This window comes from Heptranchias perlo, chromosome 4, assembly GCF_035084215.1.
Source record: "Heptranchias perlo isolate sHepPer1 chromosome 4, sHepPer1.hap1, whole genome shotgun sequence".
NCBI lineage: Eukaryota > Metazoa > Chordata > Chondrichthyes > Hexanchiformes > Hexanchidae > Heptranchias > Heptranchias perlo.
In genome coordinates this window covers 103,448,020-103,508,574 of record NC_090328.1, presented here as the reverse complement: position 1 = coordinate 103,508,574, position 60,555 = coordinate 103,448,020, and the positions used below count along the sequence as shown (strand labels likewise).

The 60,555-nt window shown below is 51.1% G+C and overlaps 1 protein-coding gene across 1 annotated transcript; it reads left to right on the top strand.

Annotated features, from left to right (window-relative positions):
• The first annotated feature begins 2,685 nt into the window (after nt 1-2,685).
• LOC137321163 (UDP-glucuronosyltransferase 2A2-like) lies at nt 2,686-58,955 on the top strand. The gene is made up of 6 exons (XM_067983416.1): nt 2,686-3,391; nt 35,544-35,692; nt 38,288-38,419; nt 47,721-47,808; nt 50,652-50,871; nt 58,555-58,955. Exons 1-6 carry the CDS (start codon nt 2,686-2,688, stop codon nt 58,835-58,837), a joined length of 1,578 nt encoding a protein of 525 aa, XP_067839517.1. The 3' UTR covers nt 58,838-58,955.
• Nucleotides 58,956-60,555: the final 1,600 nt, after the last annotated feature.

The window sequence follows — 60,555 nt, the reverse complement described above, 5'->3', positions numbered from 1 at the left end:
CTGTATACAGCGGAGAAGTGCCTCACCCATCCTTACCCTTGTGTTTCCTTTATGTTTGATTGGAATTGTGATCCCATTCATTGTCCATCCTTTCACCCCATTTCAGCAAATCCGAAACATTTCAACTGAAATTTTCAAGACTGAGATCGACAGATTTTTGTTAGGCAAGGGTATAAAGGGATATGGAGCAAAGGCGGGTAATGGGGTTGAGGTGCAGATCAGCCTTAGTCTAATTAAATGGCGGTGCAGGCTCGAGCAGCTGAGTGGCCTACTCCTGTTCCTATGTTCCTCAGTAGGTTTTGGAAGACCGAGGTGCTATGCCAAAGTGCCCTGCTCATCTTGGGCATTGCTCATCGATTTTGTTCAGGAGGTCGATTTTAGTGCCGAGACTCACGGCTTTCCTCTTTCCAGTCGTGTTTGCTACTGCAATTGGTGCTGAGTAGTGCAAGCTGTCACTCCACATCAGTTAGAGGTGCTAAAGTATACGAGGGAATTGCACTGTAACGAGGTTACTGAACACCTGTTTCGGCCCGAAATACACGGTGCACTTAACATGCTGTAAGCGGCAACTTTGTAATTGACGATAATGGTAATGGAAATTGATCAGTGCTATTTGCCCGATTTAAGAGATTGTCTGATTTAAACATGGGCGGGTTGGAAACTGTACACTGTGCATTGTCCTCTTTACGTATTATGCAGACAATAATGTGGTTAATTAATGTACTGCATGCCTTGAGAGCTTCAATACTCAAACCCAACTTTCATTCAACTATTATTTTGGAGAGTGGTGGTAATTGAGGGCTAACTGGCACTAACTAGAAAGACAGAAAAAACTTAACATTTACATAGCACCTCATGATGTCCTCATGATGTGCCCCACAGCTAATAAATTACTTTTGAAGTGTGGTCACTGTTGTTAAGTAGGCAAATGTGGCAGTCAGTTTTGCACACAGCAAAGACTCACAAACACCAGATGACATAAATGACTGGATAACCTGTTTTGATGGTATTGTTAGGGTAAAATTTGGGCTGTTGGGTTAAAGGCAAAGATGAAGTGACTATTGTGTGCATGGCTGCGGTCATTGCCCCAAGACCACACTGAAATGCGCTTTGTGCAGACCAGACTAACCCTAATTAAAAGCTTAAACATAACACTTGACTACTAACAAAATGGACACTACTAAACAAAATGGATTCTGTGACTGTGGGAAAAGACATTTTAAAATGCTGAGTTTGTGTATTCAGAAAACTGACTTACAGTCTGGAAGTACAAAAGACATTTCACAACGAGCTGATAAAAACTACAAAACCAGACTGAATAGACAAAGACCATACTGTCTTAAGGTGATAACAGTTGTTTTAATGTGATTGGAGGTCCTTTGTTGCTGTGGAGGCTTAATTGGCTAATGTGTAAACTAATCAAGACTAATAATGTAATAGCTGCTGGAAATCTGTATTTGAAAGGTATAAAAAAGCATGACAACCATTTTGAAGTTGAGAAGGTGGCTGCGTGCACTGCGGAGTGTCCAGTTCTTCTCCCAAAGTACTTTGTCCAATAAACTGCATGTTGAATCTTTAAGTCTGACTCCGAGTGGTGATTTTCCCACAACAGTATGAACGTTGGCCAGATACATTCGGTGCCGTGGGATCTTCTGCGTCCACCTGAACAGGTTTAATGTCTCATCCAAAAGATGACACCTCCAACAATCCTTTGGTATTACACTGAAGTGTGAGCTGAGATTATGTGCTAGAGTGGGCTTTGAGCCCACAATGTTATAACTCAGAGGCAAGAATGCTACCACTAAACCTAAATTACTGTTTAATAATTGTAGATTTTGGCTTAATGATGATGGCAATATCTAGCCTATAGCTACATGATGAGAAGTTCTGAGTTTTAATCAAATCTTGAAAATCCAAGTTACATGACTAGTACAAGATACCATTAAGGTTGAAAAGAGTACAACAGATGACAAAATTAGAAGTCTGGGTTCTAAAAGCCTGAAAAGTGTTGGAGAAAGAAAGGAATAACTGACTGGGAACTGATCTCCCCCAGTGCTTTCCCCCAATGTTTTCCTATAGACTGACTCACTGGACAAGCAGGATGGCCAAATGCCCAGATGGGATGACTGTTCTTCATGGTCAGCCAGCGGTGAGCCTCAGCTCTTGTGCGCCAGTACAGCAGTTAACTTTTCTGCTTTCCTCCCTCTCTGACTCAAAGATCTTCAGTTACAAAATACTTCAGGCCCAGTCCTAACATAGCCTGCACCTAATCCATGACTTTGTGTTTGCATTGTGTGCAATGTGAACTTCAGTCTCACAAAGTTTAATCTTGGTCAAATCCTCTGAAAAGGAAAGGTGCCTGATCTGTTCTGACCCATACTGATAGGGGCAGTATTCTGGTGTGTATGTAAAGGTGTGATTCCAGAAGTCAATGTAAATCTACGGCTCTGGAAGATTGATATCAGGTTGCTTGCTTCAAAGAAGTGAATAAGGAAATTCTGAATCCAATCCCAATGTTTCTAAATCCAATCCAGGATTTTCTATTTCCTTTCACTATACTATGTGGCAATGTAAAGGCTCAATGTTCAATAGGTAAATGTATCTGATTCGTTCTGACCCATACTCCTTAGAGCAGATTTCTGGTCAGTGGCGATCTTCAACTCTGAGGAATTCCCGATGAACATCATGCAGCTCAGTCATCTGTTTGCAGTGTTTCTCTTTCTTCAGAGGGTTACTAGTGAGAATGTGCTGATCTGGCCTGCAGAAGGCAGTCACTGGATTAATTTAAAATCCATCATTGAGGAGCTGATCGAGAGGGGTCATAACGTTACTGTAGTTATACATACAGCTACACTTTTTGTAAACTATTCTGAGCCCTCATCCATGAAATTTGAAGTATTTCATGTACCATTTACCAGTGAGACATACAATGTTTTTATGATGAACCTCCTGGCATTCTGGATCTACGAGAAACCTCTTTTATCCTACTGGGCCTCCTACAGAAAAATGTTACTGATCCTAGCAACTGGAGCAAAACTGAACAGACAGATCTGTGATGGAATAATAAAGAACCACAAGCTGATGCAAAAACTGCAAGAAGCAAAGTTTAAAGTTCTTCTGGCTGACCCTGTACATTTTTGTGGTGATCTTCTGGCTGTGAAGCTGGGAATTCCCTTCGTCTTCACTCTGAGATTCTCCCCAGGTTTTGCAATGGAGAGGCTCTGTGGACAAATGCCAGCTCCCCCTTCCTATGTACCTGCTGTTATGTCAGAATTTTCTGATAAAATGACTTTTACTGAGAGATTTCAAAATATCTTTTACTTGCTCATGTTGGACTGGACGAGCATGCAGTTCTGGAGTCAATGGGACTCGTATTACAGTGAAGCTTTAGGTGAGTTAGGAAGTTTCTCTTCTTCATGTCAAATGGGTTGAACTATTCGTAGCAAATTAGCATGTTTGTATAAAATGCCTTTGCCTGCTGGTTTAACAATGCCATTATTGTTACTTTAAACCTGTTGGCCTGGAATTTTCTCCATTGGCACAACACGCAAACGCATCCATTCCCGTGCCCAACCTGCCAAGTTAAGCTCAAATTTCCTGCTTTTCAATTTTTAACGTGACTTATACTAGTGCCATAAAAATACATTCACATAAACAGAAGAAACAGAGCAGGTTTCAGTGAGGACAAATTAAAAAATTAACGCTCAAAAAATTGTTGCGTGATCGATAAACGATCATAAATAATTGAAGGAGTCACCTGACGAAGGAGCAAAGCTCCCAAAGCTTGTGATTTCAAATAAAACTGTTGGACTATAACCTGGTGTTGTGCTACTCCTTACATTTGTCCACCCCAGTCCATCACCGGCATCTCCACATCATAAATAATTGAGGAGTTTTGGGCGTATTGTACTTACGGGTGTAACTCACATACGCCCAAAATTAAGGTCGCGTATTTGTTTTGCGCCCAGATTGTGCGTGGCCCTGGGCGATGAACATGCCGGAAATTCCAGGTCGTTAACTCCTTCACTAATCTCTCACAACTCTCAATTACAACCCCAAGTTACATTTAAGAAAAAGGACTGGTACACACCACCATTAGGAGTTAAAATCGAGGCTCGTCAAAACTAATGTTTAGAGAGTGATAGTCACGGATGACTGTGGAAGGAACATTCACAATCTAGTTGAATTCTTTTGATCGCAGTTCCTCATTAAATAAAGCATTCAGCATTCTTTGTTTTGAAGTAATTTTAAAGTAAGGAATGTTCATGTATCATCTTTAATACAGTATAGCTGTTAGGATAATAGTTTTCTCTTTGATGAACAGTTCTGGCAAAATCAAGAAAATAAATCCACTCAAGGACATATGGCAACCAAGTGGTTACAGCGGTATTATCAAGCTTGTAACAAACGATTCATTAACAGCAACTTCTGACTAATCTTCCCACAACTTTCTGCCTTGTGTTCTTTTAATTGTGATGTGGAGATGCCGGTGATTGACTGGGGTTGACAAATGTAAACAATCTTACAACACCAAGTTATAGTCCAACAATTTTATTTGAAAATCACAAGCTTTCGGAGGCTTCCTCCTTCGTCAGGTGAATGTCAGGAAATCCTTGAACCTTTCGCATTTATATTCAGAGAACAATACCTGGTGATTACAGATAATCATTCCAACTGCCCATTGTCAAGGCAATCAAGGTGTTCAGACAGAGAGGTGTTACCTACAGGACCACCAAATATACAAACGGCCAGAACACAAAACAGAGAGAGAGAGGGAAAAACATCTGAAAGGAAGAGAAAGACTGAAAATGACCCGTTGAATTAAAAACAGATAACATTTGTTCGCTGGTGGGGTTACGTGTAGTGCGACATGAACCCAAGATCCCGGTTGAGGCCGTCCTCATGGATGCGGAACTTGGCTATCAATTTCTGCTCGACGATTTTGCGTTGTCGTGTGTCTCGAAGGCCGCCTTGGAGTATGCTTACCCGAAGATCGGTGGCTGAATGTCCTTGACTGCTGAAGTGTTCCCCGACTGGGAGGGAACCCTCCTGTCTGGCGATTGTTGCGCGGTGTCCGTTCATCCGTTGTTGCAGTGTCTGCATGGTCTCGCCAATGTACCATGCTCCGGGGCATCCTTTCCTGCAATGTATGAGGTAGACAACGTTGGCCGAGTCACAGGAGTATGAACCATGTACCTGGTGGGTGGTGTCCTCTCGTGTGATGGTGGTATCTGTGTCGATGATCTGGCATCGTAAGAACGGGATATGACGCTCGACACATTTGGATGGATAACAATTCAAGGCTGCAAGTTCCCAACTGTCCACTTTTTTGTGTATCAGTTTTTCAGCTACCTTTTGCACTGTTTACACAAGGGAGGCCTAGAAATCAGCTTTTTCCAGGGCCCTCACTTCAGCAGTGTGACCTGGGGGGGTGGGGGGAGCTGAAAAAGTGGGTTGTCCATGTGAACAGCAGATAGTTGACAACTGTGCTAATCATCAATAAAAAGGAAGCGACAAACAAAGGGTCACACCTAAATAACAGGTCTTCTCTGAGGCTCTCGGTTGTTACTTTTTCATTAATCCAGTGTTAGTTTGCTTTTCCCACTCTCCCTCAGTGTAACCTAGTTTTCCAACCTCAAGCATCTACAGTGAATACTCACCCTCTTCCTCTAATTCATTGACTAAAACAGTCACTCCATTTCATAGAATCATAGAATGACACAGCATGGAAGGAGGCCATTTGGCCCATCGTGACTGTGCTGCTCTTTGAAAGACCTATCTGATTAGTCCCACTCCCCTGCTCTTTTCCCATAGCCTGGCAAATTTTTTCCCTTCAAATATTGATCCAACTCCTTTTGAAAATTACTATTGAATCTGCTTCCACCACCCTTTCAGGCAGCGCATCCCAAATCATCATAAGTCGCTGCATAAAACATTTTTTCTTAATGTTGCCTCTGGTTCTTTTGCCAATCGCCTTACGTCTGTGTTCTCTGGTTAATGATCCTTCTGCCACTGGAAACAGTTTCTCCTTATTTACTCAAAACCCTTCATGATTTTGAACATCTCCATCAAATCTCCCCTTAACCTTCTCTGCTCTAAGGAGAACAAGCCCAGTTTCTCCAGTCTCTCCACATAACTGAAGTCCCACATCCCTGGTACCATTCTAGTAAATCTCCTCTGCACCCTCTCCAAGGCCTTGCCATCCTTCCTAAAGTGTGGTGCCCAGAATTGGCCACAATACTCCAGCTGGGGCCTAACCAGTGTTTTATAAAGGTTTAGCATAACTTCCTTGCTTTTGTACTCTATACCTCTATTAATAAAGCTCAGAACCCCTATATGCTTTTTTTTTAAACAGCCTTCTCAACTTGTCCTGCCACCTTCAAAGATTTGTGTGCATACACTCCCAGGTCTCTCTGTTCCTGCACCCCATTTAAAATTGTACCATTTAGTTTATATTGTCTCTCCTCTTTCTTCCTACCAAAATGTATCACTTCACACATCTCTGCGTTAAACTTTGGCTGCCATGTGTCTGCCCATTTCACTGGTCGGTCTATGTCCTCCTGAAGTAAGTTACTATCCTCCTCACTGTTTGACGAAGGGAGTTGCTGCGTTAACTGAAGGAGAGCTTGACTGATGGTCCTGCCAGGCCCCAAATTCCTAATTTCAAAGCAAGAATGGGCAGGCAGAGCCCATCACTGTTTCCATCCCAAGTATTGAGGAGATGTTGAATGGGCTCTGCTCCGCGCATCCTGCAGTCCGGACTCACTCGTGCCTGTCTCTTCCATCTTCTCTTTGTACTTCTGGGCCCAGCTCAGTTCTTGTAGAATCTGCATCCCTGGCAATCACCATGGCAACAGCAGCACCATGTGGACCCGCTCTGCCAGGTGCAACTGGTAGAACCCAAATTTCAGCTACAATAGAGTAAATAAGGAGAACTGTTTCTACTGACAGGAGGGTCAGTAACCAGAGGTCACAGAGTTAAGATAATTGGCAAAAGAACTCAGGGTGGGGAGGGGGAAGCAGATTCAATAGTAACTTTCGAAAAGGAATCGGATATGTACTTGAAAAGGAAAAATTTACAGGAGTATGGAGAAAGAGCAGGGGAGTGGGACTAATTGGATAGCTCTTTCAAAGAACTGGTACAGGCACGATGGGCCGAATGGCCGCCTCCTGTGCTGTAAGATTCTAACGAATCAGAAGTTAACAGATAGATTTCCCTGAATGCACATGTACGCCTAAGAAGCAGTAACAATCTCTGCTTGGTAAATCAGCTGACCTACTAGCCTAATGCCATATGGCCACTTGTAACACCCACTGTTCCTTTCCAACCGCACATTGCTTTGTCCCTCGATTCGTAAAGCAGATTTCCTTTCTCTCCAGCATTTGTTTCAAGCCAGCAAGGTCAATGCATAATCTTTTCTCACTCACATTTTTCGTAGAGTGTACATTATCCCACAATGAACGATTGTCTAAATAACATTCAATGGGTGTACTACCTTCAGTACTCCCATTGTACAGGATGTCACTCAAAATATTTGCCAAATAGAATCCCATATCCACTGTGTCAACAAGAGCCAGTGTTTCAGCAGCCAGAGTACTTTTAACAACCCTTTTTATTTTCTTAGCTTCCCAAGCTAGAAAGGACAATATTTCCCAGTCTCACCCATAAAAAACACTATGAAACCAGCTGCACGAGAATATCCATCAGGAAGATTAGCATGTGAAGCATTACAAAAGATAACAAGCTTCATTGTCTTTGGGTCACCTAAGGATGGGAACTTAAGTACACATTTATTTATATTTAATTTTCATAATGTTTTATTTGCCTTTAAAAAACATTCTCTACTATGGGGTGTTTCATTGAAGTAAATAACTCCAACACATCAAAACTAGCATCTGGTCTAGTCTGAGTGTGCAACCAGTTCAACTGACCAATCAAGCTTCGTTATTGCTCGGTCTCTTCTTTAGATATAACATCACCTTTCTGTGATAACCTAGTACAATTAACCAGGATGGAAATAACACTCTCTAAATTGGACTGCTGATTTAAAGTTACACTCTGCTTAATATCTAAACCAATATATTTAAAAGCCCCACAGGCCTGACTCCCAATTTAAAATTCTACTCTAATCTTGTTAATGACGAATTTCTCAAATTCCGCAGTAGCTTTTTTTTAAATTTCAAAAATATACTTTATTCATAAAATTTGCAAAGGTAAATACAGTACAATCCAAATGTCACAATTCAAATAATACGATACAGATCCTACAGGATGAATATAGTCCATGATACTTTAAGGAGCCTCATTGCATTTACAATCAGAACAGTTTTTCGTACCGATTACATTTACATTACATTAAACATTTTTCTTAGACATTCAGACCAAGGGGGTTTTACTCGGATTCTAGCTCCTTGGCATACAATGGCGGGAGGGCCCTTTGTTCTGTGCTCGATTGCCTCAGCCAAAGCGGCCCCTTTAAACTTGAAACACTCACTGTAGGAACTCTGGAAGGCAGAAATGAGCCCGTGACCTCCGCATACCATGTTTCTAAGGTGCAAGTGCCAGGGAGTGCTTCGTAAGGTGTTATCCCATGATGTGCACCTGCCCATATTTGGTTGGACATATTATATGTTCAATGTCACTTCCAATGGAAATCCCAGAAGTGGCTACCGACCCAGTTTTCCTCCTCTGCCCATCCAGGTTATGCCAGTTTACCGGTTTACTGATATAACTAACCAGCACAATTGGCCCCATTGTAGTTTTAGTGTTTACCAAATTTTTGTGCTTCAATTTACTGGTTAATTATAAATAACATGTTAATTGCTTAAATAAGAACAGAAAACGCTGGAAACACTCAGTAGGTCAGGCAGTATCTGTGGAGGAAGGAGCTAACTTTTCAGGTCGATGACCTTTCATCAGAACTGGAAGATGTTAAGAGGCGATCAGCTTTTAAGTAAGTACTGAGCCAAGGAAAAGGGGGCAGGAAGAGAACAAAAGGAAGAGATCTGAGATTGGGTGGAGGGCAGGAGTGATTAAATGACAAAATGGTGCAGGGCAAAAGGAGATGATAATGGGACAAGTGTAGAAACAAAAGATGGGTCCAGAGGAGGTGTCTCTCTTCACCGATGCCACCTGTCCTGCTGAGTGGTTTCAGTGTTTTCTGTTTTTTATTACAGATTTCCAGCATCTGCAGTATTTTGCTTTTATATGTTTTATGTTATATGTTAGTTGATTACATGTGGAAACTTTTGGCTTGTAACTCTAGTGCAAGATGACATTAAAACCAGTAAACAGATTATGGGAAGTGGGATGGTTGTCAATCCCTTGTGAGGACAGAATATAGAAAAGTATCATAGGAAACAAGGTCTGCTTAGAGAAACTGCTCTTAAAACCCCTTGAGAGAGAAGATTGTTCCATAAAAACCCAAAATTGCAGAAGAAAAGTCAGTATAGAGGCTGCAGCAACAATAAATACCCCACAACTGTTATGATACTCAGTGAGGTTGTCCTTAATCTATCGGTGATATAGTTACAATTTCCTGCCTATCCCCCCCCCCAAGCAATATGCTGCAGCTTCTAATCATCCCTTGCCACAAAATGGATTTGTTCCTCCATAATGTCCAGTTGGATTCCTCCTTGTCATAGCCATGTTACACACCTTTTGCATAATAAATTAGCCTGCATTCTTTGCTTACATTTCAGAGGAACATTAGTTTAAGTAAACCAATGGTTTGCTCCCCTAATCCTCAGCTGGCTTGTGGACCCTCTAAAGTTGGCCTTGCCTTTGCTGGTCCTGCACATAGACTAAGGAAGAGAGGACAGATTCAGGATGAATGGATCACCTGATGACCCATGGAGTTTACCTTTCACAAGGAACTAACCACTGTTTAGAACACACCCAGCCACTTTCACCATCAATCGCAGGGAATACCTCATCTCTCTTTATCAGAAAACAGCATCAATGTAGAGCTCACCTCTGACACATATTGAGAATTGCTGAAAGTTCCATGGGAGAAGAGATGTTGAGGATGCAGCTTAAGATGCTCACTTGCTATCCTTCCTCTTGAAACAGACTAGGTACGACAATTACTTTTCACTCAGGATAGATCACGACTGTTGTTCTCCAGCTGCCCTCTCAGCTGATGTGGGTAATTGCAATTGATGCATGTCACATCATATGAACCTCTGTTGAAAGCCACACCTTATACTCAGGTGAATAAAAAATAAGTTGTCAGTTCCACTGAAAATAATCTGTAACAAATTAAAAGTCTTATTTCTGCGCGCACTTCGTGTCTACAAAACCTTACTTCCTATTATGTTTTGTCATACTTTTGTGAGAGAGAGTGACCCTGAAATTCCATGGGTTTTCCAGTGTACTCCTGTGAGTCAGGCAGGAGTGTAGTGGAAAGACAGGGAAATAGGCTGAGACCTGGATATGGCCAGGACTCATCTTTCACTGCCAGATTCTGCAGGGCCTTGTTTGGGGTAGAACCTCTGTCCACCCCAAACTATACCACCTGAGCCAGAGGGGTTGTGGTCAGGGGTAGGGGAGTGCCAAGCTTGGAACTTCCTAGGCATTGCTGAAGATCCACTGGCAGGCTAGTACGCCAGGTGAGAAGAGGCATACTGGCCTGCTAGTCAGCAGGAATAGTCCCTTCTGTATGTCCAGGTCTGGGATGTGGCCTGGTACTTGGACTCCTAAAGATTTTGGACATCATTTTTTGGCTCCCTTATAAAATGGTGACTAACCGTTTGCCTTTTCAGAGCCTTTGGTTCTGATGAGATGGTGAGCAGTTAGCCACTGCAGCATTTCCCGGCCCCTTCTTCTGGCAGGTGCCTGAGATCCACCCGTAATGTCATAGGCACCCGCCATTTTTGTTTAAATCAAGTAATATGAGACATGACATGTGGTAAGTGTAACATGCTTGGGAGGAACAGGTGACTTTGAACTTATGGTTCCGAAAGCTCTCCACCACTGGGTTTTTCCTCACGTCATGTCTGGGTCTTTTGTAGACTAATTGGTAGAGATTCATTGCTATGTTTAGTCAACTACTCCATTATCGTTGTATCATGCGACTACTAGGATGTGGAAGTCGAACTAGATGGACATTGGTCTTTTTCCGCCTAGCAATTCCTATGTTCCTGACCCAAGCTAGCCTGGTGGGATCAGAAGTGGAGGTTCCTGGTGGACAGATCCTGTCACTTATGCCTGGATCAGAGGCTCGCAGAAATTTGGTGTCAATGTCTTCTCTTAATTCGAATTTATATTTAAAAAACACACAAATTGTCTTTGATTATCACTTATGTTTTGTTAATAGTTAAGGACAACCTCTGATTATTACCTGGGTATTCTTGATAGTACTTGGAATATTTACATTTTCTAACTAATAATAACTGGCAGGTACTGAGCGACACAGCAATGGGGAGCAACACACAGAGTATCTTTATCTTAATTTGAGTCCTTTTATTCAATTGAAAAAATTGAATAGAATTTTGAAAGCTCCAATTATCACTTGTGTTTTGTTGATAGTTAGGAATTAGAATGTTTACGTTTTCTTACGGCTGTGAGACAGAGACAGAAAAACACAGAGATACATGTCCAGGAACCAATCACAAAACCAAATTCAGTTATTGCGCAGATCCCTTAGAAAGCCAGACAGGAGATCCCCTTACCCAGTACTATTAACCCCATGCCCTATCCCACTCCTCACTGATGACAGGCACCAGGAACCTACCAGTGAGCCAAACCTCATATGCCACCACCAATAATGCCAAAACTCAGGTCACCCCATCACATTTCTGCCAAGCCCAGTGGTACAAAAACCCAGGACCATTCCCAGAGCTACAAAAGCCCAGGACCATTCCCAGTGCTACAAAAGCCCAGGACCATTCCCAGTGCTACAAAAGCCCAGGACCATTCCCAGAGCTACAAAAGCCCAGGACCATTCCCAGTGCGACAAAAGCCCAGGACCATTCCCAGTGCTACAAAAGCCCAGGACCATTCCCAGAGCTACAAAAGCCCAGGATCATTCCCAGAGCTACAAAAGCCCATACCATTCCCAGTGCTACAAAAGCCCAGGACCATTCGCAGTGGTACAAAAACCCAGGACCATTCCCAGTGCTACAAAAACCCAGGACCATTCCCAGAGCTACAAAAGCCCAGGACCATTCCCAGTGCTACAGAAGACCAGGACCATTCCCAGAGCTACAAAAGCCCAGGACCATTCCCAGTGCTACAAAAGCCCAGGACCATTCCCAATGCTACAAAAGACCAGGACCATTCCCAGTGCTACAGAAGACCAGGACCATTCCCAATGCTACAAAAGACCAGGACCATTCCCAGTGCTACAAAAGACCAGGACCATTCCCAATGCTACAAAAGACCAGGACCATTCCCAGTGCTACAGAAGACCAGGACCATTCCCAGTGCTACAGAAGACCAGGACCATTCCCAGTGCTACAGAAGACCAGGACCATTCCCAGTGCTACAAAAGACCAGGACCATTCCCAGTGCTACAGAAGACCAGGACCATTCCCAGTGCTACAGAAGACCAGGACCATTCCCAGTGCTACAGAAGACAAGGACCATTCCCAGTGCTACAAAAGACCAGGACCATTCCCAGTGCTACAAAAGCCCAGGACCATTCCCAGTGCTACAGAAGACCAGGACCATTCCCAGTGCTACAGAAGACAAGGACCATTCCCAGTGCTACAAAAGCCCAGGACCATTCCCAGAGCTACAAAAGCCCAGTACCATTCCCAGAGCTACAAAAGCCCAGGACCATTCCCAGTGCTACAAACGCCCAGGACCATTCCCAGAGCTACAAAAGCCCAGGACCATTCCCAGTGCTACAAAAGCCCAGGACCATTCCCAGAGCTACAAAAGCCCAGGACCATTCCCAGTGCTACAAACGCCCAGGACCATTCCCAGAGCTACAAAAGCCCAGGACCATTCCCAGTGCTACAAAAGCCCAGGACCATTCCCAGTGCTACAAAAGCCCAGGACCATTCCCAGAGCTACAAAAGCCCAGGACCATTCCCAGTGCTACAGAAGACCAGGACCATTCCCAGTGCTACAGAAGACCAGGACCATTCCCAGTGCTACAGAAGACCAGGACCATTCCCAGTGCTACAGAAGACCAGGACCATTCCCAGTGCTACAAAAGTCCAAGGCCAACCCTATTGCTACCAAGGCTCAAGACTGCTCTTGAGTTGCCTCACGTGCATGAAGACTTCAATGTGCATGAGCATTTTAGAATTTGGAGTCAATTTTAAGGATGAAAACCAGAATTCCCTTTATTCAGAATCCATCAGAGTCACAGGACTACAACTCCCAGTGTATACTGCAGGAAAAATGCCTCTACATTGTCAACTTAACACCCTAGGACCCTTGCTTGTCTATAATCTTCAGAGGGTAATGTTTACATAACAACACCAGGTCACGAAAAATTACCCATGACGGATATAAAATTGAAGTGAACATTGCACGGATGACACGGAAACTAGTGTTTAAAAATTAGCCAGAAAGACCATCAAGCAAAAATTCCAGGTAAAGCATCTAAGCCTGGGAATGGAGCAAAGTATAAATTCAACTCTTTCTTTCTTTATATATTTCTATGCCCTATTTTTTTCTTTTCCCACACCCTACAAATGCACACTAGACATCAGGCTTTTAATGATATAGATTTTGCTTGGTATCAGGTTGCTGGCTTCAAAGTGGTGAATAATAAAATCCTGGATCCAATCCCAATTCTTCTTAATCAGTTCAGGATTTTTCATATCCTTTCAATCTATCCCCCTAAAGGCTCAATGTCCGAAAGGTCAGTGTATCTGATTCGTTCTGACCCATTGGACTCGATTTTACACGTGAATTGCAGGGGCGGGGGTTGGGCTGTGAAAATTGCAGAAATGCAGAGCGGGTCGAGAAGCCGGCTCCAACACGTCGAGTTCCCAGTTCCCCACGGATGCACCTGTTGGCGTCCTGCCAGCAATTAAAGCTGGCGCGATGATAGTTGAAAAGCCAAATGTACCTCATTGAGGTACTTAAGGCACTTTACTTGTGACATATTAGGTAGTTAGAACAATTTTTAACTTATCTGGGCAGCTTTCCCACGGCTTCTGATTCACGCCTGGTGAAACCAGGTGAAGTTAAAACACAAAATGAACCACATTTCCACTCTGCTCCGATGTCCGATGTCTCCCTCTCCGATCATTCCCTCTTCACCCCGATGTCCCCCCGAACTCCCCCTCTTCACCCCCCCCTGATCTCCCCCTCTTCACCCCCCCTGATCTCCCCCTCTTCACCCCCCCCTGATCTCCCCCTCTTCACCCCCCCTGATCTCCCCCTCTTCACAACTCCAATGTCTCCCCGTTTTTTTCTTCTTCACCCCTGATGTCCCCCCGATCTCTCACTCTTCACCCCCCCGATCTCCCACTCTTCACCCCCCCAATCTCCCCCTCTTCACCCCCCCGATCTCCCCGTCTTCTCCCCCCCTGATCTCACCCTCTTCACCCCTGATCTCCCCCTCTCCACCCCCAAATGTCTACCCGATTTTTTCTTCTTTACCTCCCCCCGATGTCCCCCTGATCTCCCCTTCTTCACCTCCCAATCTCCCCCTCTTCGCCCCCTGATCTTCCACCCTCCCCCCCGACCTTCCCCTCTGCCCCCGACCTTTCCCTCTCCCCCCGACCTTCCCCCCTCCCAACCTCGACCATCAGCTCCCCCCTGAACTTCCGCTCTCCCCCCCCGACCTTCCCCTCTCCCCCGGAACTTCCCCTCTCCCCCTGACCTTCCCCTCTCCCCACCTCGATCTTCCGCTCTCCCCCCCGACCCTCCCCTTCCCCTCTCCCCACCTCGACCTTGCGTTCCCCCCTGACCTTCTGCTCTCGCCCCCGACCTTCCGCTGTCCCCCCCGACCTTGCCCTCTCCCCCCGACCTTCCCCTCTCCCCCCGACCTTCCCCTCTCCCCCCGACCTTCCCCTCTCCCCCCGACCTTCCCCTCTCCCCCCAACCTTCCCCTCTCCCCCCCGACCATCTCCTCTCCCCCCCGTCCTTCAACTCCCTCCCGACCTTCCCCTCTCCCGCGCAACCTTCCCCTCTCCCCCCCGACCTTCCCCTCTCCCCCCCGACCGTCCCCTCTCCCCCCCGACCGTCCCCTCTCCCCCCCGACCTTCCCCTCTCCCCCCCGACCTTCTCCTCTCCCCCCGACCTTCCCCTCTCCCCCGACCTTCCCCTCTCCCCCCGACCTTCCCCTCTCCCACCGACCTTCCCCTCTCCCACCGACCTTCCCCTCTCCCCCCGACCTTCCCCTCTCCCCCCGACCTTCCCCTCTCCCCCCGACCTTCCCCTCTCCCCCCGACCTTCCCCTCTCCCCCCGACCTTCCCCTCACCCCCCGACCTTCCCCTCTCCCCCCGACCTTCTCCTCTCCCCCGACCTTCCCCTCTCCCCCCGACCTTCCCCTCTCCCCCCCGACCTTCCCCTCTCCCCCCCGACCTTCCCCTCTCCCCCCCGACCTTCTCCTCTCCCCCGACCTTCTCCTCTCCCCCGACCTTCCCCTCTCCCCCCGACCTTCCCCTCTCCACCCCGACCTTCCCCTCTCCCTCCCGACCATCCCCTCTCCCCCCCGACCTTCCCCTCTCCCCCCCCGACCTTCCCCTCTCCCCCCCGACCTTCCCCTCTCCCCCCCCGACCTTCCCCTCTCCCCCCCGACCTTCCCCTCTCCCCCCCGACCTTCCCCTCTCCCCCCCGACCTTCCCCTCTCCTCCCCGACCTTCCCCTCTCCCCCCCGACCTTCTCCTCTCCCTCCCGACCTTCCCCTCTCCCCCCCGAACTTCCCCTCTCCCCCCCGACCTTCCCCTCTCCCCCCCCGACCTTCCCCTCTCCCCCCCGACCTTCCCCTCTCCCCCCCCGACCTTCTCCTCTCCCCCCCGACCTTCCCCTCTCCCCCCCGACCTTCCCCTCTCCCCCCCGACCTTCCCCTCTCCCCCCCGACCTTCCCCTCTCCCCCCCGAACTTCCCCTCTCCCCCCCGACCTTCTCCTCTCCCCCCCGACCTTCTTCTCTCCCCCCCGACCTTCCCCTCTCCCCCCCGACCTTCTCCTCTCCCCCCCGACCTTCCCCTCTCCCCCCCGACATTCTCCTCTCCCCCCCGACCTTCTTCTCTCCCCCCCGACCTTCCCCTCTCCCCTCGACCTTCCCCTCTCCCCCCGACCTTCCCCTCTCCCCCCGACCTTCCCCCTCCCCCCCGACCTTCCCCTCTCCCCCCCGACCTTCCCCTCTGCCCTCGACCTTCCCCTCCCCCCCCGACCTTCCCCTTTCCCCCCGACCTTCCCCTCTCCCCCCCGACCTACCCCTCTCCCCTCGACCTTCCCCTCTCCCCCCGACCTTCCCCTCTCCCCCCCGACCTTCCCCTCTCCCCCCCGACCTTCCCCTCTCCCCTCGACCTTCCCCTCTCCCCCCGACCTTCCCCTCTCCCCCCGACCTTCCCCTCTGCCCCCCGACCTTCTCCTCTCCCCCCCGACCTTCCCCTCTCCCCCCCGACCTTCCCCTCTCCCCCCCGACCTTCCCCTCTCCCCCCGACCTTCCCCTCTCCCTCCGATCTTCCCCTCTCCCCCCCGACCTTCCCCTCTCTCCCCCGACCTTCCCCTCTCCCCCCCGACCTTCCCCTCTCCCCCCGACCTTCTCCTCTCCCCCCCGACCTTCTCCTCTCCCCCCCGACCTTCCCCTCTCCCCCCCGACCTTCTCCTCTCCCCCCCGACCTTCCCCTCTCCCCCCCGACCTTCCCCTCTCCCCCCCGACCTTCTCCTCTCCCCCCCGACCTTCCCCTCTCCCCCCCGACCTTCCCCTCTCCCCCCCGACCTTCCCCTCTCCCCCCCGACCTTCCCCTCTCCCCCCCGACCTTCCCCTCTCCCCACCGACCTTCCCCTCTCCCCCCGACCTTCCCCTCTCCCCCCCGACCATCCCCTCTCCCCCCCGACCTTCCCCTCTCCCCCCCGACCTTCCCCTCTCCCCCCCGACCATCCCCTCTCCCCCCGACCTTCTCCTCTCCCCCCCGACCTTCTCCTCTCCCTCCCGACCTTCCTCTCCCCCCCGACCTTCCCCTCTCCCCCCCGACCTTCCCCTCTCCCCCCCGACCTTCCCCTCCCCCCCGACCTTCTCCTCTCCCTCCCGACCTTCCCCTCTCCCCCGACCTTCCCCTCTCCCCCCCGACCTTCCCCTCTCCCTCCCGACCTTCCCCTCTCCCCCCCGACCTTCCCCTCTCCCCCCGACCTTCTCCTCTCCCCCCCGACCTTCTCCTCTCCCCCCCGACCTTCTCCTCTCCCCCCCGACCTTCCCCTCCCCCCCGACCTTCCCCTCTCCCCCCCGACCTTCTCCTCTCCCCCCCGACCTTCTCCTCTCCCCCCCGACCTTCCCCTCTCCCCCCCGACCTTCCCCTCCCCCCCGACCTTCCCCTCTCCCCCCCGACCTTCTCCTCTCCCTCCTGACTTTCCCCTCTCCCCCCGACCTTCCCCTCTCCCCCCGACCTTCCCCTCTCCCCCCGACCTTCCCCCCTCCCAACCTCGACCATCAGCTCCCCCCTGAACTTCCGCTCTCCCCCCCCCGACCTTCCCCTCTCCCCCGGAACTTCCCCTCTCCCCCTGACCTTCCCCTCTCCCCACCTCGATCTTCCGCTCTCCCCCCCCGACCCTCCCCTTCCCCTCTCCCCACCTCGACCTTGCGTTCCCCCCTGACCTTCTGCTCTCCCCCCCGACCTTCCGCTGTCCCCCCCGACCTTGCCCTCTCCCCCCGACCTTCCCCTCTCCCCCCGACCTTCCCCTCTCCCCCCGACCTTCCCCTCTCCCCCCGACCTTCCCCTCTCCCCCCAACCTTCCCCTCTCCCCCCCGACCATCTCCTCTCCCCCCCGTCCTTCAACTCCCTCCCGACCTTCCCCTCTCCCGCGCAACCTTCCCCTCTCCCCCCCGACCTTCCCCTCTCCCCCCCGACCGTCCCCTCTCCCCCCCGACCGTCCCCTCTCCCCCCCGACCTTCCCCTCTCCCCCCCGACCTTCTCCTCTCCCCCCGACCTTCCCCTCTCCCCCGACCTTCCCCTCTCCCCCCGACCTTCCCCTCTCCCACCGACCTTCCCCTCTCCCACCGACCTTCCCCTCTCCCCCCGACCTTCCCCTCTCCCCCCGACCTTCCCCTCTCCCCCCGACCTTCCCCTCTCCCCCCGACCTTCCCCTCTCCCCCCGACCTTCCCCTCACCCCCCGACCTTCCCCTCTCCCCCCGACCTTCTCCTCTCCCCCGACCTTCCCCTCTCCCCCCGACCTTCCCCTCTCCCCCCCGACCTTCCCCTCTCCCCCCCGACCTTCCCCTCTCCCCCCCGACCTTCTCCTCTCCCCCGACCTTCTCCTCTCCCCCGACCTTCCCCTCTCCCCCCGACCTTCCCCTCTCCACCCCGACCTTCCCCTCTCCCTCCCGACCATCCCCTCTCCCCCCCGACCTTCCCCTCTCCCCCCCGACCTTCCCCTCTCCCCCCCGACCTTCCCCTCTCCCCCCCGACCTTCCCCTCTCCCCCCCGACCTTCCCCTCTCCCCCCCGACCTTCCCCTCTCCCCCCCGACCTTCCCCTCTCCTCCCCGACCTTCCCCTCTCCCCCCCGACCTTCTCCTCTCCCTCCCGACCTTCCCCTCTCCCCCCCGAACTTCCCCTCTCCCCCCCGACCTTCCCCTCTCCCCCCCGACCTTCCCCTCTCCCCCCCGACCTTCCCCTCTCCCCCCCCGACCTTCTCCTCTCCCCCCCGACCTTCCCCTCTCCCCCCCGACCTTCCCCTCTCCCCCCCGACCTTCCCCTCTCCCCCCCGACCTTCTTCTCTCCCCCCCGACCTTCCCCTCTCCCTCCCGACCTTCCCCTCTCCCCCCCGACCTTCTCCTCTCCCCCCCGACCTTCCCCTCTCCCCCCCGACATTCTCCTCTCCCCCCCGACCTTCTTCTCTCCCCCCCGACCTTCCCCTCTCCCCTCGACCTTCCCCTCTCCCCCCGACCTTCCCCTCTCCCCCCGACCTTCCCCCTCCCCCCCGACCTTCCCCTCTCCCCCCCGACCTTCCCCTCTGCCCTCGACCTTCCCCTCCCCCCCCGACCTTCCCCTTTCCCCCCGACCTTCCCCTCTCCCCCCCGACCTTCCCCTCTCCCCTCGACCTTCCCCTCTCCCCCCGACCTTCCCCTCTCCCCCCCGACCTTCCCCTCTCCCCCCCGACCTTCCCCTCTCCCCTCGACCTTCCCCTCTCCCCCCGACCTTCCCCTCTCCCCCCGACCTTCCCCTCTGCCCCCCGACCTTCTCCTCTCCCCCCCGACCTTCCCCTCTCCCCCCCGACCTTCCCCTCTCCCCCCCGACCTTCCCCTCTCCCCCCGACCTTCCCCTCTCCCTCCGATCTTCCCCTCTCCCCCCCGACCTTCCCCTCTCTCCCCCGACCTTCCCCTCTCCCCCCCGACCTTCCCCTCTCCCCCCCGACCTTCTCCTCTCCCCCCCGACCTTCTCCTCTCCCCCCCGACCTTCCCCTCTCCCCCCCGACCTTCTCCTCTCCCCCCCGACCTTCCCCTCTCCCCCCCGACCTTCCCCTCTCCCCCCCGACCTTCTCCTCTCCCCCCCGACCTTCCCCTCTCCCCCCCGACCTTCCCCTCTCCCCCCCGACCTTCCCCTCTCCCCCCCGACCTTCCCCTCTCCCCCCCGACCTTCCCCTCTCCCCACCGACCTTCCCCTCTCCCCCCGACCTTCCCCTCTCCCCCCCGACCATCCCCTCTCCCCCCCGACCTTCCCCTCTCCCCCCCGACCTTCCCCTCTCCCCCCCGACCATCCCCTCTCCCCCCGACCTTCTCCTCTCCCCCCCGACCTTCTCCTCTCCCTCCCGACCTTCCTCTCCCCCCCGACCTTCCCCTCTCCCCCCCGACCTTCCCCTCTCCCCCCCGACCTTCCCCTCCCCCCCGACCTTCTCCTCTCCCTCCCGACCTTCCCCTCTCCCCCGACCTTCCCCTCTCCCCCCCGACCTTCCCCTCTCCCTCCCGACCTTCCCCTCTCCCCCCCGACCTTCCCCTCTCCCCCCGACCTTCTCCTCTCCCCCCCGACCTTCTCCTCTCCCCCCCGACCTTCCCCTCTCCCCCCCGACCTTCCCCTCCCCCCCGACCTTCCCCTCTCCCCCCCGACCTTCTCCTCTCCCTCCTGACTTTCCCCTCTCCCCCCGACCTTCCCCTCTCCCCCCGACCTTCCCCTCTCCCCCCCGACCTTCCCCTCTCCCCCCCGACCTTCTCTCCCACCCCACCTTCCGCTCTCCCCCCGACCTTCCCCTCTCCCCCCGACCTTCCCCTCTCCCCCCCGACCTTCTCTCCCACCCCACCTTCCGCTCTCCCCCCGACCTTCCCCTCTCCCTCCCGACCTTCCCCTCTCCCCCCGACCTTCTCTCCCACCCCACCTTCCGCTCTCCCCCCGACCTTCCCCTCTCCCCCCCGACCTTCCCCTCTCCCCCCCGACCTTCCCCTCTCCCCCCGACCTTCACCTCTCCCCCCGACCTTCCCCTCTCCCCCCCACCTTCTCCTCTCCCCCCCGACCTTCCCCTCTCCCCCCCGACCTTCCCCTCTCCCCCCCGACCTTCCCCTCTCCCCCCCGACCTTCTCCTCTCCCTCCCGACCATCTCCTCTCATCCCGACCTTCCCCTCTCCCCCCCCGACCTTCCCCTCTCCCCCCGACCTTCCCCTCTCCCCCCGACCTTCCCCTCTCCCCCCCGACCTTCCCCTCTCCCCTCGACCTTCCCCTCTCCCCCCGACCTTCCCCTCTCCCCCCCGACCTTCCCCTCTCCCCCCCGACCTTCCCCTCTCCCCCCCGACCTTCTCCTCTCCCCCCCGACCTTCTCCTCTCCCCCCCGACCTTCCCCTCTCCCCCCGACCTTCCCCTCTCCCCCCGACCTTCTCCTCTCCCCCCCGACCTTCTCCTCTCCCCCCGACCTTCCCCTCTCCCCCCCGACCTTCTCCTCTCCCCCCCGACCTTCCCCTCTCCCCCCGACCTTCCCCTCTCCCCCCGACCTTCTCCTCTCCCCCCCGACCTTCTCCTCTCCCCCCCGACCTTCCCCTCTCCCCCCCGACCTTCCCCTCTCCCCCCGACCTTCCCCTCTCCCCCCCGACCTTCTCCTCTCCCTCCCGACCATCTCCTCTCATCCCGACCTTCCCCTCTCCCCCCCGACCTTCCCCTCTCCCCCCCGACCTTCTCCTCTCCCCCCCGACCTTACCCTCTCCCCCCCGACCTTCTCCTCTCCCCTCGACCTTCTCCTCTCCCTTCCGACCTTCCCCTCTCCCCTCAACCTTCCCCTCTCCCCCCGACCTTCCCCTCTCCCCCCCGACCTTCCCCTCTCCCCCCCGACCTTCCCCTCTCCCCCCGACCTTCCCCTCTCCCCCCCGACCTTCCCCTCTCCCCTCGACCTTCCCCTCTCCCCCCGACCTTCCCCTCTCCCCCCCGACCTTCCCCTCTCTCCCCCGACCTTCCCGTCTCCCCCCCGACCTTCCCCTCTCACCCCCGACCTTCCCCTCTCCCCCCCGACCTTCTCTCCCCCCCGACCTTCCCCTCTCCCCCCCGACCTTCTCCTCTCCCCCCCGACCTTCCCCTCTCCCCCCCGACCTTCCCCTCTCCCCCCCGACCTTCCCCTCTCCCCCCCGACCTTCTCCTCTCCCCCCCGACCTTCCCCTCTCCCCCCCGACCTTCCCCTCTCCCCCCCGACCTTCCCCTCTCCCCCCCGACCTTCCCCTCTCCCCCCCGACCTTCCCCTCTCCCCCCCGACATCCCCTCTCCCCCCCGACCTTCCCCTCTCCCCCCGACCTTCTCCTCTCCCCCCCGACCTTCTCCTCTCCCCCCCGACCTTCCCCTCTCCCCCGACCTTCCCCTCTCCCCCCGACCTTCTCCTCTCCCTCCCGACCTTCCTCTCCCCCCCGACCTTCCCCTCTCCCCCCCGACCTTCCCCTCTCCCCCCCGACCTTCCCCTCCCCCCCGACCTTCTCCTCTCCCTCCCGACCTTCCCCTCTCCCCCGACCTTCCCCTCTCCCCCCCGACCTTCCCCTCTCCCTCCCGACCTTCCCCTCTCCCCCCCGACCTTCCCCTCTCCCCCCGACCTTCTCCTCTCCCCCCCGACCTTCCCCTCTCCCCCCCGACCTTCCCCTCTCCCCCCCGACCTTCCCCTCTCCCCCCCGACCTTCCCCTCTCCCCCCCGACCTTCCCCTCTCCCCCCCGACCTTCCCCTCTCCCCCCCGACCTTCCCCTCCCCCCCGACCTTCTCCTCTCCCTCCCGACCTTCCCCTCTCCCCCGACCTTCCCCTCTCCCCCCCGACCTTCCCCTCTCCCTCCCGACCTTCCCCTCTCCCCCCCGTCCTTCCCCTCTCCCCCCGACCTTCTCCTCTCCCCCCCGACCTTCCCCTCTCCCCCCCGACCTTCCCCTCTCCCCCCCGACCTTCCCCTCCCCCCCGACCTTCCCCTCTCCCCCCCGACCTTCTCCTCTCCCTCCTGACTTTCCCCTCTCCCCCCGACCTTCCCCTCTCCCCCCGACCTTCCCCTCTCCCCCCCGACCTTCTCTCCCACCCTACCTTCCGCTCTCCCCCCGACCTTCCCCTCTCCCCCCCGACCTTCCCCTCTCCCCCCCGACCTTCCCCTCTCCCCCCGACCTTCCCCTCTCCCCCCCACCTTCCCCTCTCCCCCGCGACCTTCCCCTCTCCCCCCGACCTTCTCTCCCACCCCACCTTCCGCTCTCCCCCCGACCTTCCCCTCTCCCCCCCGACCTTCCCCTCTCCCCCCGACCTTCACCTCTCCCCCCGACCTTCCCCTCTCCCCCCCACCTTCTCCTCTCCCCCCCGACCTTCCCCTCTCCCCCCCGACCTTCTCCTCTCCCTCCCGACCATCTCCTCTCATCCCGACCTTCCCCTCTCCCCCCCGACCTTCCCCTCTCCCCACCGACCTTCCCCTCTCCCCCCCGACCTTCCCCTCTCCCCCCCGACCTTCCCCTCTCCCCCCCGACCTTCCCCTCTCCCCCCGACCTTCCCCTCTCCCCCCCGACCTTCCCCTCTCCCCCCGACCTTCCCCTCTCCCCCCCGACCTTCTCCTCTCCCCCCGACCTTCCCCTCTCCCCCCCGACCTTCCCCTCTCCCCCCCGACCTTCCCCTCTCCCCCCGACCTTCCCCTCTCCCCCCCGACCTTCCCCTCTCCCCCCCGACCTTCCCCTCTCCCCTCGACCTTCCCCTCTCCCCCCGACCTTCCCCTCTCCCCCCGACCTTCCCCTCTCCCCCCCGACCTTCCCCTCTCCCCCCGACCTTCCCCTCTCCCCCCCGACCTTCCCCTCTCCCCCCCGACCTTCCCCTCTCCCCCCCGACCTTCTCCTCTCCCCCCCGACCTTCCCCTCTCCCCCCGACCTTCCCCTCTCCCCCCGACCTTCCCCTCTCCCCGCGACCTTCTCCTCTCCCCCCCGACCTTCCCCTCTCCCCTCGACCTTCCCCTCTCCCCCCGACCTTCCCCTCTCCCCCCGACCTTCCCCTCTCCCCCCCGACCTTCCCCTCTCCCCTCGACCTTCCCCTCTCCCCCCGAACTTCCCCTCTCCCCCCCGACCTTCTCCTCTCCCCCCCGACCTTCCCCTCTCCCCCCTGACCTTCCCCTCTCCCCCCCGACCTTCCCCTCTCCCCCCCGACCTTCCCCTCTCCCCCCCCGACCTTCCCCTCTCCCCCCCGACCTTCTCCTCTCCCCCCCGACCTTCTTCTCTCCCCCCCGACCTTCCCCTCTCCCCCCCCGACCTTCTCCTCTCCCCCCCGACCTTCCCCTCTCCCCCCGACCTTCTTCTCTTCCCCCCGACCTTCCCCTCTCCCCCCCGACCTTCCCCTCTCCCCCCCGACCTTCCCCTCTCCCCCCGACCTTCCCCTCTCCCCCCCGACCTTCCCCTCTCCCCCCGACCTTCCCCTCTCCCCCCGACCTTCCCCTCTCCCCCCCGACCTTCCCCTCTCCCCCCCGACCTTCCCCTCTCCCCCCCGACCTTCTCCTCTCCCCCCCGACCTTCCCCTCTCCCCCCCGACCTTCCCCTCTCCCCCCCGACCTTCTGCTCTCCCTCCCGACCTTCCCCTCTCCCCCCCGACCTTCTCCTCTACCCCCGAGCTTCTTCTCTCCCCCCCGACCTTCCCCTCTCCCTCCCGACCTTCCCCTCTCCCCCCCGACCTTCTCCTCTCCCCCCCGACCTTCTTCTCTCCCCCCCGACCTTCCCCTCTCCCCCCCGACCTTCTCCTCTCCCCCCCGACCTTCTTCTCTCCCCCCCGACCTTCTCCTCTCCCCCCGACCTTCTTCTCTCCCCCCCGACCTTCCCCTCTCCCTCCCGACCTTCCCCTCTCCCCCCCGACCTTCTCCTCTCCCCCCCGACCTTCCCCTCTCCCCTCGACCTTCCCCTCTCCCCCCGACCTTCCCCTCTCCCCCCCGACCTTCCCCTCTCACCCCCGACCTTCCCCTCTCCCCTCGACCTTCCCCTCTCCCCCCGACCTTCCCCTCTCCCCCCGACCTTCCCCTCTCCCTCCGATCTTCCCCTCTCCCCCCCGACCTTCCCCTCTCTCCCCCGACCTTCCCCTCTCCCCCCCGACCTTCCCCTCTCCCCCCCGACCTTCCCCTCTCCCCCCCGACCTTCACCTCTCCCCCCCGACCTTCCCCTCTCCCCCCCGACCTTCTCCTCTCCCCCCCGACCTTCCCCTCTCCCCCCCGACCTTCCCCTCTCCCCCCCGACCTTCTCCTCTCCCCCCCGACCTTCCCCTCTCCCCCCCGACCTTCCCCTCTCCCCCCCGACCTTCCCCTCTCCCCCCCGACCATCCCCTCTCCCCCCCGACCTTCCCCTCTCCCCCCGACCTTCTCCTCTCCCCCCCGACCTTCTCCTCTCCCCCCCGACCTTCCCCTCTCCCCCGACCTTCCCCTCTCCCCCCCGACCTTCCCCTCTCCCCCGACCTTCTCCTCTCCCCCCCGACCTTCCCCTCTCCCCCCCGACCTTCCCCTCCCCCCCGACCTTCCCCTCTCCCTCCCGACCTTCCCCTCCCCCCCGACCTTCCCCTCTCCACCCCGACCTTCCCCTCTCCCCCCCGACCTTCCCCTCTCCCTCCCGACCTTCCTCTCCCCCCCGACCTTCCCCTCTCCCCCCCGACCTTCCCCTCCCCCCCGACCTTCTCCTCTCCCTCCCGACCTTCCCCTCTCCCCCGACCTTCCCCTCTCCCCCCCGACCTTCCCCTCTCCCTCCCGACCTTCCCCTCTCCCCCCCGACCTTCCCCTCTCCCCCCGACCTTCTCCTCTCCCCCCCGACCTTCTCCTCTCCCCCCGACCTTCCCCTCTCCCCCCCGACCTTCCCCTCTCCCCCCCGACCTTCCCCTCCCCCCCGACCTTCCCCTCTCCCCCCCGACCTTCTCCTCTCCCCCCCGACCTTCCCCTCTCCCCCCCGACCTTCCCCTCTCCCCCCCGACCTTCCCCTCTCCCCCCCGACCTTCTCCTCTCCCTCCCGACCTTCTCCTCTCCCTCCTGACTTTCCCCTCTCCCCCCGACCTTCCCCTCTCCCCCCGACCTTCCCCCCTCCCCCCGACCTTCTCTGCCACCCCACTTTCCGCTCTCCCCCCGACCTTCCCCTCTCCCCCCCGACCTTCCCCTCTCCCCCCCGACCTTCTCTCCCACCCCACCTTCCGCTCTCCCCCCGACCTTCCCCTCTCCCCCCCGACCTTCCCCTCTCCCCCCCGACCTTCCCCTCTCCCCCCGACCTTCACCTCTCCCCCCGACCTTCCCCTCTCCCCCCGACCTTCCCCTCTCCCCCCCGACCTTCCCCTCTCCCCCCGACCTTCCCCTCTCCCTCCCGACCATCTCCTCTCATCCCGACCTTCCCCTCTCCCCCCCGACCTTCCCCTCTCCCCCCCGACCTTCCCCTCTCCCCCCGACCTTCCCCTCTCCCCCCGACCTTCCCCTCTCCCCCCGACCTTCTCCTCTCCCCCCCGACCTTCCCCTCTCCCCCCGACCTTCCCCTCTCCCCCCGACCTTCTCCTCTCCCCCCCGACCTTCCCCTCTCCCCCCGACCTTCCCCTCACCCCCCGACCTTCCCCTCTCCCCCCCGACCTTCTCCTCTCATCCCGACCTTCCCCTCTCCCCCCCGACCTTCCCCTCTCCCCCCCGACCTTCACCTCTCCCCCCCGACCTTCCCCTCTCCCCCCCGACCTTCACCTCTCCCCCCGACCTTCCCCTCTCCCCCCCGACCTTCCGCTCTCCCCCCCGACCTTCCCCTCTCCCCCCCGACCTTCTCCTCTCCCCCCCGACCTTACCCTCTCCCCCCCGACATTCTCCTCTCCCCTCGACCTTCTCCTCTCCCTTCCGACCTTCCCCTCTCCCCCCCGACCTTCCCCTCTCCCCCCCGACCTTCCCCTCTCCCCCCGACCTTCCCCTCTCCCCCCCAACCTTCCCCTCTCCCCCCCGACCTTCCCCTCTCCCCCCCGACCTTCCCCTCTCCCCCCCGACCTTCCCCTCTCCCCCCCGACCTTCCTCTCTCCCCCCGACCTTCCCCTCTCCCCCCGACCTTCTCCTCTCCCCCCCGACCTTCCCCTCTCCCCCCGACCTTCTCCTCTCCCCTCGACCTTCCCCTCTCCCCCCCGAACTTCCCCTCTCCCCCCGACCTTCCCCTCTCCCCCCCGACCTTCTCCTCTCCCCCCCGACCTTCCCCTCTCCCCCCCGACCTTCCCCTCTCCCCCCCGACCTTTTCCTCTCCCCCCGACCTTCTTCTCTCCCCCCCGACCTTCCCCTCTCCCCCCCGACCTTCCCCTCTCCCCCCCGACCTTCCCCTCTCCCCCCCGACCTTCCCCTCTCCCCCCCGACCTTCCCCTCTCCCCCCCGACCTTCTCCTCTCCCCCCCGACTTTCCCCTCTCCCCCCCGACCTTCTCCTCTCCCCCCCGACCTTCCCCTCTCCCCCCCGACCTTCCCCTCTCCCCCCCGACCTTCCCCTCTCCCCCCCGACCTTCTCCTCTCCCTCCCGACCTTCCCCTCTCCCCCCCGACCTTCCCCTCTCCCCCCGACCTTCCCCTCTCCCCCCGACCTTCCCCTCTCCCCCCCGACCTTCCCCTCTCCCCTCGGCCTTCCCCTCTCCCCCCGACCTTCCCCTCTCCCCCCGACCTTCCCCTCTCCCCTCGACCTTCCCCTCTCCCCCCGACCTTCCCCTCTCCCCCCCTCTCCCCCCCGACCTTCCCCTCTCCCCTCGACCTTCCCCTCTCCCCCCGACCTTCCCCTCTCCCCCCCGACCTTCTCCTCTCCCCCCCGACCTTCCCCTCTCCCCCCCGACCTTCCCCTCTCCCCCCCGACCTTCCCCTCTCCCCCCGACCTTCCCCTCTCCCCCCCTCTCCCCCCCGACCTTCCCCTCTCCCCTCGACCTTCCCCTCTCCCCCCGACCTTCCCCTCTCCCCCCCGACCTTCTCCTCTCCCCCCCGACCTTCCCCTCTCCCCCCCGACCTTCCCCTCTCCCCCCCGACCTTCCCCTCTCCCCCCCGACCTTCCCCTCTCCCCCCCGACCTTCTCCTCTCCCCCCCGACCTTCTTCTCTCCCCCCCGACCTTCCCCTCTCCCCCCCGACCTTCCCCTCTCCCCCCGACCTTCCCCTCTCCCCCCCGACCTTCCCCTCTCCCCCCCGACCTTCCCCTCTCCCCCCCGACCTTCTCCTCTCCCCCCCGACCTTCCCCTCTCCCCCCCGACCTTCTCCTCTCCCCCCGACCTTCCCCTCTCCCCCCGACCTTCTTCTCTCCCCCCCGACCTTCCCCTCTCCCCCCCGACCTTCTCCTCTCCCCCCGACCTTCCCCTCTCCCCCCCGACCATCTTCTCTCCCCCCCGACCTTCCCCTCTCCCCCCCGACCTTCTTCTCTCCCCCCCGACCTTCCCCTCTCCCCCCCGACCTTCTCCTCTCCCCCCCGACCTTCCCCTCTCCCCCCGACCTTCTTCTCTCCCCCCCGACCTTCCCCTCTCCCCCCCGACCTTCTCCTCTCCCCCCCGACCTTCCCCTCTCCCCCCGACCTTCTTCTCTCCCCCCCGACCTTCTCCTCTCCCCCCCGACCTTCCCCTCTCCCCCCGACCTTCTTCTCTCCCCCCCGACCTTCTCCTCTCCCCCCCGACCTTCCCCTCTCCCCTCGACCTTCCCCTCTCCCTCCCGACCTTCTCCTCTCCCCCCCGACCTTCCCCCTCCCCCCCGACCTTCCCCTCTCCCCCCGACCTTCCCCTCTCCCCCCCGACCTTCCCCTCTCCCTCCCGACCTTCCGCTCTCCCACCGGCCTTCCCCTCTCCCCCCCGACCTTCCCCTCTCCCTCCCGACCTTCCACTCTCCCCCCTGACCTTCCCCCTCCCCCCCGACCTTCCCCCTCCCCCCGACCTTCCCCTCTCCCTCCCGACCTTCTCCTCTCCCCCCCGACCTTCCCCTCTCCCCCCCGACCTTCCCCTCTCCCCCCCGACCTTCTCCTCTCCCCCCCGACCTTCCCCTCTCCCCCCGACCTTCCCCTCTCCCTCCCGACCTTCTCCTCTCCCCCCCGACCTTCCCCTCTCCCCCCCGACCTTCCCCTCTCCCTCCCGACCTGCTCCTCTCCCCCCCGACCTTCCCCTCTCCCCCCCGACCTTCCCCTCTCCCCCCCGACCTTCTCCTCTCCACCCCGACCTTCCCCTCTCCCCCCCGACCTTCCCCTCTCCCCCCCGACCTTCTCCTCTCCCCCCCGACCTTCCACTCTCCCCCCTGACCTTCCCGCTCCCCCCCGACCTTCCCCTCTCCCCCCGACCTTCCCCTCTCCCCCCCGACCTTCCCCTCTCCCCCCGACCTTCCCCTCTCCCCCCGACCTTCCCCTCTCCCTCCCGCCCTTCTCCTCTCCCCCCCGACCTTCTCCTCTCCCCCCCGACCTTCCCCTCTCCCCCCGACCTTCCCCTCTCCCCCCCGACCTTCTCCTCTCCCTCCCGACCTTCCCCTCTCCCCCCGACCTTCTCCTCTCCCCCCCGACCTTCCCCTCTCCCCCACCCCCCTCCAATCTTCCGTTCCAGTGCCGGATGACGTCTCGCTCTCTCTCTTTCTTTCCCCCCCCTCGTGTTTCAGCTTTACAGTTAAAGAGCCCAATGCACCTCAATGAGGTATTAAGGCACTTTACCTGTGACAGATGAAGTAATGGTAACCATTTTTAACTTATTTGGGCGGCTTGCCCACTGCTTCTGATTTACGCCTGGCGAAAGCGTGAAGGGCCGGATAAGGGAAAAAGAAACTAAATAAAGTACATCAAAAACCATGGAAGGAAGTTAAAACACAAAATGAACCTACCTTTGCACCCAGCTCCGAAGTCCGATGTCTCCCTCTCTGATCTCCCCCTCTTCACCCCCCCCGATCTTCCCCATTCCTCCCGATGTCCCCTCTTCACCCCCTGATCTCCCCCTCCTCCTCCCCCCCCGGATCTCCCCCTCCTCCCCCCTCCCCCCCCGGATCTCCCCCTCCTCCCCCGCGTCCCCCCCCCAGTATCCTATTCCAGCGCCGGATGACGTCTCCCTCTCTCTCTCTCTCCCCCACCCCTCGCGTTGCAGCTCCTGACGGCAGCCAATGTGTCAATCAGGCTGGTTGCCGGGCGCGAAACCTGGAGAGGACGTTAATCATCAGCAATCAACAAGTTTTGTTCATGCGCGTGGCAAACCCGCATGAACAAAACTTACCGTTTCCAACGCCAACCCACCACCATTGCAAAACGAGCCCCTGCTGTCTGGCCCTGTACATTTTTGTGGTGATCTCCAGCTGTGAAGCTGGGAATCCCCTTCATCTTAACTCTGAGATTCTCCCTCGGGTCTGCATTGGAAAGGCTCTGTGGACAAATCCCAGCTCCTCCTTGCTAGGTACCTGTTACTATGTCAGAGTTTTCCGACAAGATGACATTTACTGAGAGATATCAAAATGCCCGTTACTTGCTCACGTATGATCTGGTGAGCATGTGGTTCTGGCATGACTAGGACGCCTATTACAGTGAAGCTTTGGATGAGTTTGGACAGTTTTGGGGGGTGGGGGCTGGAATTGGTTCTCACGGCCGTCGGTTCTGCCTCCAACTGATCTGATTGGTTATGACAACCTCCAGTTGTGCCATGTGATTGATTTCAATTGACAACATCCAATCCTAGTGAGAAAAAAAGCTGACTTTTCTTGTAAAACACTGATACACAGGTTGAAAAGCTTTCAGCTAAAACAGCTGGCACTTAGCGTGTATGAATCAGCTTCAGTATGGGGTACGGAGGGCAGAAATCAGCCAGAATTCTCACTCCTGATTGTTACGTAGTGACACTTTGCAGGATAGAACCATACATGCCAACCATCCACGTGTTCTATAGAACGTCTATATTTCAGACTCAGTAAAGATTCAAACTCTTGTGTTTCACAGAAGTGAACTGAGCTGGGTCACCGCAGCTCAGTTGAAAAGGCATGAGTTGTCACATCAGGTGGCTCCTGAGCTTGGCAGGACAGATTGAAGTCAAGACGGAAATTCAATTTGCTCTGGGGTGCAGCTTTTTGTGGATTACTGGTGTATAATTACCACAGCCCTGGCAGGATTCATTAAAGGAGGGTGTCTATCATTAGTTGAAATTAGATGATTAAGTTGAATGGCAGTGTTTGAATTTTAGTTTCATAGAATCTTACAGCACAGAAGGAGGCCATTTAGGGCATCGTGCCTATGCCAGCTGTTTGAAAGAGCTATAAAATTAATCCCACTCCCCTGCTCTTTCCTCATAGCCCTGCAAATTTCTCTGCTTCAAGTATTTGTCCAATTCCTTTATGAAAGTCACTATTGAACCTGTTTCCAGCATCCTTTCAGTCAGTGCATTCCAGATCATACCGGCTCGCTACGTTAAAAAAAAACCTGTCCTCATCTCCCCCAAGTTCTTTTGTCAATTATCTTAAATCTGTGTCCTCTGGTTACCGATCCTCCTGCCAGTGGAAACAGTTCCTCCTCATTATACTCTTATCAAAACCCTTCATAATTTTGAACATCTCTATTAAATTTTCCCTTAACCTCCTCTGCTCTAAGGAGAACAATCCCAACTTCTAGTTTAATTTGAATTTGGCGTAAAGACTGCAATATCTCTAATCCTACAGCACTGAAGAATTGTTTTCTCATCTTCTTTGACTTTGGGAGGGAATTGTTAGCTTGTTTGTCTATTTCTTGTTTGTCTATTTCTTGTTTTAGCGTTGGAATCATTTGCTGAGTAATCAAATCAAGGCTGATTTTAGTTTCCATGGAATCTGGATGGGTAATACCTAAAACATTTTAATGACACATATAGTAGAAATTCCTTTGTCTGATATTGATCTATTTTAAAATAGCAGACAGGAATTTTATCCAAGTGCATTAAATAATTCATTAAAAGTAGTGCACAAAGGAATTTCTAACTTAATGTCAACGTTTTAGGTAATCTGAGAGGCTCTTTTCCTCACATTACAGCAGGAATTGTCCAATATTGTTGAGAATGAGTTCAGTTAGGAGACACCTAGAACATTCCTTGTGATCAAATAGCGTGTGATAATTGTTGGCGGTTCTCAAATCATCATCTCACGTGTGACACTTGAGCTAGGACCTGGCCGAGGGCACAACATAACGGACAGACTCTGACTAAGCAATTTGCTCCTTTCCCCAGTTACATATCCGTTTTTACACACACCATCTGTACCCAGAGATGTTAAGTACAAATCCTAGGTAGGTTGCAAGGACCTGTGTTTCAGATTCTGTGCAATGGGTTGCAGAGCTGTGTTTCTACTGCAGAGAATTGTTGGTGGGAACCAATGATGGTGCGTGCTAACATTTTAGAAACATGGAAAATAGGAGCAGGAGTAGGCCATTCGGCCCTTCAAGCCTGCTCCGTCATTCAATATGATCGTGGCTGATTCTCAATCTCAATACCATATTCCCCTCTCTCCCCATACCCCTTGATGCCTTTTGTGTCTAGAAATCTATCCAGCTCCTTCTTAAATATATTCAGTGACTTGGCCTCCACAGCGTTCTGTGGTGGAGAATTCCACAGGTTCACCACCCTCTGAGTGAAGAAATTTCTCCTCATCTCAGTCCTAAATGTCCTACCCTGTATCCTGAGACTGTGACCCCTCGTTCTGGACCCCCCAGCCAGGGGAAACATCCTCCCTGCATCCAGTCTGTCTAGCCCTGTCAGAATTTTATACGTTTCAATGAAATCCCCTCTCATTCTTCTAAACTCTAGTGAATACCGGCTTAGTCGACCCAATCTCTCCTCATACGACAGTCCTGCCATCCCAGGAATCAGTCTGGTGAACCTTCACTGCACTCTATCTATGGCAAGTATATCCTTTCTTAAGTAAGGAGATTAAAACTGCACACAATACTCCAGGTGTGGTGTCACCAAGGCCCTGTATAACTGCAGTAAGACATCCATGCTCTTGTACTCAAATCCTCTTGCAATGAAGGCCAACATACCATTTGCCTTCCTCACTGCTTGCTGCACCTGCATGTCTGCTTTCAGTGACTGGTGTGCAAGGACACCCAGGTCCCTTTGTACATCAACATTCCCCAATCTATCACCATTTAAATAATACTCTGCCTTTCTGTTTTTCCTTTTGAAGTGGATAACCTCACATTTATCCACATTATACTGCATCTGCTATGTATTTGCCCACTCACTCAACTTGTCTAAATCGCCTTGAAGCCTCTTTGCATCCTCCTCACAACTTACCATCCCACCTAGTTTTGTGTCATCAACAAACTTGGAAATATTACATTTGGTCCCCTCATCCAAATCATTGATATATATTGTGAATAGCTGTGGACCAAGCACTGATCCCTGCGGTACCCCACTAGTCACCGCCTGCCACCCCGAAAAAGACCCATTTATTCCTACTCTCTGTTTCCTGTCTGTTAACCTATTTTCAATCCATGCCAGTATATTATCACCAATCCCATGAGTTTTAGTTTTGCACACTAACCCCTTATGTGGGACTTTATCAAAGGCCTTCTGAAAATCCAAATACACCACATCCACTGGTTCTCCCTTATCTATTCTACCAGTTACATCCTCAAAAAACTCCAGTAGTTTTCTCTAACACAATTTCCCTTTCATAAATTCATGTTGACTTTTTCTAAGTGTCCTGTTATCACATCCTTTATAATAAATTCTAGCATTTTCCCTACGACTGATGTTAGGCTAACGGGTCTGTAGTTCCCTGTTTTCTCTCCCCCTCCTTTTGTAAATAGTGGGGTTACATTTGCCGCCTTCCAATCTGCAGGAACTGTTCCATAGAACCATAGAAAAGATAGAGCACAGAAGGGGGCCATTTGGCCCATCGTGTCCATGCCGGCTCGAAGAACAACCAGGTGCCCATTCTAATCCCACCTTCCAGCACCCGGTCCGTAGCCCTGCAGCTTACAGCACTTTAGGTGCAGGTCCAGGTACTTTTTAAAAAGAGTTGAGGGTCCCTGCCTCTACCACCAATTCGGGCAGCGAATTCCATACACCCACCACCCTCTGGGTAAAAAAGTTTTTCTTCATGTCCCCTCTAATCTTTCCGCCAATCAGCTTAAATCTATGTCCTCTAGTTTTTGAACTCTCTGCTAGGGGAAACAAGTACTTCATGTCTACTCTATCTAGGCCCCTAATAATTTTGTACACCTCAATCAAGTCTCCCCTCAGCCTCCTCTGCTCCAAGGAAAACAACCCCAGCCTATCCAATCTCTCCTCGTAGCTGCAATTTTCAAGCCCTGGCAACATTCTTGTAAATCTTCTCTGCACTCTCACCAGAGCAATTATGTCCTTCCTGTGATGTGACGACCAGAACTGTGCACAATACTCCAGCTGTGGCCTTACCAGTGTTTTATACAGTTCCATCATTACATCCCTGCTTTTGTATTCTATACCTCGGCTAATAACGGATAGCATTCCGTATGCCTTCTTCACAACCTTATCTACCTGTACTGCCACCTTCAGGGACCTGTGCACATGCACTCCAAGGTCTCTCACTTCCTCTACCCCTCTCAATATATTCCCGTTTACTGTGTATTCCCTTTTACTGTTTGCCCTCCCTAAGTGCATTACCTCACACTTCTCCGGGTTGAACTCCATTTGCCACTTTTCCGCCCACTCCACCAACCCATTGATATCATCTTGGAGTCTACAGCTATCCTCTTCACTATCAACTACATGGCCAATTTTTGTGTCGTCTGCAAATTTGCCAATCATGCCCCCTACATTCAAGTCCAAATCATTAATATATACCACAAACAGCAAGGGACTCAACACTGAGTCCTGTGGCACACCATTGGAAACGGATTTCCATTTGCAAAGACATCCATTGACTTTTACTCTTTGTTTCCTGTTACTGAGCCAATTTTGGATCCAATTCACCACATTTCCCTGTATCCCATGGGCTTTTACCTTTCTGACCAGTCTGCCATGTGGGACCTTGTCAAATGCCTTACTAAAATTCATGTAGACAACATCACAGCCAAACGTATTTAATAAAGCTCCTACCGCACTTTTGCATACATGGCTTTAGAACTCAGTGGGCATCATGAGAAATGAAACACACCCACCACGAGCAAGAGAGGGAAAAAGAAATTACATCAGAAAAGAACAGCTCCGATGTTCAAAGCAATTTACCTTCCAGCACATTGTGAAGCAAGATCACCTTCCATAGAGGGATGGTGAAAATTCCATTTACACTCATAATACAAACCGTATGTTTATCCAATCAGTCAACCCCTGATCTTACAATCCTTTGGTGCACAAAAATTCTTTTGTGTTTTACAAACAGACGGAAAAACTGCATCGCAATGAAACCAAGATGCAATTCGAAGCATCTTACCGACATGCTGCAGAATGCCACCAAACACACACCAACATATCCTCTGCTGAGGTGGCGCAATCACAGCGGGCGGGGGACTCGGCCACTCGGCCAAGCGCTGGCCCTCGTGCTGCTCCACCTGATCAAGCTGGCACATTGGGAGAGGGGGTGGGGGCTGGTCGGACCCAGATAGCACAATGGCACCGTGCTCACACCAACCCCTCCTAATCGAGCATGAATATACACTTTATAATTTGAAAGGTTATAGGAGACTGATTTCATATTGGACAAGCTAAACTATTTTGAAGAGCTCTTTGCTCCCCCCTCCTGCTTGGAGAGATTTGGAGTCGACCGTCAATGGGTCATTCCAAACCGGAGTTGGTGGGCGGGGTGGGGGGGGGCGGCCCATAGTTTGAAAAACACTGCCTTAGTGAATGTGTTTCAGACTTGATCACAACAGATCCTTCCACAGGGTTTCCAACTTAACCTGCCGTTGTAATTATTATATAGTAGTAGAGTATCTGATTTAGCAATTAATATCATTGTGGATCATATAGGATAAGGATAAAATAGCTGGACTGAATTAATCTTACTGCAGATAACGTTACTAATATTGTGCGGGGGGGGGGAGTTGACTCTGAAAAATGTCACACTCACATTTGTTTACTATAATTCCTTATTGTTCTGCTTCTGCTTACAAAGGTGAACCAACAACATTCTGTGAAATAATGGGCAAGGCTGACATTTGGCTGATTCGAACGTATTGGGATTTTGAATTTCCCCGCCCGCTTCTGCCCAATTTCATATTTGTAGGAGGACTTCACTGTCGACCAGCAAATCCCCTGCCTCCGGTAAGACTGAAGAAACAGTGGAATCTACAATTCATCACCGTACCAAACAAACAGAACTATAATAATAGATAAATGAATGCAGTGCCTCTGTGGGGTGATTTCATAAGGTGTAATTGGACACTGGTCTTCCAGGATTCTGCCTGCACTGTGTAATTTGATACACTCAGGGTTGAGGCACACTATTCAAATCACCTCCTTCTTAAAGAGACACTACCTTCTTGAAAAAGATTTTGGGGATTTTTTTTTGAGTGTGGCTGGGACAAGATCCTGTACAGCCATTGACTTCGGTCCCCACCATTGATTCCATCCCACTCCCTGGCCACTCTTTGAGGCATTCTCGGCATCCTATTTGACCCTGAACTGAGCTTCCGACCCCACATCCTCTCCATCACCGTTTATCTATAACCCCAGTGCTTGCTGACCTACATTGGCTCCCGGTCCGGCAACACCTCGATTTAAAAATTCTCATTCTTGTAATCAAATCCCACCATGGCATCGCCCCTCCCTATGCCTGTAACCTCCTCCAGCCCTACATCAATTTGAGATCTCTGCACTCCTCCAATTCTGGCCTCTTGCACATCCCTGATTTTCATCGCTCCACCATTGGTCATGCCCTCAGCTTTGTAGGCCCTAAGCTCTAGAATTCCCTCCCTAAATCTCTCCACCTCTCTCTCTTCCTTTAAGTTGCTCCTTAAACCGACCTCTTTGACCAAGCTTTTGGCCACCTTTCCTAATGTCTCTGTGGCTCGGTGTCAAATTTTGTCTGAAGTGCCTTGGGACATTTTTACCATGTTAAAGGTGCTATATAAAGGTAAGTTGTTGTTATTATACTGTTTATGGTAGTTAGTTTTCTCTTTCTAGGTCCCACTAGGCCTACTCCTCAACTGTTAATAGGGCTGGCAGTCTGCTCTTGTTGTCCACAAATGCCCTTTTTGGCTATTACAATACTTGCAGTAGTGACCGTGCAATATTATTGCAATCTGATTTTCCCTTCACCTCCCCCACACCCCATGCTCTCTGCCCAGAGCCTCCTACCCAACATGACTCAGATTTGGAATCGATCAGAATTGGGTTTTAGCCTGCACCCCTGACTTTGTAGTCCTACGCATTACTGTTCCAACACTCTATGTTGCCTGCTGTTTTTCTGCATCATAAGATCAGATGCAAGTGATCTAAGGTGCATTTCAATGAGACTTACATCACCGTATCGTGTTTGTAAGCAAAGAATAAAAGGTTTGTGAAGCACTTTTTTTCCATGAAAAAATATGGTGCCCATTTAAGCCAAGTGTTCTGTTCTCACACCCTCTCTGAACTCATTCCTGTCTCAATCACCTAACTTTCAGGGAAGGTTGGAGAAAAGACACTTGGAGGAGAGAAAGACACCGTAATAAGTCAATAACATGACGAGGGGTTCAGACGACATCAAGATGTCAAGTACAGTGCCACTTATATTATTCTTTATTATGTGATCTTTTCACTTTTGCATCTTTATGGCAGCTGTGTCCTGCTTGAAACTGACAGGCTCCTGTGATTTTTTTTTTGTGTTTTAGGCCCCCCTTTTATAAGTAGGGGGGTTAGGGTGTGTTCATGTGCAGAAAACCAAAAAACCCCAAATAAGTGTCAAATTATAATTCTATTATCTCGGCCCAGGGTCCACTCCAGTCTCTGCGGTGCCCACCGGTCGCGGAAAGCCTCAAGCATACCAGCAGACACCGCGTGCTCCCTCTCCAGGGCCACCCGGGCGTGGAGAATTCTGCGGAAGAGAGACAGACAGTCGGAGCGACTGCCCCCACGGGCCGCGTCTAACCTGGACCTGTGGATAGCCACCTTGGGCAGGCCCAGGAGCAGGCCCATGAGGACGTCCGCCGACCTGTCCGCCTCACCGGGCGGCCAAAGATCAAGAGCGTGGGATTGAAGTGCAGCCAGAACTTGAGGAGCAGCCCCCTTAAATAGTCAAACAGGGGCTGCAGCCTCCCACACCCTGTGAATAAATGAAAAGGCTCCTGTGATTGAACCAAGTAGCCTGAACTGAAATATCTTGTGGTGTTTTATTTCAATGTATGTTACATGGCAATGGTACATTCCATGCATGTTATAAAGGTGTGTCGCTGAAAGGGAGGAGGTAACTCTTGGGCCAAGTGGTGGCACCTCACTAGTTCACAGATATTATACTTGGTGCTTTTTAAAATTATTTTTAAAGTAATCCCAAATGTCAGCAGAGGCTGAGTTTAATAAAAAGAGAGAGAAATGACTTGATGACGGAATGGGCGCACTGACATCGTCAATGGCAAGCTGATGTGCTCAGAGGATCCAGCTCACTGGCGTGTGGTCCAGGCATGGGGCAGTGATTGGTCTTTGTACGTCCGACCTCATTTTTGGCGGGAGATCAGGGATGTGGCGTCAGGTAGCGGAGCACCAGCAGAATTGTTCCCCATCCAATTTTCCTCCCTTGCCTGCCCTGTGCTCTCTAGAGGATGGTTTACCGTAATCCTGTTTAAGAAATGACCACCTTGAATATAATTTGAAAATCAATACAAACTCCATTCTAGATTTATAAGAAACCTCTGTGTGATGCAACATCTGTTTGTTTTACAGGAAATGGAAGAATTTGTCCAGAGTTCTGGGGAGCATGGCATTGTGGTGTTTTCTCTGGGTGCGACGGTTAAGAACCTTACAGCTGAGAAAGCTAATCTGATTGCTGAAGCACTGGGACAGATTCCACAAAAGGTTTGTCTTGCTTTACAAACCATTATATATGCATTTGCATCTGGTCTTGCAAAAATGAGGATAAGACAGAGAAAATGAGACCAGGATCAAAGGCCAAGTTCAGCATTGGGGACGAAAACCTTTACAGGTCACATACGAACATACGAATTAAGAGCAGGATTAGGCCATTCGGCCCCTCGAGTATGCTCTGCCATTTATAACATCATGGCTGATCTAATTGTGACCTCAATCGTACTTTCCCGTCTACCTACTATAACCTTTGACTCCCTTGTTAATCAGGAATCTATCTAACTCAGCCTTAAAAATATTCAATGACCCTGCCTCCACCGCTCTCTGGGGAAGGGAGTTCCACAGTCTCACGACCCTCTGAGAGAAAAAAAATTCTCCTCTTCTCCGTCTTAAATGGGAAACCCCTTAGTTTTAAACTGTGGCCCCTAGTTCTAGTCACTCCCACAAGGGGAAACGTCTCCTCAGCATCTACCCCTTCAAGTCCCCTCAGGATCTTATATGTTTCAAAAAAATCACCTCTCATTCTTCTAAACTCCAATGTATACAGGCCCAACTTGTCCAACCTTTCCTCATAAGATAACCCCCTCATCCCAGGAATCAGTCGATTGAACCTTCTCTGAACCACCTCTAAAGCAATTATGTCCTTTCTTAAATAAGGAGACCAAAACTGCACACAGTATTCTAGATGTGGTCTCACCAATGCCCTGTACAACTGTAGCAAAACATTTCTACTTTTATATTCCATTCCCCTTGCAATAAATGACTACATTCCATTTGCCTTCCTAATCACTTGCTATACTGCACACTAACTTTTTGTAATTCATGTACTAGGACACCCAGATCCCTCTGTACCTCAGAGTTCTGCAATCTCTCTCCATTTAAATAATATACTGCTTTTCTATTCCTCCTGCCAAGGTGGACAAGTTCACATTTTCCCCATATTATGCTCCATCTGCCAAATTTTTGCCCACTCACTTAATCTATCTATATCCCTTTGCAGACTCCTTATGTCATCTTCACAACCTACTTTCCTACCTACCTTTGTGTCATCAGCAAATTTAGCAACCATACATTCCGTCCCTTCATCCAAGTCATTGATATAGATTGTAAATAGTTGAGGCCCAAGCACTGATCCCTGTGGCACTCCACTTGTTACATCTTGCCAACCTGAAAATGACCCATTTATGCCTACTCTCTGTTTCTCGTTAGCTAACCAATCCTTTATCCATGCTAATATGTTTCCCCCTACACCATGAGCTCTTATTTTGTGTAGTAGCCTTCTGGAAATCCAAGTACACCACATCCACAGGATCCCCTTTATCCACGTTGCTTGTTACTTCCTCAAAGAACTCAAATAAATTAGTCGAACACGATTTCCCTTTCACAAAGCCGTGTTGACTCTACCTGATTGTATTAAGATTTTCGAAGTGCCCTGCTATAACCTCTTTAATAATAGATTCTAGCATTTTCCCTATGATAGGATGTTAAGCTAACTGGCCTGTAGTTTCCTGCTTTCCCTCCTTTCTTGAATAGAGAAGTTACATTCGCTATTTTCCAATCTGATGGGACCCTTCCAGAATCTAGGGAATTTTGGAAAATTAATACCAATGCATCTACTATCTCTGCAGCCACTTCTTTTAAGACCCTAGGATGAAGTCCATCAGGACCTGGGGACTTGTCAGCTTTTAGTTCTAATTTTTTTTTCAGAACCCTTTCCCTGGTGATTGTAAATGTTTTAAGTTCCTCCCTCCCTTTCACCTCTTGATTCACAATTATTTCTGGCATGTTATTTATATCCTCTACAATGAAGACGGACGCAAAATATCTGTTCAATTCATCCGCCATTTCCTTATTCTCCATTATTAATTCCCCAGACTCACTCTCTAGAGGACCAACGCTCACTTTATTTTCTCTTTTCCTTTTTTAATACCTGTAGAAACCACATTTGGTATTTTGGTTCCCTAAAGTCCAATCCCATTTAAAGTTGTTTAAAATTCAGTCAGAATTAGGATTTTTCTACCACTGGTAAAATTCCTCAATCGTCAAGTCCGATGCTTTTCCTTAATTTTACGCCAAGTGCCACAATCCTAAGCAATGGCCAGATTTTGCTTTCAAAATAATGGTGAGGCTAATGGCACTCGCCGTTATTTATGTGCAAATGCTACAAATCTTTAGGCAAGGGGCAGATGCACGGTTAAATGTCAATATTCAAAAGTTGCTGTCCGAGTTGCGCCGCTCGGCCATTAGCTTCGTGAAAACGGCATTCTGCTGTCTGCCTCACCATTGAAATGCATTGAATGGTGTGAAGTTGCTGTATTTGTGCGGTAGATACAAACTGAACCCACCACAGAAAGTTGAGTCATGTCATTAAAAGCGTACGTACTCTTTCAATGGTGTGATAACTATTAATTACTGCCAATCAACCTCTGGCACTAAAAATTAACTATTATAAGTGTGGAGTCTCATTGAGGTATTAATTGCTGGAGATTTTAAAAATGTCAAATTTAAAATTTAAAGCTTTTTTTTTACTTTTCCTTTCTGTTGCTTTTTTCTCTCTCTCTTTATTCAATCTTTCTTTCCCTCTCTTTATTTCTCTTTCAGAACCTGATTTGATATTAAATTCACCCCTTTTAATTCCCCCTCCTTCTCGGTCCTTCCTCTGTTTATTGCCCAATCCTTAAATCTCATTGGTTAAGGAGATACCCTGTTGGTTGCCCCATTTCCCTCACTGCACCGTTATCAGCTTGTACTTTCAGCAACTTAATGGGCAAAAATGTTTTGCGCTAAAGGGTGCAGGGGCAAGTCTAACTAATGACAGACGCCATTAGATGCCCTGCTACAGCAAAATCTGGCCCAATGTCTTGCTTGAGAACCCCTCTAGGGAATGTGCCTAACACATTAAACAACAGAGTGACAGAACAAGGGTCTGCACGCATAGTTCCCCAAAAGGTGATCTCTACGTTTCAAACATGCCACCCTGGGGAGTTGATAAGTACAAGCCGTGCACTTCCAGACACCAACAAGGGCAAATGCTTCAGGGCTAATAATTCAATTACAGCTATAGTTTTAATAGAGCATTTTCTTCTGCTCTACAGATACTGGGATAGCATCCATTTGCTTTCTCTCAGTGCATAGCAAGAGAACGAGAGGGAACAGTTTTGAACCTCAGCTCTGGCAACATGCCACAGCCAGGTGGGCTGTAAGTGGTGGCCCAGAACCACATGAAGCAGCAGTTCTTTTGCATCCTACCAAGGGCTCCCTGGCCCATATAATGACTATGACTGATGTAGGCTCGCTTCCATTCATCTGTACCTTGCTATTGGTTTTCAAGCACAACCTGAAGGTCTCTAGGTTGAAGTTTCGTGGGGATTCTCCCAGCTGAGCGCAGCCATTTACGCTGTGTTTTTTTTGTATGATTTTTTTTCATTAACAAGGCATGCCTTTCAGTGTGTTGGATTTACAGCCCTCTACCCTGCACCCTATAGTTGATCCAATATGGCTTCATAACAGTCTAATGATTTCATCAAGGCTCCTTCAATAAGTGAAACAACGAGAGAGTCCTTTGGCCAATGAAATTTTAGTATTCAGAAGAAGAGCAGATAAATTAAATTGCCAGTGCAAGTTATTCTACATAGATTCCAACTATTTGAGACAGTCATTTCTCGAAGTTGCTTTCCATTGTCCAAAACTTTTCTTTGATGTTGTTATACTTTGAATATTGGCAAAATGAATAAAACAAGGATCAGCATTCATTTTACGACAACTCCATACCAGGCCTTTTGCCCAGCTCATTGCACTCAGGAATGTCTGGATAGAATGAAAGTTTGAGGTTTTCAAATTGTGCTGATGTCCTTAAAGGAGACCGGCCATTAAAAGGAAAAGGCAGTGTTAGGGCAAATGAAATTCTGGGGTAATTGCCATTTCATAGTAGTATCATACAGCACTGAAGGAGGCCAATTGGCCCATCGTGCCTGTACCGATTGTTTGCTAGAGCTATCCAATTAATCTCACTCCCCTGCTCTTTCCCCATAGCCTTATAATTTTTTTCCCTTCAAGTATTTATCCAATTCCCTTCTGAAAGTTACTATTGAATCTGTTTCCACCACCCTTTCAGGCAGTGCATTCCAGATCATAACAACATAAAAATATGTTTCCTCGTGATGCTTCTGGTTCTTTTGCCAATCACCTTAAATTTGTCTCCTCTGGTTGCTGGCTACTTTTGCCACAGGAAACAGTTTCTTCTTATTTACTCTATCAAAACCGTTCATGATTTTGAACACCTCTTATTAAATCTCCCCTTAACCTTCTCTGCTCTAAGGAGAACAACCCCAGTTTCTCCAGTCTCTACACATAACTGAAGTCCTTCATCCCTGGTACCATTCTAGTAAATCTCTTCTGTACCGTCTCTAAGGCCTTGACACCCTTCCTAAAGTGTGGTGCCAAGAATTGAACACAATACTCCAGCTGAGGCCTAACCAATGTTTTATAAAAGTTTAGCATAACCTCCTTGCTTTTGTACTCTGTGCCTCTATTAATAAAACCCAGGATCCCATATGCTTTTTTAAAAGCCTTCTCAACTTGTGCTGCCACCTTCAAAAATTTGTGTACGTACACCCCCAGGTCTCTCTGTTCCTGCACCACTTTTAAAATTATACCATTTCGTTTATATTGCCTCTCCTCATTCTTCCTACCAAAATGTATCACATCACACTTCTCTGCGTTAAATTTCATCTGCCATGTGTCTGCCCATTTCACCACTATGTCTATAGTCTCCTGAAGTCTGTTACTATCCTCCACATTGTTTACAACATTTCCGAGTTTCGTGTCATCTGAAAACTTTGAAATTATACCCTGTACACCCAAGTCCCATTTCCCCAGACTTCGCACCTCCCAAAATTCCTCCCCGGTCTCTGGAGTAGTAACAGATACTCCTGATGCTTCAGAGCTCAACTTAACTTAAAAGTAATACTTCAATATCAACCATACCCAGATCTTCCACAGCAGTTGTGAAATGCAACTTGGTATAAATAGAAAACATATTTGAATCTTGTTAAATATGACATTTATCCATTCAATCGTCTTGACATCCAAATATATTTCATTGCTTGAGTAAAAACAGAAAATGCTGGAAACGTTTAGCAGGTCAGGCAGCACCTGTAGAAAGAGGAATGCTGGATTAACGTTTCAGGTCGACGATCTTCATCAGAAGGGCTGCGATGAAAGGTCATCGACCTGAAACGTTAAGCCTACGTTCTTCTCTTCCCAGATGCTGCCAGACCTGCTGAGCATTTCCAGCATTTTTTGTTTTTATTTCAGATCTCCATTATCTGCAGTATTTTGCTTTTTGTTTCATTGGTTGAGAGACCTGCTTTTTAAAAATTATTGGTTCTCGGGATGTCGATGGCACTGCAAGGCCGCATTTGGAGTCCATCCCTCGTTACCATGAGGTGGTGATTGTGCTCCCATGATGTTTTTAGGTAGAGAATTTCCAGATTTTGACCCAACACCTCGATTTTAAAATTCTCATCCTGGTGTTCAAATCCGTCCATGGCCTCTCACCTCCCTATCTTTGTAACCTATTCCAGCCCTACAACCCTTCGAGAACTCTGCTTTCCTCCATTTCTGGCATCTTGTCCACTTCCTTTACACCACCATTGGTGGCCGTGCTTTCAGCTGTCTAGGCCCTAAGCCATGGAATTCCCTCCCTAAATCTCTCCGCCTATCCTACCCTAATGTTTCCTTCTTTGGCTCAGTGTCCATTTTTGTCTGATTACGCTCCTGTGAAGCGCCTTGGGATGTTTTGCTACGTTAAAGGTGCTATATAAATGCAATTTCCTGTTGGGGAGCCTATATCATAAGAACATAAGAACATAAGAAATAGGAGCAGGAGTAGGCCACTCAAGCCTGTTCCAACATTCAATAAGATCATGGCTGATCTTCGACCTCAACTGCACTTTCCCGCCCGATCCCCATGTCCCTTGATTCCCCTAGAGTCCAAAAATCCATCGATCTCAGCCTTGAATATACCAGCCCTCTGGGGTACAGAACTCCAAAGATTCACAACCCTCTGAGTGAAGAAATTTCTCCTCATCTCAATCTTAAATGGCTGACCCCTTATCCTGTGACTATGCCCCCTAGTTCTAGACTTGCCAGCCAGAGGAAACAACCTCTCAGCATCTACCCTGTCAAGCCCCCTCAGAATCTTATATGTTTCAATGAGATCACCTCTCATTCTTCTAAACTCCAGAGTATAGGCTCATTCTACTCATCCTCTCCTCATAGGACAACCCTCTCATCCCAGGAATCAATCTAGTGAATCTTTGTTATACTAGGGCAAGTATATTCTTCCTTAGGTAAGGAGATCAAAACTGTACTCAGTACTCCAGGGGTGGTCTCACCAAAGCCCTATATAATTGTAGCAAGACTTCCTTACTCTTGTACTCCAACCTCCTTGCAATACCAAGTCAGGATGGTGATGGTGTTCTCATGATATTTGCTGCTCTTGCCCTACTAATGGCAGAGATCATGGGACTTGGAGCTTATTTGAATATTAGATCCAGCAGGACCCTGAAGTGCACGCTGTAGTTTTCTAATACAGCGCTAAGTGTTAGGATGACCCTGCCCACAGTCTCTGCTGCTGACCCTGCTGAAAGTTCGCGGCGCCAGAGAGCGGGTCATGAGTAGCAGGTATTTGGTGGATTGGAGGTGCATCTGCCTCCCCCCGACCCCAGTTCAGTTTTGGGCACCTCATCTCAGGAAGGATATATTGGCCTTGGAGGTGGTGCAGCACAGATTCACTAGAATGATCCCGGAGCTTAGAGAGTTAAATTATAGGACTGGTTGCATAAATTTGGCTTGTATTCCCTTGAGTTAAGATTGGAAGTGTGATCTAATTGAGGTGTTTAAAATATTAAAAGGATTTGATAGGGTAGATACAGAGAAACTATTTCCTCTGGTAAGGGAATCATGAGGCATAGAAAGTCTCATATCTAAGTTTGCCGATGACATAAAGATTGGTGGCATTGTAAGCAGTGTAGATGAAAACATAAAATTACAAAGCGATATTGATAGATTAGGTGAATGGGCAAAACTGTGGCAAATGGAATTCAATGTATACAAATGTGAGGTCATCCACTTTGGATCAAAAAAGGATAGAACAGGGTACTTTCTAAATGGTTAAAAAGTTAAAAACAGTGGATGTCCAAAGGGACTTAGGGGTTCAGGTACATGGATCATTGAAGTGTCATGAACAGGTGCAGAAAATAATCAATAAGGCTAATGGAATGCTGGCCTTTATATCTGGAGGACTAGAGTACAAGGGGGCAGAAGTTATGCTGCAGCTATACAAAACCCTGGTTAGACCGCACCTGGAGTACTGTGAGCAGTTCTGGGCACCGCACCTTCGGAAGGACATATTGGCTTTGGAGGGAGTGCAGCGTAGGTTTACTAGAATGATACCCGGACTTCAAGGGTTAAGTTACGAGGAGAGATTACACAAATTGGGGTTGTATTCTCTCGAGTTTCGAAGGTTAAGGGGTGATCTGATCGAAGTTTATAAGATATTAAGGGGAACAGATAGGGTGGATAGAGAGAAACTATTTCCGCTGGTTGGGGATTCTAGGAGTAGGGGGCACAGTCTAAAAATTAGAGCCAGACCTTTCAGGAGCGAGATTAGAAAACATTTCTACACGCAAAGGGTGGTAGAAATTTGGAACTCTCTTCTGCAAATGGCAATTGATACTAGCTCAATTGCTAAATTTAAATCTGAGATAGATAGCTTTTTGGCAATCAAAGGTATTAAGGGATATGGGCCAAAGGCGGGTATATGGAGTTAGATCACAGATCAGCCATGATCTTATCAAATGGCGGAGCAGGCACGAGGGGCTGAATGGCCTACTCCTGTTCCTATGTTCCTATGAATAAGGGAGCACACTCTTAAAATTAGAGCTAGGCCATTCAGAATTGATATCAGGAAGCACTTCTTTGCACAAAGCGTAGTGGAAATCTGCAGTTCTTTCCCCTGAAAGGTTGTGGATGCTGGGCCAATTGAAGCTTTCAAGACTGAAAACGATAGATTTTTGTTAAGTAAGGGTTTCAAGGGATATGGAGCAAAGGCAGGAAGTTGAGGTACAGATCAGCCGTGATCTAATTGAATGTCGGAGCAGGCTTGAGGGGTTGAATGGCCTACTCATGTTCGTAATGTTTCTATGTCCCCGCCGGCCCCACCCTCACACACTAACGCAGCTGAAAAATCTAGCAAAAGTCTGCCACCCGATGTCTACCAGGTTCCTCCTCAAAAAGGGGGTAGTTTCTACAATCTTACGGCATCTAATACTCGACTAACCAGAGTTAAGTATAACGAACAGCTAAAGAAAACTAAGGCTGCTATTAGATCAGCTAAAAGGAAAATGGATAAAAGGGCTATGGATGATTGTGGAAGTAAGGGGTCACAACTTTAAGTATCACAAGGCCAGATCTAGGTTAGATGTCAGGAAGTGGTTCTTTTCCCAGAGAATAGTGGACCTGTGGAACAGGCTGCCGGATCGTGCAGTGGACGTTGATTTGCTGAATTCCTTCAAGCGAGAGCTGAACCTGTTTCTGGCTGGGGCAGAAATCACCTCTTACAAAAGGTTGGTTATGTAATGCCTGGAACTATCAGGGCCAGAGTGATCTCTTGGACTAGTTTCCATCGCCAAAGGGGGCGGAGAGGAATTTCCCAGATTTTTTTCCCCCTAAATTGGCCTGGGTTTTTTTCTGGTTTTTCGCCTCTCCCAGGAGATCACAAGGTCTAGGGTGGGGAGTGTTTTTATCACGATTGTGTGGGACAGGCTGAATGGACCAGAGGATTTTTTTTCCTGTCTGTTATTGTTCTTAAGTTTGTATCTATGTTCAAAATAAATTTCCCCCTCTCATCTTCGGGAGCCCAGGCCCCAATCGCAGACAGGCTCCCCTTATCGGTGAGATATGCCTGGTGAAACTAAGTGAACCTTAACCAACCCTATGTCGGATCCTGACTGAGGGTTGGGGCATGGGTCTCCCAACTTGTGGAATTCTTGCCCCTGGTCCAGCCCCCAATTACATCGATGGCCTTGTAGTGTAGTGGCAGTGGTAGCTTTTCCCCACAAGGCCATACAAAGACTTGTAGAGCTTGCGACCTTTCCGGCAGACCTCCATCAAAGTTACAGTGGAAGTCCGTCGGAACAGCTGTACATTTTCAGCCCCACATTCCCCAAAACTGAGCATCATGTTATACTAACCTTGTCTATCCATCCCCAATGTTGATATTTTTCAGGTTCTTTGGAGATATACTGGTGAACGACCAAAGACACTGGCATCTAACACGAAGCTGTATGAATGGCTGCCTCAAAATGACCTGCTTGGTAAGATCCAGACTTCTTTTTGTTTCCTCACCAATATTCTCTCCTCCTTTGCCTGAAGTTTGGATTGAAGGTTTTGATTCCTTGATGGGGTGGGGTTTCATGGAAGCTAGTTGCCCTCTGGTTCCTTAACCGTGTGGCCATTCTACACGTGAGCCTAGACAGTGAATGTTGGCTGGCTGGTTGGCTATAGGCGGCATCACAACCGCTCCTCCTTAATTTGAGGGAGATTGTTATTTTTCAATTTTACCGTGTAAATTTAAAGAGAAACCTGCCCTCACATACGTGCTGATTTTAAAAATTTTATGCCACTGGACTTACCTATTTGATTTTAGCTGGAGTGGTGCCTTGGAAAGGTCTATTGTCAGCGCTGATCCCTCATCGGTGGATAAATCTCCCTGCCTCTCCCAACTGATGACTTTATAATAAGAGAACAATGCTGGACTAAAACAGGAAATGGAGTGGACCATAGTGCTGCAGAAGGGTGAGACTCTGTGATAATGCGATGGCATTGTCTCGTGTTCCCACCATCATTTTGTCACTGTTCCGGAGGGCTTTTGTTGCCCTTGGAACATGGACATTTAAAAAAAAAACATTTTCAACCTTAAGGTTCATCACTGAGTGCCAGGATGTCACTGAGCTACAAGTCAAAAGGTGATAAATGTGCAAATCCAATTAGTAGTGCTAATAATTTTTGTTTATTAGGTCACAACACTGAATTATGGATGATAAGCAAAATATGTCTCTATTGTTATTTGATTTGTGTTGTGAAAATGTGTGATAAACTGGCCCAGTTTCATGTGCAATCATGGTGGGGAAGTTATTAGTCATACATAATTACTCTATTTAATGGAGTGTTTATGAATACAACAACAACAACAACAACTACTACTACTACTACTACTACTACTACTCACATTTATGTAGCACCTTTAATGTAGTAAAACGTCCAAGGCGCTTCACAGGAGTGATTATCAAACAAAATTTGATGCCGAGCCACATAATGAGATATTAGGACAGGTGACCAAAAGCTTGGTCAAAGAGGTAGGTTTTAAGGAGCGTCTTAAAGGAAAAGAGAGAGGTAGAGAGGCGGAACGGTTTAGGGAAGGATTTCCAGAGCTTAGGGCCTAGGCAGCTGAAGGCATGGCCGCCAATGATGGAGCGATTAAAATCGGGGATGTGCAAGAGGCAAGAATTGGAGGAGCGTGTGATCTCGGAGGGTTGTAGAGCTGGTGGAGGGTACAGAGATAGGTGGGGGGGGGGGGGGGGGGTGAGGTTATGGAGGGTTTTGAAAACAAGGATGAGAATTTTTAAATCGAGGCCATTCCCGGACCGGGAGCCAATGTAGGTCAGCGAGCACAGGGGTGATGGGCGAACGGGACTTGGTGCGAGTTAGGATACAGGCAGCAGAGTCTTGGATGAGCTGAAGTTTATGGAGGGTGGAAGATGGGAGGCCGGCCAGGAGAGGATTGGATTGGTCCAGTCTAGAGGTAAAAAGGCATGGATGAGGGCATGGAATAGTAAGGATCAATGTCCTTCGTGTATTTTCTACGTTGGCTCCCAGTCCACCAACACCTCGATTTTAAAATTATCATCCTCATGTTCAAATCCCACATGGCCTCACCCCCCTCCCCCCATATCTCTGTAACCTCCTCCAGCCTTACAACCCTCCAAGGACTCTTATTTCTTCCAATTCTGGCCTCTTGTGCATCCCCCACTTCCTTCGCACCACCATTGGCGGCCATGCATTCTGCGTCTAGGCCCTAAGTGCTGGAATTCCCTCCCTAAACCTCTCTGCTTCTCTACCGCTCCCCCCCACTTTAAGAAGCTCCTTAAAGCATACCTCTTTGACCAAGCTTTTGGACACCTGTCCTAATATCTCCCCCTTTGGCTCAGTGTCAATTTTTGTCAGATTACGTTCCTATGAAGTGCCGTGGGATGTTAAAGATGTTGTATAAATGCAAGTTGTTGTTGAAAGTGTAAATGTAAACTTGTGTACAAATTGTGAACAGAGAGAGGCCTCCCCTATCTGTACTGTAGTACAACCAGTTTGAATGATCTCAGTTGCCCCCAGATATCTTACCAAAGTAACCATTGGTGTCTATCACTGGTACATCTTTGGCTGCCATAACCTTTTATATCCTTAAATGATCTAAAGAATAACCCAGTGCTAGCAGAAAATATGATGTTTCTGTCGTTAAAAAGTAACTTTTACTACGCACTAACTGATGAGAGCACATCTAACTATCTGACTGTATTAAAGAAAAGACTTGCATTTATACAGCACCTTTTATGACCTCAGGACATGCCAAAACACTTTACAGCCAATTAAGTACTTTTGAAGTGTTGTCACTGTTTTAATGTAGGAAATGTAGCCGCCAATTTAGCACAGCAAGCTCCCACAAACACCAATGTGGTAATGGCCAGATCATCTGTTTTCGTGATGTTGATTGAGGAATAAATATTGACCAGGACATCGGTGAACTACCCTGCTCTCCTTCGAATATTGCCGTGGAATCTTTTATGTCCACCTGAGAGGGCAGATGGGGCCTCGATTTAACATCTTATCCAGAAAGACAGCACTTCTGAAAATGCAGCATTCCCTCTGTACTGCAGTGGAGTGTGACTTGAACCCACAACCTACTGACTCAGTCACAAGAGTGCTACCACTGAGCCACAGCTGACACTGCAAATTATATTATATTATAATTATATTATGTATTATATTATAATTTTGAATATCCAATCTTATAATATGGGGACAACAGTCTAGCTGTCAGTTTAACCAATGTAATTACAATGGAGGCTCAATTGACAATTTTTATTTTCTACAAATATAATTGCAGGGCATCCCAAGACAAGAGTATTCATCACTCACGGTGGCACAAATGGGATATATGAAGCCATTTATCATGGGGTACCCATGATTGGCATTCCTCTGTTTGCTGATCAACCTGATAACATGGTTCACATGAAGGCAAAGGGAGTTGCCGTGGCCCTTAATTTTATCACATTGAAATCGCAGGATTTAGTTGATGCTCTCAATGCTGTGATCAACGACTCGAGGTAAGAGAAAAATGTTAAAAGGAAGCAGATCAGAAAAATGGTTTATTGTCTGGTCTGCCTCAGATAAACTTGGAAATATATCGCCGTTCCTTCATCGTCGTTGGGTCAAAATCCTGGAACTCCCTTCCTAACAGCACTGTGGGAGAACCTTCACCACACGGACTGCAGCGGTTCAAGAAGGCGGCTCACCACCACCTTCTCAAGGGCAATTAGGGATGGGCAATAAATGCTGGCCTTGCCAGCGACGCCCTATTCCCCTCTGAACGAATAAAAAAAAAATAAAACAGTGCAAGGCTGCGGCAGCTTAAGAACATAAGAATTAGGAGCAGGAGTAGGCCATATGGCCCCTCGGGCCTGCTCCACCATTCAATAAGATCATGGCTGATCTTCGACCTCAACTCCACTTTCCCGCCTGAACCCCATATCCCTTGATGCCCCTAGAGTCCAAAAATCTATCCATCTCAGCCTTGAATATACTCAACGACTCAGGATCCACAGCCCTCTGGGGTAGAGAATTCCAAAGATTCGCTACCCTCTGAGTGAAGAAATTCTTCCTCGTTTCAGTCTTAAATGGCCGACCCCTTATCCTGCGACTATGCCCTCTAGTTCTAGACTCTCCAGCCAGGAGAAACAACCTCTCAGCATCTACCCTGTCAAGCCCCTCAGAATCTTATATGTTTCAATGAGATTACCTCTCATTCTTCTAAACTCCAGAGAGTTTAGGCCCATTCTACTCAACCTCGCCTCATTGGACAACCCTCTCATCCCAGGAATTAATCTAGTGAACTTTCGTTGCACCACCTCTAAGGCAAGTATATCCTTCCTTAGATAAGGAGTCCAAAACTGTACGCAATACTCCGGGTGAGGCCTCACCAAAGCCCTGTACAATTGTAGTAAGACTTCTTTACTCTTGAACTCCAACCCCCTTGCAATAAAGGCCAACATGCCATTTGTTTTCCTAATTGCCTGCTGTAACTACATACTAACTTTTTGTGTTTCTTTTACCAGGACACCCAAGTCTCTCTGGACACCAACACTTAACAGTTTTTCACCATTTAAAAAATATTCTATTTTTCTATTTTTCCTACCAAAGTGAATGACCTCACATTTCCCCACATTATACTCCATTTGCCACCTTCTTGCCCACTCACATAACCTGTCTATATCCCTTTGCAGACTCTTTGGGCTCAATTTTCCAGGGAAATTGCGGGTGCGTTGAGGGCGGGGGGCTCCGAAAATCGGGGAAATCCTGATTGGGTTTGGAACCCGTTTCCAACCCGCAGATTTCCGGGTTCCCCACTGATGCGTCTGGGTGCGTGCCCACCTCCCAAATGCGGAAGTCCCACCGGCAATTAAAGCTTTACACAGTTGTTTAGATAGTTTAAGTAGTTGAACTACTTAATTCTCTCCACATTGAGGCAGGGGTGCAATTTTGAAGCATCCTCAGCGTGTTTCTCGTGCTGTGGGAAACACTCCATGTAGCAACAGATGTGTTTCAGCCAGCAGGCAGTGGGACATTCAAATGCTTATTTGACAGATGGGGAGAAAAGGTCACTTATTGCAGCAGGGTACTCAGTTCTTTCAGACAAAGTTTTGGCTGCGAGATCTTTGTGTTTTCACTGAAAATTCTTACCTTCCACACAAAATTCTTCTGTTCACACATATTTAACAACTTTTCAGAACCCCTCAAACTCACACCGTCAGGATGGGGGGGGCGCCATGGCTGCATTCACCACTACATCCGAGGACGAGCAACATCACCAGCCTCGCCAGGCATGGCGTCCACCTGCGCCACCTGGAGTCCCACAACACAGTGCTGCGTCACAGGCACCTGCACAACAGCACGGAGGGCAACAACAGAGAGAGCGACGTCGCAGGAGGCACTACCCTCGCCACAGGGTCCACAGATCGAGGCTCAGCTTCCTGGACCTCTCTGAGGAGCAGTGCATACGGAGGCTCAGAGTCAGTCACCAGGTAGTCGCAGACATCTGCAGCCTCCTTCATGCCGAGCTGCTCCCAGCTGGGCCGAGCAGCATCTCCTTACCTGTCACCGTCAGAGTCACCACTGCCCTCAACTTCTTCGTCTCCGGATCATTCCAGGGTGCCACCGGGGACATCACTGGGGTCTCTCAGTCATCTGGACACAAGTGCATAAGGCAGGTCATCGACGGCTTGTTTTGCAGGGCCTCGCAGTACGTCAGCTTCCCCATGGACGACCTCAGCAAGGCGGAGAGGGCAGTGGGAATCCACTCTGTGGCTGGCTTCCTACAGGTGCAGGGTGCAATTGATTGCACCCATATAGCAATACGAGCACTTCCACATGAGCCAGGACTGTTCATCAACTGTTCATCACTCCATCAACACTCAGCTCGTTTGTGACTACCGCAAAAGATTCCTTCACATGTGCGCCAAATTCCCTGGCAGCTGCCACAATTCCTTCATCCTCAGGGAATCCAACATCCCGCCCCTCTTCCACGCACCGAACACCCTTAAGGGCTGGCTCCTCGGGGACAAGGATACCTTCTGCACAAGTGACTCATGACACCTCTGAGGAACCCCATCACCGAGCAACAGCGTCGATATAATGACAGCCACATTGCCACCAGGTCTACAATTGAGCATGCTATAGGGCTTCTGAAGATGCGATTTAGATGGCTTGATCATTCTGGGGGAGCGCTTCAATACGCACCAGACAGAGTGGGATGCATTATAGTCGTGTGTTGTGCCCTGCACAACATGGTACAACAGAGAGGTGCCGCTTGAGGAGGCCCCATCCACATCTGCCATCCACATTGAGGAGGAGGCGGCAGAGGCGGAGGAGGGGTAACAGGAGGAACCCATGGGCAGAGCAGCGACTCACCTGGCTGCTCGTGAGGCCAGGGAGTCACTGATATGTGAACTGTTCTCCTAACATCAGAAACTGTGAAGAGTCCAGTCCTCACACCACCTGGATAGAGTAGCGCCAATCACCAGCCCCCTCCCCTGCCCCCTGCACAAAACAGTCCTGCAACTACACATACACCCACTGTAAAGTGACCCAATGGGTGGCATCAAGTGTCGCCGTTCATGGTGAACATCATGAAAGGGCCCTATCACAAAAGCCAGTCAAGAATGGCCAAGACGTGGCAGTAGTGGTGAAAATAATAATATTTAATGTGATTTTAACAAAATGCAAATATAAATGAAAAATATGACCAACTGTCAAACACCCTTGTGCATACCCTTCATTCTTACAAAACTTTCGCCTTTCCATTCCGACTACTTCTAAGTGGTGAATCCCCTGTGGCTGCAGCAGAGGTAGTGGCAGGTTGCTCTTGTTCATGCCCTGACTGCTTAGATGCTTTCAGCCTACGCCCTCTGGGTTTTGGAGCCCGTGAGGGCCCCTCCAAAGACTGCTCTACCTGCACCTGTGCAGGGGCAGATTTGGCCACCTGGAGAGGGGGCAGCATTGCGGATACTGGTTGAGAGGGTGGCAACGGGTGAGACGTGGGAGCGCTTTGAGTGGCGTCCCCACTTCCATGTCCCCTTTCACCATCGTCCCTCCCCTTGGCCAGGCCCACAGCACTCCTACCACTCTGCTGGACAACAGTTTGGAGGACACGTGTGAAGCTTTGTAAGGCCAGTGCCAGTGTATCTGCCTGCCTGTTTACCAGAGAGTATCTCAGAGAGTTGCTCATGTCCCTGTGACACTATCTTAGTGATTCCTTCATGTCCCTGTGACAGTATCTCAGAGATTCCCTCCCGTAACTGTGCCACCATTCTACTCATGCAGGAGTTGGACTCCTCCATCCTCTGCGCTATTGTGGAGAGTGTGCGAGGCACCTGTTCCAGTACCTCGCAAATGTGCTGCTGTTCCTCGATCATTCTCCTTTCAAAGGATGGCCCCCAGGGTTCCGCATCTGAGTCCAGCTGAGCAGCGCCTGTAGAGGACTGCTCACAACAACCCGGACTTTCTGCAGCTGCCCCTGCCACCAGTGTCTGCTTGTGCTCACATGTGTGGTAACTCACCAGGTGCCAACCCAACTAACTGAGGACTAGGACCCACCGAGGTGTGAGTATCTGCGCTGGTGGATGGCTCATTAAAATGTGACGGTGCACCCTCAGAGGGCGGCAGGTCCTCTGAGGAATCCCCCTCTGCCATCACAGCGGTCGCTGAATGCCCTGTAAGAGAACTGAAGGCAGTATGAAGCATCATCACAGATGTGTCATGTTGCGATGAGCATACTGAGGTGCTGGAGATGGCAAGGCATGTTAACATCATTTCATATTGTGTGTGATGAATGTTACAGTTCTATCACTAGACGTTTGTGGGGTGCCAGTCTCGGCAACCCGGATGGACAGGCACTCGAGGGTGCAGCTCAGCTTCAGTGCCTCCTGCTCCACGTCTGTCAGGATGTCGATTTGTTGCGGCCCCGCTCTGGTCCTTGCCCTCTTCCGTGCATTTTGTGCTCTCTTCTAGAAGGGGAGAAAGAACAGACGTGTGAGTGAGTGATGGTGAAGTGGCCAATTGATGAATGCATTGGCTTGGGTGAGGCTGACCGTGAAAGAGATGCATCAGAGGGTGAGTATGAGTCAGAGCAATAACTTGCTCACCGATGCTCAGTTTGGACCACTCAGCTCCAGACCTCATTACAGCCTTGGTCCAAACATGGACAAAAGACCTGAATTCCAGAGGTGAGGTGAGAGTAACTGCCATTGACATCAAGGCAGCATTTGACCGAGTGTAGCACCAAGGAGCCCAAGTAAAATTGAAGTCAATGGGAATCAGGGGGAAAACTCTCCAGTGGCTGGAGTCATACCTAGCACAAAGGAAGATGGTAGTGGTTGTTGGAGGCCAATCATCTCAGCCCCAGGACATTGCTGAGGCGTTCCTCAGGGCAGTGTCCTAGGCCCAACTATCTTCAGCTGCTTCATCAATGACCTTCCCTCCATCATAAGGTCAGAAATGGGGCTGTTCGCTGATGATTGCACAGTGTTCAGTTCCATTCGCAACCCCTCAGATAATTAAGCAGGCTGTGCCCGCGTGCAGCAAGACCTGGAAAACATCCAGGTTTGGGCTGATAAGTGGCAAGTAACATTTGTGCCAGGCAATGACCATCTCCAACAAGAGAGAGTCTAACCACCTCCCCTTGACATTCAACGGCATTACCATCGCTGAATCCCCCGACCATCAACATCATGGGGGTCACAATTGACCAGAAACTTAACTGGACCAGCCACGTAAATACTGTGGCTACAAGAGCAGGTCAGAGGCTGGGTATTCTGTGGTGAGTGACTCGCCTCCTGACTCCCCAAAGCCTTTCCACCATCTACACGGCACAAGTCAGGAGTGTGAAGGAATACTCTCCACTTGCCTGGATGAGTGCAGTTCCAACAACAGTCAAGAAGCTTGACACCATCCAAGACAAAGCAGCCCGCTTGATTGGCACCCCATCCACCACCCTAAACATTCACTCCCTTCACCACCGGTGCACTGTGGCTGCAGTATGTACCATCCACAGGATGCACTGCATCAACTCGCCAAAGCTTCTTCGACAGCACCTCCCAAACCCGCGACCTCTACCACCTTGAAGGACAAGGGAACAACACCACCTGCACGTTCCCCTCCAAGTCACACACCATCCTGACTTGGAAATATATTGCCGTTCCTTCATCATCGCTGGGTTAAAATCCTAGATCTCCCTTCCTAACAGCACTGTGGGGAACCTTCACTACACGGACTGCAGTGGTTCAAGAAGGCGGCTCACCACCACCTTCTCAAGTGCAATTAGGGATGGGCAATAAATGCTGGCCTTGCCATTGATGCCCACAACCCATGAACGAATAAAAAAAATCAAAGCTGTATGCTTTCTATGGCCGTAATGCCTGTTCTATATTGGGGTACCCAAAACTGCATGCTATACTCCAACTGTGGCCTAACCATCGCCTTGTACAAATTTATAATGACCTCTTTGCCCTTCTTCTCTGTGCCTCTATTTATGAAATCCAAAATGCTATTGGATCTCATGGCTTTATCCACCTGCACCCACACTTTCAAGGAATTGTCACCTAGAAATTGCTTTGCACGGGCACAGGGAACGATTTGGGACAACCTGAAGCAATTTGGGACTACCTGAAGACATGAACGTTGATATATAAATGCAAGTTCTTTCTAATTAATTACAAAAAATTACAAAAAATTCCAAAACATGGGAGGACACGATACATACCTCACACAACCAAGTCGTATTCAATGTGTGAAGTTACAAATGGTTAGGCATGGTGAAGCTTTTCCTCTGTAATTAAAGACATCACCTTCTGGTAACACTCAGCTTGTTTCATAAAGAGGCTAGATGATCATGTCTGTCACTTGCACATGTTTTATATTTAGAAGATTTTGGAAATTAGAAAGCCATGGAGGCTAACAAGCTGGCATGAAGTGAACTTTTTGAAGGAAGCTGTTCCATCAACTGAACCTGTGTGCTAGTTGCCTGGTACAGTGACAATGTGCCTTTAAATTATTTTTTTTTAAAGATGCACTTTGTTTTCTTGGGAAATATTTGGCCTTAGTGACTTATGTTTGAACCACTAAGGGAAAAATCTAAACCAATGGGATGGGAACATTACCCTGCATCAAATCTTTTTCCTGACCTATAGGAGCTTGACTGGCAATAGAGAGTAGAGAGGGAGCTTCACTCTTCAGCTAGGCTAGCTAAAACTGGTTTGAAAGCAACAAATGTTGGAATTGGAGACAAAGTGTAAACAGTACTCTTTCCCATGTCACTGACCTGTGGAGTCGAGTCCTGCGCAAGTATCCAAGCACTCGTGCGCGTGTTTGACCTTGCTGTGAGCTGGAGAAGTGTGCTTCTAGTCGTGTAACTCTGCCAACTCCATAGATACCTGACCGGTTTGCTAAAACTGGTCTCAAAGCAATAAATATTGGAATTGTACACAGAATGTGTAAACATTTCTCTGTCTTAATGCATTGTTAAGATGAAAATTCACTAAAAAATGTAACAAAGTAAGAACAGTGAGCAACTTGCTATGTTTCAATAATAATTGTAATGACCATCCTAATCACTACTCTTCCTGATTTACTTGTCTTCTCCTTTTGCTCTTTGCAACCTTGGTGGTGTTCTGCACAAGGGGGCAGAGTACGCAAAGTAAAGGCAACAATACTGTTCACCTATCGTCCCTGTGCTCGGTGACCTACATTGGCTCCCGGTCCACTAATTCCCCAGATTTAAAATTCTCATCCTTAGTTTCCAATCCCTCATGGCCTTGCCCCTCCCTATCTCTGTAACCTCCTCCAGCCCTACAATCTTCCGAGAACTCTGTGGCCCGAGAACTCTGGCCTCTTGTGCATCCCCGACTTCCTTCGCCCCATCATTGGCGGCCGTGCCTTCAGTTGTCTAGGTCCTAAGCTCTGGATTTGCCTCCTAAACCTCTCCATCTCTTTCTCCTCCTTTAACACCCCCCTTAAAACCTACCTCTTTGATCAAGCTTTTGGTCACCTGTCCTAATGTCTCCTTCTTTGCCTTGGTGTCAATTTTTGTCTCATTACGCTCCTGTAAAGCACCTTGGGACATTTCATTACGTTAAAGGCATTATATAAATGCAAGTTGTTGTTGATACAACGGCGTCGGGGGGCTAATGGGGCAAAATAAAGAAAAATAGCAAAAGAAACTGATTTTGTTCCCTTAGGTACAAAGAAAATGCAGTGAAGTTATCTAAAATTCAGCGTGACCAGCCAATAAGTCCATTGGAGAGAGCTGTGTTCTGGATTGAGTTTGTAATGCGCCACGGAGGAGCTAAACACTTGCGGCCTGCAGCACACTCCCTGACCTGGTACCAGTACCATTGTCTTGATGTGATAGCATTACTGTGTGCCTGTTTAGCAGCCATTGTATTTGCCCTCACAAAATGTTGCACATCTTGCTGCAGAAAATGCAGGGTCCTGAGGGGAAAGAAAAACAAGACTGAATAATGGTCTATAATGCATAGGATCTCCTGAAATTTATAACACTATATCATTACATTGGAATTTCTACTGTTATGGGTTGTAATTGTACTGTGCCTCAAACCAGTTAATGCTGTTGTCAAAATAAAGGACAGAGAAATTTTATTGGAATACATGGTCACATTTATTGCCAACAGTGCGATTTCAACCCCTGCTGAATCATTCATTGCAGCCAATTGAGACATCTCTCAATAAATCTAAAGAATGTTTGACTTTGATACAGATTTTTTTTAATATTCATTCTCTGGATGTGGTCATCACTGGCAAGTTCAACATATATTGCCCATCCCTCGTTGCCCTTGAGAAAGAGGTAGTTGGCCCTCTTCTTGCTGCAGTCCATGTGGTGAAGGTACACCCACAATGCTGTTGGTTAGGGAGTTCCAGGATTTTGATCCAGCCACGGTGAAGGAATGGTGATATATGTCCAAGTCGGGATGGTGTGTGTCTTGGAGGGGAACTTGGAGGTGATGGTATTCCCAGCCAGTCAGGTTTTAATTGTTCTATTGACCTCAGTTTATGGAGACAAACCAGTTTAAAAATGCCTGTCCATTTATTAATTTGCACGCAGAGCAAAGAGGTTTGCAGGAATTATGTAAGATGGATGTTTTGTGCCTCAGTGCTTTGAATAACATAGCAAACTTGACATCATCACAGGTCAAAATATTGCACTGAATTTTTGCCAGATTAGGAATTCCACTTACTCCCTCATCAGGAAAGTCCCAGCCGAGTATTGTGGCTAGTTCCCTACCTGTCATGGCACCGGCTCCTGGTTGAGGCTTCCACAGCCAAATAACTAACCATGTGCTGCAGATACAGGGTTTCCTGATTTTGCGATTTAATATGTGCTAGGTTACTTCACAAGGTCACGACGTTATGCTGCTGCAACACTGAGTTAAGTTTCTGAATTGTAAAAGCTGGGACGACAAGAGGGAGGGAACTAGCCATGGCATCAAATATGCTTTTGCCCTGGTCTAAGCCAGTAAGCTGCCATTATGGATATTCAACTGCACTGAATACACACACACCTGCCTCTCCATGTTTCTCTGTGCGTCAGTTCCCCGGCCTGCCAAATGATCCGTTGTTGCCAAGAGTCACTTCTGCTCAACTCCACAAGGCAGACACAAAGGTACAAATAAAAGATCCTGCAATCCAATGTAGTAAAGAGGAATTTAACACATTCACTCACCTTGAAACAGTTGGTGGAAACCCTCTTTGCGCACATAAACGGGGTTTGCGCCGATATTACAATGGTGGAGTAGGAGGAAATTCACCCCCTCCAACGATTTTTAAACAACCCTACATGTACAAGTTATTTTGACATTGGTATTCTGAAATCTGCCTTGCAATCTAAATGGATGTGTTCCAGACCACCAGGCACCCCAGAACACTGTAGACACAGCTCGATAAACAACACATCCTCCCATCATGTATCATCTTTAATACTATAAGTTTTGAAACAGTTTCTCACCATAGAGTTCCCTATTTTTCAGTTGAACATTGTGTTTTTGAAGCTGTTTGTCAGCTTTTCCAAGCTTTGTAGATTGGCATATGATGCAATCTGATCTGGGAACCATGTGACTCACCATGGGGCCGATTTTCGGATGACGGAGCAGGTGTATTGGGGGCGAGGGGGGGGGTGGGGTTCTGAAAATTGCTAAAATCCAGAGCGGGTTCAGAGCCCGGCT

Excerpts from the sequence above, each read along its gene's own strand:
- LOC137321163 (XM_067983416.1), top strand. The coding sequence starts at position 2,686 with ATGCAGCTCAGTCATCTGTTTGCAGTGTTTCTCTTTCTTCAGAGGGTT. Across the intron at positions 3,392-35,543 it reads GTATTACAGTGAAGCTTTAG|GTGAACCAACAACATTCTGT; the intron begins GTGAGTTAGGAA and ends CTGCTTACAAAG. Across the intron at positions 38,420-47,720 it reads TGGGACAGATTCCACAAAAG|GTTCTTTGGAGATATACTGG; the intron begins GTTTGTCTTGCT and ends GATATTTTTCAG.